The following is a 72,089-nucleotide window of genomic DNA, read 5'->3' as shown; positions in this document are numbered from 1 at the left end:
CCCTGAGTCCTCAGTCCTTGTTAGCAAACATGCTATCTCTAACCTCTCTTTCCTCTACAAATTCCTTGCACCAGCTGCTACCCCCCACGTTTCTGCCCCACTTCCCAGGGACACCATGCTTAAATCTTTCTCACCATTTTTCTCTCTTATTAAAACTCTTACACCATCCTTAGCAAAGGCACAAATTATATCTTATGTGACTCTGCTAATGTTAAACTGCCTCTCTTTCCTTTTCTCGACATGTCTGCAGCCTTTGGCATGGGTGATCACAGTGAAATATTAAGACTTTCATGTTCTGAATCTCCTCCAAAATCTGTTGTCCTCGCTACAAACTTATCATCCTTTAAGTTAATTCTTAAAATGTTTATTTTTGTTATTCCCCTTAAGCCTGCCTTCTTTGACCTGATCTGCATTTCCCTCTTGTGCAATTTCCCTCTATCTGAAGCTGCTGTCTGGAGTCCGTTGCTGTGAATTTGATACTGATTGCATCATTAACCAGAGCTCCCTTTGCCAACAGTAATAAGTATTGAAATGTCCACCGCTCTAAACATCAGGACCCATCCGAAATGTTGATCCAGGAGCATGCATCGTAATTACCCGCGAAATTTAATCTTCTGATGGGCAGATTTCTACTGCCCAGGACCGTCTAACAATGACCCCGACACTGACTTCAGTTTTGGACTCTTGTGCCTGTTGTGTGATACTTACCCAGATGGTTGCCCGAGTAATTTCCCGCTGTTAATTTCTAGCATGTGTCAGTAAATAACTGTCGAGCGCAGCCCATGCACGCCCAACCCTTGCCCATACAGACCTCCCACATTCAGCCCACACACAACAACCCACAACACCCACAACTACTGACCCCAGAATATCTAATCTGACTCATTTGCCTTCCCCTCGATCTACTTGCACAGCTCTCACTCGCCATCGCCCGTCCATTCAACCCCCAACCGACTGCAAAGCACGTTAACTACTCATTCATCCCCATCCCAATTACTAATCACCCGCCATCTACGCACCTCATACCCAACTCATCTCCCCCACCCCGCTACGTGGGTAAGATAAACAAGCTGGAAGGGTGGAAAAAGATAGGGCTTTAACTATATTTACAATCAGCGCTGATCATCCGAGTATCACCACCAAATGGGAGGCCAGGACCATTAATTTTATGAATTATCTCACATGTTAATTTACATACACATCACTGCCCTGTGTTAATATTGCACAAGAATCTTCAGTTTTCCTGAGATAATAACAAAGATGAGTTTCATTCTATCCTCATCCAGCGTTTCAACAGGCGAGAAACTGGTAAATATTCTAAATGTTCATAACTTGGGTGCTCGGGTACACAAACTAGAGAAAGCTAACATGCAATATGTTTTATTATTATCCATTCATTAGAAATGGGCTTCGATGGTTGGGCCAGTATTTATTATTCATCACTAGTTGCCCTTGTGTAGGTGGTGCTGAGCTGCCTTTCTGAACTGCTACAGTCTTCGGGGTGTAGGTGCACCCAGAGTGCTGTTCTGAAGGGAATTCCAGGATTTTGGCCCAGCGACAGTGAAGGAACGGCGATATATTTCCAAGTCAGAATGGTGAGTGACTTGGAGGGGAACTTCCTTTTGGTGGTGTTCACATCTGTCTGCTCCCCTTCTCCTTCTAGATGGTAGTGGTCGGGGTTTGAACGTGCAGCCGAAGGAGCCTTGATGAGTTCCTGCAGTGCATCTTGTAGAAGGCACCCACTGGTGCTACTTTGCAACAGTGGTGGAGTGTGTGAATATTTTTTGATGTGCTGCCAATCCAGTGAGGTGCATTGCCCTGAATGGTGTCAAGCTTCTTGAGCGTTCTGGGAGCTGCACCCATCCAAGCAAGCGAGGAGCATTCCACTACACGCCTGACTTGTGCCTTGCAGATGGTGGACAGGCTTTGGAGAGTCAGGAGGTGAGCTACACGTCGCACTATTCCTAGACTCTAACCTGCTCTTGTAGCCATAGTATTTATATGGCTTTTTCTGTTCCGTTTCTGGTCAATGGTAAACCCCAGGACTTGATAGTGGTGGATTCATTGATGTTAATGCTATTGAATTTCAAAGGGCGATGGTTGGGTTCTCCCTTGTTGGAGATGGTCATTGCCTGACACTTGAGCGGTGCGCAAGTTACTTGCCACATGTCAGCGCAAGCCTGGTAATTGTCCAGCTCTTGCTATCTCACTGATACGTTCACACTTTTCCTAAAGTGTGGTGACCGGAACTGGACGCAAATGCTCATGTTGAGACATTAACTGTGTTCGAAAAACTCTTTGATTTTTAACTTTGTGCCCCAAATTATAAAACCTCAGATACCATATGCTTTATTAACCAGCCTGTCAGCACTAACAACAGAGACAGGGCATCGTGTTATATAAACAGAACATGGACTTGTGTAGCATTCACTGTGACCTCCTCTAGCTTAATTTAAACATGGCAGTGTCAACTCAAGTAATAACTGAGGGAAAGCCTCGTGTAATGCAAACAGGCACATGTTCCAGTTTAGTACAAAGGGAGACATTGTACAAGGCAATAACAATTGGTACATGACGTTTTGTCATATTAGCTGAGAACAGAAAATGCAGGTCTCCGGGGAAAAGGCGGGGGACTATACCATTCTAACTTGAACTGGCACAACTAATGTGAATGAAGTTTGTGATGGTAAAAAAAGTGTTCACCCCCTCAGGGAACTGAACCACATTGACAGGCACAGAGGAACAGACACAGACACATGCATCGAGAGTGACAGAGGACTAAGGAGCCACAGACACCCAGAAATAAGGATGTCACCAACTTGTCCAATTATTGTCCCATTTCAGACTGCAGATTTGGTGAACGCTTGCAGATGAACTGAAATGAAGAAACATGGAATACAAGTAAGAGAAACACACGGGAGTGTTTGGAAGGTTTTTATTCCGTTTCACCAATAATTAATTTTAATTGTGGATTCACCTAAAGACAGGCACAGCAGACAGCGAGGTCAGCAGGATTCAAACCTGCATGGGAGGGTGTTTAATAGATTTCAAATCCATTGTCTGAACCACTCATCCACAATTACGGACCTCGCATCTAATTTAATCTTGTTCATATAGAATCATAGAAAGATTGTAACAGAGAAAGAGGGCAATCGGCCCCACATATTCTCTGCAATTCACACTGTGTCTCCTTGTTCTTCCTGCATTAAGATGAAAACCTTAATTCATCGACAACCGTGAGCCGATGCTCAGGTGAAGTGGCTGAAAGAACAAATCAGCTGAAACTTTGATTCGAACCCACGAAGAGAACAGAGGCCAAACAAAACACCTTAACCCAGCAGGACACGCTCCCACTATCAAAGGTAAACCACCCATTGCCTTGGGTGGTAACGGCTCCAAAATAGACCATAACAAATAGGAGCTGGGATTGACCATTTTGCCTCTCGAGCGCCTCATAGTGTCAGAGAATCAGAGCTAAGGCTACACACAGATGGAGGCCATTCAACCCGAGACATAGGAACAAAGAACCGAGGGGCAGGAGAAAGCCATTCAGCCCTTTGACCCTGTTTCTCCACTTGATTAGATCGTGGCTGACTTGGTTGTGATCTCAACTCCGCCTTCCTGTCTGCCCCCCAGATCCTTTGACTACCTTGTCTTTCAAAAATCTGTCTAATTCTGCCTTGTGTAAATTCAATGAGCAAACCTCTGATGAAAATAATTCCACAGGCCAATGGCCCTCTGAGAGGGAAAAGTCTCCTTAACTCCGTCTGAAAAGGGAGATCTGTTACTCTTCTGGAGACTAATTCACCTGGTCCTACTCCCCCGCGTTTGTCCTTGGAGACCTGAACTTCCTGTCCAATTCTCTTTTGAAATCGGCTTCTGGACAATCAGAATACTTGGTAACAGACAAGACACTGAGAGGCTTGGTTGTGGGAGAGCTGGTTCCCGGTGACATGGATGTGTCTGCAGTGGGTGGGGTCAGTCCTTTTCCATGTATCCACAATGAATGCCTCACCCTTTACTTGGGAAGAGTAAAACTGATATGGAATAATTGTCATTTCAGTTGCAGCAATCTGAAGCTTTCTCTCACTGAGCCATTTGTTTAGGATATCTTAAAGAGTGCAGGTGCTCTCCTCAAGTCTCTGTGACGTAATTGGTCAGCGCATTCGGCTGCTAACCGAAAGGATGGTGATTCGAGACCAACCAGAGACGAAAGTGTTGTTTTTTACTCCCCATTAACGCTCTAGGGCCCTGAAACCACGAGAAAATTCTACCCCACCCCAACGTTGCCAACTTGGCTGTCACCCACTGAGCTCCCACACCAAGCTTTGTTTATGGATATTCATTTCAGATATAACAAAGAGAATGAACGATCATGTACCCCCATCTAAATCAATAGAGATCTATGAGGCTATTGGATGAAACAAACCCATCAATTAATCGCTCTTCCTCAGCTCCACGCTAAGTGAGACAGGAAAAAGTAGCCACAGACTCTCCAATCACCCACAGCCAGCGGAAGCAGCTTCTTATTTTGCTGAATGTTATCTTCAAAAATGGTGAAGAGCGAATCTAATGTGGCTGCAAGATCCTGCATTCAGTTCTTTTCAATAACAAACAGGAATGGCAGCGATGCAACTTTTCCACACAGCTAGGTGACAATGTTTTTCCCCTAGCATCGAATGGAGTAACTTGCACATGCGAAATGAGCAGGGTAAATACAACGCTAAAGGAACATTTCCCTGCCTGGATCCCAATGGAGCAGTCTGGAATATTAAACGGTGATGTCATGCAACAGCACTTTGGGTCTTTGTTTTGAAGAAATGGAATTCGGCTGTTCTCATTAGGAATGCTGGAAACAGAATGATCAATAATGTCATCATCAAATGGTACAGCTCAGTAAGAGGATCTTCTACCCACCGTGTCTATGTCAGTTTTGTACAAAGAGCTTTATAATTAACAGCAAGAAGCCACCCTCCCACCCATTCTATTTATAACAGCATTTTTTTTACAAAGATCTTGCCAATTAATCCCAAATTCCTTCTGTTTCCATGATTCAGAATCTTCTCCCTTTCAATCATTGCCAAATTCCTCTTTGTAGAACGAGTTTCTGCAGAATCCATGCAGTTTGCCTTATTGGACATTTTCCTTACCCAATGAAATGAAGAGTTTGACTAGGGTTGCTTCTGCAGTTTTCGATATAAACATTAGTTATTTATTCAATTCACTTCATACTGAACTTACAAAAGACGGTTATTCTGATCAGACATGTCCTCAGTATTTTCTCAATCATGATGACCATGAAACTATCATTGATTGCTGTACAAACCCATGTCGTTCACTAGACCTTTAGGGAATTCAATCGGTCGCTGTTACCTGGTCTGACCTGCATGTAACTCCAGACCCACAGTGATGGGCTGACTCACAACTACCCTCCGAAAATGTTTAACAAGTTACACAACTCAAGGGCAATTCGGGATGGGCAACAAATGCTGGTCAACGATGCTCATGAAAGAATGAAGATCCATGATGAAGAGTGATACAAAATGATTTAACACCATCTCTCCCATTCCCTCGTGCTCAATGACAGTATCAGTTGCGTCTGTATTTAGGGTGGTGCTAGACTTTGGATCACACTAGTAGTCATCTTTCAGTCAGTAAGTAACTGTGAATTTGCATTTGGAAACTCATTAATTTCTGACAAAAGAAAGTAGTATTTTTTGTGCAGTGTCAGTTTCAGCTCTCCTGATTTTGAGAATGCTTCTTTAAGGCTTGGCGAAGTGTAAACGTAAAGTGGCTGCAAGATACTCTATTCAGCTAATCTTCAACAACAAACATGAATTATGGAAATAAAAACAAAAAAACTGCGGATGCTGGAAATCCAAAACAAAAACAGAATTACCTAGAAAAACTCAGCAGGTCTGGCAGCATCGGCGGAGAAGAAAAGAGTTGACATTTCGAGTCCTCATGACCCTTCGACAGAACTTGAGTTCGAGTCCAGGAAAGAGCTGAAATATAAGCTGGTTTAAGGTGTGTGTGTGGGGGGCGGAGAGATAGAGAGACAGAGAGGTGGAGGGGGTTGGTGTGGTTGTAGGGACAAACAAGCAGTGATAGAAGCAGATCATCAAAAGATGTCAACGACAATAGTACAATAGAACACATAGGTGTTAAAGTTAAAGTTGGTGATATTATCTAAACGAATGTGCTAATTAAGAATGAATGGTAGGGCACTCAAGGTATAGCTCTAGTGGGTTTTTTTTTTAATTTTTTTTTTAATAATGGAAATAGGTGGGAAAAGGAAAATCTTTATAATTTATTGGAAAAAAAAAGAAGGGGGAAACAGAAAGGGGGTGGGGATGGGGGAGGGAGCTCACGACCTAAAGTTGTTGAATTCAATATTCAGTCCGGAAGGCTGTAAAGTCCCTAGTCGGAAGATGAGGTGTTGTTCCTCCAGTTTGCGTTGGGCTTCACTGGAACAATGCAGCAAGCCAAGGACAGACATGTGGGCAAGAGAGCAGGGTGGAGTGTTAAAATGGCAAGCGACAGGGAGGTTTGGGTCATTCTTGCGGACAGACCGCAGGTGTTCTGCAAAGCGGTCGCCCAGCTTACGTTTGGTCTCTCCAATGTAGAGGAGACCACATTGGGAGCAACGAATGCAGTAGACTAAGTTGGGGGAAATGCAAGTGAAATGCTGCTTCACTTGAAAGGAGTGTTTGGGTCCTTGGACGGTGAGGAGAGAGGAAGTGAAGGGGCAGGTGTTGCATCTTTTGCGTGGGCATGGTGTTGTGCCATAGGAGGGGGTTGAGGAGTAGGGGGTGATGGAGGAGTGGACCAGGGTGTCCCGGAGGGAGCGATCCCTACGGAATGCCGATAAGGGGGGTGAAGGGAAGATGTGTTTGGTGGTGGCATCATGCTGGAGTTGGCGGAAATGGCGGAGGATGATCCTTTGAATGCGGAGGCTGGTGGGGTGACAAGTGAGGACAAGGGGGACCCTATCATGTTTCTGGGAGGGAGGAGAAGGAGTGAGGGCGGATGCGCGGGAGATGGGCCGGACACGGTTGAGGGCCCTGTCAACGACCGTGGGTGGAAAACCTCGGTTAAGGAAGAAGGAGGACATGTCAGAGGAACTGTTTTTGAATGTAGCATCATCGGAACAGATGCGACGGAGGCGAAGGAACTGAGAGAATGGGATGGAGTCCTTACAGGAAGTGGGGTGTGAGGAGCTGTAGTCGAGATAGCTGTGGGAGTCGGTGGGTTTGTAATGGATATTGGTGGACAGTCTATCACCAGAGATTGAGACAGAGAGGTCAGGGAAGGGAAGGGAAGTGTCAGATATGGACCACGTGAAAATGATGGAGGGGTGGAGATTGGAAGCAAAATTAATAAATTTTTCCAAGTCCTGACGAGAGCATGAAGCGGCACCGAAGTAATCATCGATGTACCGGAGAAAGAGTTGTGGAAGGGGGCCGGAGTAGGACTGCAACAAGGAATGTTCCACATACCCCATAAAGAGACAGGCATAGCTGGGGCCCATGCGGGTACCCATAGCCACACCTTTTATTTGGAGGAAGTGAGAGGAGTTGAAGGAGAAATTGTTCAGCGTGAGAACAAGTTCAGCCAGACGGAGGAGAGTAGTGGTGGATGGGGATTGTTCGGGCCTCTGTTCGAGGAAGAAGCTAAGGGCCCTCAGACCATCCTGGTGGGGGATGGAGGTGTAGAGGGATTGGACGTCCATGGTGAAGAGGAAGCGGTAGAACACCTATGTGTTCTATCGTACTATTGTCGTTGACATCTTTTGATGATCTGCTTCTATCACTGCTTGTTTGTCCCTACAACCACACCAACCCCCTCCACCTCTCTGTCTCTCTATCTCTCCGCCCCCCACACACACACCTTAAACCAGCTTATATTTCAGCTCTTTCCTGGACTCGAACTCAAGTTCTGTTGAAGGGTCATGAGCACTCGAAACGTCAACTCTTTTCTTCTCCACCGATGCTGCCAGACCTGCTGAGTTTTTCCAGGTAATTCTGTTTTTGTTTTGGATTTCCAGCATCCGCAGTTTTTTTGTTTTTATCTCTGTGTTTAATTGACTGCCACTGCTCTTCAAGAAATGCCTACCTCCTTGAAGAAGTTCTGTTCCTCTCTGCGACAAGATTTCTGGATCTCTCTGTTGCCTTGTTCACCTTCATTGCTTTCCATTTCTCTCCTAGTGTTTGACAAGGTGTTTACTAAAACCCGCTTTCACAGCCATATCTCCTTTCTCAGTGACTGTCTCCGTCTCCGACTTACCCCACGTGGATTTCAACTGAAATTCCACCCCTCATGTTTCGAACCCACCCAGGATTACAGGTATCTCCGGGACATAAAACGTTTCTCGGACTGCTGTTCCCGTCACATTCTGAAATCCACTCTCAGTGCCATGCGCCACCATATGAACACACTCGACCTCTCCCTCCAGCAGCACCGCCGTACCCTTTTTCAAAGCTGCGCGTGCCCCCAGTTTCATTTTATCCTTCGGCTCATCCGACGCCTCAACAAGAAACTTTTTCTCTTTCTCTCAAGTGCTAAGGAACGCAAGCTCCAACAACTCATTGACACCAACACCCATCCAGGACCCTCCACCCCTGCCTGTCCCTCCGTCCCCACCCATTCTTCCAGTCCCAACCCCAGCCGTGTATTCACTATACCCCCTGACCTTCCCCTCTCCGATGCTGAACGTTCAGTGCTCAGCAAAGGACTTAGTTTCATACCCTTACGCCCTCACCTCAATGAATTTCGGGCTCGGCATGATACTGAACTCTTCTTCCGCCGTCTTCGTCTCCGAGCTCACTTCTTTGGGCAGGAGTCCTCTCCCAGTTCAATGGATCCTTTTACCCATCTCCAATATTCTCCCTCCACCTGGACCCCTCCCTCTGGATTCTTACCTTCTCTCGATCTTTTCATTGAGAACTGTCGGCGCAACATTAGTCGTCTCAATTTCTCTGCTCCTCTCACCCATTCTAACCTGTCTCTCTCTGAACTTACTGCACTCCATTCTCTCAGGTCCAACCCTAACATTGTCATCAAACCCGCTGACAAGGGTGGTGCTGTTGTTGTCTGGCGCACTGACCTCTACCTCGTGGAGGCTGAGCGTCAACTCGCAGACACTTCCTCCTACCTCTCCCTGGACCATGACCCCACCACTGAACATCAAGCCACTGTTTCCAGGACTGTCACTGACCTCATCTCCTCTGGGGATCTCCCTCCCACAGCTTCCAACCTGATAGTCGCCCAACCTCGGACGGCCCGCTTCTATCTCCTACCCAAAATCCACAAACAGAACTGCCCCGGTAGACCGATCGTCTCAGCTTGCTCCTGCCCCACAGAACTCATTTCTCGTTATCTTGACTCCCTTCTCTCTCCCCTTGTGCAGTCCCTTCCCACCTACATCCGTGATTCCTCTGACACCTTACGTCACATCAACAATTTCCAGTTCCCTGGCCCCTACTGCTTCCTCTTCACCATGGACATCCAATCCCTCTACACCTCCATCCCCCACCAGGATGGTCTGAGGGCCCTTAGCTTCTTCCTCGAACAGAGGCCCGAACAATCCCCATCCACCACTACTCTCCTCCGTCTGGCTGAACTTGTTCTCACGCTGAACAATTTCTCCTTCAACTCCTCTCACTTCCTCCAAATAAAAGGTGTGGCTATGGGTACCCGCATGGGCCCCAGCTATGCCTGTCTCTTTATGGGGTATGTGGAACATTCCTTGTTGCAGTCCTACTCCGGCCCCCTTCCACAACTCTTTCTCCGGTACATCGATGATTATTTCGGTGCCACTTCATGCTCTCGTCAGGACTTGGAAAAATTTATTAATTTTGCTTCCAATCTCCACCCCTCCATCATTTTCACGTGGTCCATCTCTGACACTTCCCTTCCCTTCCTTGACCTCTCTGTCTCAATCTCTGGTGATAGACTGTCCACCAATATCCATTACAAACCCACCGACTCCCACAGCTATCTCGACTACGGCTCCTCACGCCCCACTTCCTGTAAGGACTCCATCCCATTCTCTCAGTTCCTTCGCCTCCGTCGCATCTGTTCCGATGATGCTACATTCAAAAACAGTTCCTCTGACATGTCCTCCTTCTTCCTTAACCGAGGTTTTCCACCCACGGTCATTGACAGGGCCCTCAACCGTGTCCGGCCCATCTCCCGCGCATCCGCCCTCACTCCTTCTCCTCCCTCCCAGAAACATGATAGGGTCCCCCTTGTCCTCACTTATCACCCCACCAGCCTCCGCATTCAAAGGATCATCCTCCGCCATTTCCGCCAACTCCAGCATGATGCCACCACCAAACACATCTTCCCTTCACCCCCCTTATCGGCATTCCGTAGGGATCGCTCCCTCCGGGACACCCTGGTCCACTCCTCCATCACCCCCTACTCCTCAACCCCCTCCTATGGCACAACCCCATGCCCACGCAAAAGATGCAACACCTGCCCCTTCACTTCCTCTCTCCTCACTGTCCAAGGACCCAAACACTCCTTTCAAGTGAAGCAGCATTTCACTTGCATTTCCCCCAACTTATTCTACTGCATTCGTTGCTCCCAATGTGGTCTCCTCTACATTGGAGAGACCAAACGTAAGCTGGGCGACCGCTTTGCAGAACACCTGCGGTCTGTCCGCTAGAATGACCCAAACCTCCCTGTCGCTTGCCATTTTAACACTCCACCCTGCTCTCTTGCCCACATGTCTGTCCTTGGCTTGCTGCATTGTTCCAGTGAAGCCCAACGCAAACTGGAGGAACAACACCTCATCTTCCGACTAGGGACTTTACAGCCTTCCGGACTGAATATTGAATTCAACAACTTTAGGTCGTGAGCTCCCTCCCCCATCCCCACCCCCTTTCTGTTTCCCCCTTCTTTTTTTTCCAATAAATTATAAAGATTTTCCTTTTCCCACCTATTTCCATTATTAAAAAAAAAACCCACTAGAGCTATACCTTGAGTGCCCTACCATCCATTCTTAATTAGCACATTCGTTTAGATAATATCACCAACTTTAACTTTAACACCTATGTGTTCTATTGTACTATTGTCGTTGACATCTTTTGATGATCTGCTCTATCACTGCTTGTTTGTCCCTACAACCACACCAACCCCCTCCACCTCTCTGTCTCTCTATCTCTCCGCCCCCCCACACACACACCTTAAACCAGCTTATATTTCAGCTCTTTCCTGGACTCGAACTCAAGTTCTGTCGAAGGGTCATGAGGACTCGAAACGTCAACTCTTTTCTTCTCCGCCGATGCTGCCAGACCTGCTGAGTTTTTCCAGGTAATTCTGTTTTTGTTATGAATTATGGAACTTTCCCTCACACTTAGATGTGTAAATCTCCATAATGTTTCCACCCATTTCCAGACAAGGGACCTTTTGCGTGTACGTAGTAACCACTGCACGATAGAAACAATGGGCAGAACCACAGGGACTGACTTAGAATATCAAACCGTGCAGTCTTACTGCACTTCTGAGCTCTGCTTTGTGGAAGTACAATTCGGCTGAAAAACATAGCCATGCAGCAGAGAAATTGACCTGAAATTAGAATCATAAAATGTCAGAGCACATCAGCAGCTCATTCAACACTTCACACATGTGCAAGCTAATTTACTGCAATTCGTCTAATTTATTGTTTCTTTCTCATGACCGAGCCTTTTGGGAAAAATCATTCAAAGCCTGGGGAAGTGCCAGTGTTACATGGCTGTGAGATAATGTACTCAGCTATTATTAAGCAACAAGCAGGAATTATGCAACTTCCCACAATTAAATAATTCAGTTGTCATAATGTTTCTGCCAGCTTTCAAATCGGCAACCTTGAGCATGTGAAGCTAATGTGATAACCGCTATTTGTTTCTTTATTAATTTATGGGATGTGGACATCGTTGGCGAGGCCATGACACCACAAAAACAATTTGCAAGAAAAAACAAAAATGATTTCTATTTAATTTCAAACTGTGTAGACATGCTGCATTTCAAGATCCTGTTTCGTAGGAATAGAATTGGGGTGGGACATTATGGAATGCTGCAGAGAAATTGATCTAATTGTAAATTGACACAGCTCATTAGGAGGCCATTCGACCCATCGGGTGTGCGCTTTCTCCAAGGAGCAATCCACTGAGCTCCAATATCATTATCTTCCTGCATAACCCTGCAGCTTCTTTTTCCATTTCAAATAATTGCCCAATCCCCTTTTGAAAACTCTGAGTTAAGAAAAACAACATTGAAAGAGGTGCAGGAGCTTCTCCAGTGTCCACGTACAGTGTGTGAAAATTAGTAAAGTTTCCCTGACCCAATGACAGTGAGAGTTGGATTAGGGATATGTTGTCTTCGATTTCCTATTGAATATTTGAAAGAAGTTCATGATGATCAAGCAACTCTCAATTGGTCATTTTTCTCAGTCAATATAGACAATCTAATTCCCCTTGCTGTACAGCTTGTTACAAAGGCTGTTATAGAAAAAAGGGAAAGGTTTGCTACAGCTATACAAAGCCCTGGTTAGATGACACTGGAGGACTGTTTATAAGGTGCCGTTTCCAGAACTGTAAAGGATCAATATTGGTCTTGGAAACAGGGCAGTGCTGATCCAGCAGAATGTCAGTTCTGGAGTGTAAGTGGACACTGGCCCCTCCGTAAATTGAGGTCATCCAAAACAGCTGCCCGTGTCTTCACTCACAGCAAGTCCCATTCCTCTCTCAGCCCCCTGCTCACTCACCTACATTGGCTCCCGGTCAAAGAATTATCTACTTCAAAAGTTCTTATCCTTGTGTTCAAATCTCTCCTTGTTCTCGCCCCTCTCTATCTCTGTAATCTCCTCTATCCCTACAAGCCTCTGAAATATCTGTGCTCCTCTAATTTTGGCCTCTTGTACATTCCGAATCAGAACCCCTCCACCATTGGTGACCGTAGTTTCAGTTGCCGAAGCCCCAAGCTCTGGAATTCCTTCCCTAAACCTCTCTGTCTCTCCAACTCACTTTCCTCCTTTAAGATTCTTCTTAAAACCAACCTCTCTGACCAAGCTTTTGGTCACCTGGCCTAACATCTCCTTCTGTGTGTCAGTCTCAGACTCTGTTATATAATGATCCTGTGAATCATCTTTGGAGGTTTAATTACGTTAAAGGCGCCATCTAAATATAAGCTGTTGTTGTAATGGGGCACACAGGGAAGGAGACAGATTCTTCTTGTACCGTTCACCCTGATAATTTTTGATCTGAAGATGCACAACTAATGTGAATAAAGTTTGTTCTGTGAAAAATGTGTCCATTTCGTTGGGGTACTGAACCACATTGACACTTACACAGACAAACGGAAAGAAGAAACCATGGGAGTGTTTGCATGGTTTTGATTCCATTTATCTAATAATTAATTCCATAGGCACCTTATCAAAATCAGGAATGATGAGAATTGGAGCTGGTAGGATTTGTACCTCTGTGAGGAGACCTCACAGGATTCCAACTCCATCCCCTTATCCACGCCGCCATGAACACAGGACTGACACTGACGTCACTGCTGCTTGTAGAAATCATCGACAGCCACGTCGGATGGTCATTCAGCACGTCGTTCACACCCCGCCTCTTCCCCGCAGCAACTCATATTTATATTGTCTCTCCTCGTTCTTTCTGTCAAAATGCAACACTGCGCACTCAATTTGAGGTGGTGCTTGTTTGTCCAAATGGGGCTGCTAAATGTTTGGCAGCTGTGGGATTTGAACCCTCATCTCCATAGAAACTGGTGCTTTAATCCAGCAACTTAGACCACTTGACCACCCTGTCACAGTGGTTAAAAGCTATTAATCATCCTCTTCATTGGCATTGCCACTGAAATAGAACAAAAGCAATTGAGGAGGAAAAGGCCATTTAGAACCCGGAGCCAGCTCCGGCAGTTAATCAGATCATCCTGCACTTTGTAACAAACAGAAATTATCTCCGCTCAAAAAACACAATGAGCTGCAGTGAAGGGTCGGCACTATTTCAACTGTCATTCAACTGATTAGGTTAAAATCTCCTGCTAGAAATGGCAAGAAAACTTTTCACTGAATTCACTCCGGGTCTGGTCTTCAGAAGGACTGGACACAAGGTAACAAAATACATTTCGATAGAATGGGTTATAAAATGGCAGAATGACAGAGAAATAGGGTAAGAGAGGACTTGATCGAAGCTGTTAATATCAGAAATTGGTTTGGAAAATGCTTCCACTGGCGGATAGACAGGATTCAATATAAGTTAATCACCAATAAATCCAATGTCCAAATTCATAAGCAACATCGTTAACCAGAGATAAAAGCATAAAGTGATGGAAATACTCAGAATATTTGGGAATGTCGGTGGATTGAGAGCCAGAGTTATATTCTTAGGTCTGTGCACTGATTCAGTACAGTTCTACTGAAAAGTCATAGATCTGTAATGAAAAATGTGTCTGCCTCATCACAGACGCTACCAGACCTGTGTCAAGTTCCAAAATGTTCTGTTTCTATTATAGTTTTAGAGCATCGCTTTTTTCTTTTCCTTGGATGAGAATGTGGAACTCATTTCCAAAACCAAATGTGAAAATGGATTCACTCTATCATCTGCTTAGTTGACACAGCAGCAGTCATATCTGATGGAGAAAATTTAGGCACTTCAAGCGTGCAAAGTTTGGCCACTAGTTAACAAACCAGCTTTAAAAGTTCAAAAGATTTAATCCACAATAGGCACATTCTTACTGACAATACGGAGTTTCAATGTTCAGTGCATGGAAGGAAAAATCACTTCTTCACCTCACCTGCTAAGAATCTAGTGAGTTAACATCTAACCGTAGGCAATTTTTGTTTTTGTTTCAGATTTCCAGCAACCACAGTATTTTGCTTTTATCTAACTGTAGGAGCTTGTTCTGTTGTTAATTACACACAGGACAGAAGTATGGTGCACTTTGTTATATCAATTGATTTAATAATCTTACATCTTGACCCTAAATCTCCAGTCATCATCGGATCATAGAAAATAATTTTACATACAAAAATATAGACACCCAATGGCGGACCTGTCACCCAGCAATCAGAGCGGGAGAGAAGGTACCCCATCCAGAGCGCCCGGGCCCTGCGCATGCGCATTACGGAATGTAATTGGCATCTGCGCTTTACGGTCTTCTGTCTGAGCATGCGCAGTGCTGTCCTGTGACCGGAGCCGCAGAGAACGGGTTAAAACATGGCGTCTCCAGCAGAATAACAGAGTTAGTGGGTCGGCGGGAGGAATGGAGCCAGCGGAGTGGGCAAGGGGGCTTCATAAACGCTCGGTGCAGGCCGCAGAACCAGAATTAGAAACTACCGGTCCCGCGTTTATAGCGAAGAAACCGGAAATGGCTGGGACACTCCCTCTGCTCGGCTCGGGGGAAGGCTGTGTAGCAGGGCGCATGCGCGGTCATCCTGGTCCAGGTAGCAGGAGGAGAGAATGATGTGAATTTTTATCCTGGACTGACAGAGATGGATTTTGGAAACTCCTTTTACAGGGGGTTATAAGGGGAGAATTTACACGCAGCAAACTCAAACCAAGAGAAATGTTTCTCTTCTCATTTTATAACCTGAACTGACACTGACGTCTTTATGATCTCTTTTTACAGCTGCTTCCAGTGCTTCTGATACCTTTCCAGCTGCAGGCTCCCCACAGGGGATTTTAAATTAGAAAACAGTGAGTATTATTGAGTATTCATCTACAAATTGAAGGTTTCAGTGCGGTGAAAGGTTGCTGGACTGACAGTGAGGATTTTTTTATAATCGTTTTACCAGATCTTAAATGGGAAGGACTTGCAGACAAAGAAACTGAAACAAAACATCACATCAAGATCTGACACAGTCACTCTATTCATTGGAGCTGGGATGTTATTGGCCTCTGAACTTAAGTATTGAGTTCCAGGTCATTATCACTCGCTGTGTAAAATTTCTTCCTCACATCAGTCCTGTAGATTTTACCCCAAATCTTAAATCTGTGTCCTGTAATCATTTTACAATCAGGTAATGTGAACAACTTTTCTTTAATGACCTTATTTAAGCCAATCATAATCTTGTACCCCTCTATCAAATCTCCCCTCAATCTACTTTGCTCCAAGGGGAACAACCCCAGTTTCACCAACCTAACCATACAACTAACGTCCCTCATCCCTCGAACCATTCTGGTAAATCTCCTCTGCACCCTCTCACATCCTTCATAATGTGTGGTGATCACTGGTTTGCACAGACCCAGATGTTCTGTGTTTGTGTCTTTGACCTCATCACACATCGACAATTTCATGGTGACGTCACCCTGCTCCCCGGGTATTTCCTCAACTGGGAGATTCACTGACTCCAGTTCTTCTGATAGGTTTCCAGCTGCAGGCTCCAGCAGGGGAGTTTAAAATTGAATACTGAAACTGTTTCAGAGTTGAGTATTTTTGACCATTCACCTACAATTTAGAGCTTTTAGTGCTGTGCTCTGTTATCTGTGAAAGGTTTCTTAGCTCTGGGGCTTGTGTGACTCCTGTACTGTGAATCTAATTCCATGTCCATCCATTGCTCTGTTTCACCTCTGCCCTCCCTGATCACCTCTCTGCCATTGTCAACTTTCTCTGTCACTAAATACAAGTGTATTTTAACAATGTTTAGGATTTTACTGTTCCTTCTGCCTACTGTGTCTAAATGAAGTTTCCACTGCTGCCCATCACCTGACCATGGCTCACCAGCTTTATCTTTCCACAGTATCTTTCATGGTCAGGAATTATATTTCCTGCGCTATAGTCCATTTCTCTTCCACTTTGTGTAATAGGATATTCCAAGGCATTTCACAGGATCGTAGGAAAGCAACATTTCACACCGAGCTACATGGAGAGATATCAGGGCAGATGAACAAAGGTTTACGAAAAGAGTTAGGTTTTAAGGAGTATCTTAAAGAAGGAAAGTGAGGTGGCGAGGGTTAGGGAGGAAATTCCAGAGTTTGTGGCCTTGGCAGTTGCTGGGGGATACACCAAAGGTGGAGCAGTTAAAATCAGGAATGCTGAGGAGGTTGGAATTAGAGAAGTGTAGATATCTCGGAGGGTTGTGAGGCTGGAGGAGATTACAGAGGTAGGGAGGGAGGGATTTGAAAACATGGACGAGACTTAGACAGTCAGGGAGAGGGATGGAGCCGGTGGTCAGGGAGTGGAGTTTGTAGCAGGGACTGAAGACAATGGCTTCAGTCTTCCCAATATTTAAATGGAGGAAATTTCTGTTCATCCAGACAAGTCAGGACGGTGTGTGACTTGGAGGGGATGTTGGAGGTGATGGTGTTCACATACACTTGCCACCCTGATCCTTCTGGGTAGTGGAGGTTGAGGTTTCTGGAGATTGTCAAAGTTCTTGTTGTGTTGTAGATATCCCTTCACCTTCTGCCTCTCCCACCTCTCTCTCCCTCTGCTCCCTTGTAGGCCAGAGTCTTGTGTAGGCTTAGATCAGCTGGCAGGTTTCCTTCCCTGAAGAACCTGAGTGAAGCAGTTGAATTTTTATTCCAATCTGGCAGCTTTCATGGTTACTTTTAGCTAGTGCCAGCCCCACAAATTACCAGATTCATTCAGCTCAATTTTACAAACTGTTTTTCTGGGTTCTCTCTCACTCACTTTTTTCTGTTTTAAATCAATTTCACAAGGAGAGGATTTGCAGTCGGGAAACTCAAAGCAATCATCACATCTCGACATGACAGAGTCGCCTAATTTATTGTGACCTGAATATCATCAGATTTTGAACATGGAAGGAAAAAGCACCGTTCACAGTAGGGAGACACCGTGGAAATGTGGGGATTGTGGGAAGGGATTCAGATTCCCATCTGAGCTGGAAACTCATCGGCGCACTCACACTGGGGAGAGGCTGTTCACCTGCTCCCAATGTGGGAAGGGATTCAGTCAGTCATCCAGCCTGAGGACACACCAGCGAGTTCACACTGATAAGAGGCCTTTTAAATGCCCAGACTGCGGGAAGAGGTATAAAAGTTCTGGGGAACTGATATCCCATCAATGTGTTCACACTGACGAGAGACCGTTCAAGTGCTCTCACTGTGGGACTGGTTCAGGCGATCATCTCATCTCACTGGACACCAGCCAGTTCACACTGGGGAGAGGCCATTTACCTGTGCTGAGTGTGGGAAGTGGTTCACTACCTCATCCAACCTACTGATACACCAGCAAGTTCACACTAACAAGAGACCTTTTATATGCCCAGATTCACCTGCTCTGAGTGTGGGAAGATATTCACTCAGTTATCCAACCTACTAAAACAACAGCGAGTTCACAAGTAACTACACTGATTGGATTTTGTTGTGAAACCACATCCAGGACTCAACCATGTTCACTGAGGTCTCTTTCTGCTGATGTTAATACAATAATCTGTTACTAATCTGGAATATCATCAGGTTTTGAAAATGGAAGAAAAAAGCACCGTTCACAGTGGGGACAAACCATACATTTGTTGTGTGTGTGGATGAGGTTTCTGCCAACAATCTGACCTGTCGAAACACAAGCGCAGTCACAACAGGGAGAAGCTGTGTAAATGTGGAGACTGTGCCAAGGGATTTGATTACCCATCCCAGCTGGAAATTCATTGGTACAGTCACATTGGGGTGAGGCCATTCACTGCTCCAAATGTGGGAAGGGATTCTCTCTCTCATCCAACCTGCGGACACACCTGTGAGTTCACACTGCTGAGAGACCGTTCAGGTGCTCCCAGTGTGGGACTGGGTTTAGGTGGTCATCTTAGTTCACTGAACATCAGCACAGTCACACTGCGGAGAGACCATTCACCTGCTCCGAGAGTGGGAAGTGATTCACTCAGTTATCCCATCTGCTGAGACACCAGCAAGTTCACAAGGAACTACAGTGATTGGATATTGTGAAATAACTTCCAGGACTGAACCATGTTCATTGAAGTCTCTTTTATGCTTTTCTGTTAATAAACTCAAGGTCAATTATAGGGGTTTAGATTCTGGATAAAAGTCAAATAAATTAGCTTTGTGTTTAACACAATGTGTCAAGTCTTTTCAATATCTCTACACAGTATCTCTCAACAGCAAGTGTGAGGAGCTCATGGAGCTTCTTTGTCACCAAGATTGAGACAATCTGATCAGCTACCTCAGCTGCTTCCCTCCCTTCCACTAGACTACCGGGACAAACTGTCTCTAAAGTTCCCCCTTGTCTGAGCCGTGAACTCTTTCTCCAGTTTCTCTCCCACCTCCCCTCATGTCCTCTCACTGCTCATCTTGTCCATGAGACCCACTTTCTACTATACTGACCCCACTCTCGCTGAACTACTGATTACCCAACTTCTCCATGTTAGCTGATATTGTTCACACACCTTTCTCTCTCTTCCGGTCCTGACGCATCCTAAAAAACGGGATCTATCCTTGGCCCCTCTTATTTCCTGTCTACATGCTGCCACTAGGCGACATCATTCAAAAGCACCGTGTTAGTTCTCACATATACACTGACAATGCCCAGCTCTACCTCACCACCATCCCTCTCCATTCCTCCACTGTTACTAAATTAGCAAACTGCTTATCCCACATCCAGTAGTGGATGAGCAGAAATTTCCTTCATTAAAAATTGGGAACACCAAAGCCATTGTCTTCAGTCACCACTACAAATTCTGTTCCCTAACTACCGAGTACGTCCCTATGAGGTAACATTGGGATATGTTGTCCTACATTTGTCAAGCCAGGAGCTATTCCTATAATATTTAGTACATTTCTGAAGATTTTATAAGGTTATTAGGCAGTGATTTCTCACAGATCTCCCCAGCTTGAGAAGGGAATATCCTTATTGACTTTTCACAACTGATTTCTGACTAACCTCACTATTTCTGAGCTACGAGCTTGTTTTCCTCATTTCTTGATGACAAACTGTAGATAACACACTAAAGCTACTAGAATGATCAGAATGCGCAACACAAACCCTTCAGCTGCCACCAAGAATAAATGTCAAAACTTTTCCACTAAAATGTGATAATTATCATCTCAGATTCATCCTCCCCACCTGCCGATCATCTCACACAATCTAAATTATTGAAATGTCGTAAATACATCTGGTTCGAACAAAAGTTCAGGCATGGACTTTAAAGATTCTCCAGTTCTCTGTTCACCTGCATCCACCTTGTGGATATTTTCTAACTGATTCTGGACCTTCTTCAACTTAATTTGTCCTTTCTGACCCTCTTTAGAAATCCTGCTGAGGATATACTAGTAATCCCGGTCACACTCTTCACCAATCCCCAGGATATCTCTCACCCCCGGCCCGCCTGTTTTCTCTGTTGGACTATCAGTCGCTCCGTATAATATGTCAACGCCATTGTATACTCCTGGCTTCACTTGGGAAATTCTCCATTCATGTTTAACTAAGTCTGTTGCTTCTTAAGCCTATGATCTTGACGACTGTGATCCCACTCCTAACACCACTTGTAAGATTTAGGTTCGGGAGTTGCAGATTACTCGAAAAGGAGATCGAGCTCAGAAATGATTTTAAAGTAGTTTATTGAGAAGTAACAGTTTAAACATGATGCGTAAAATAGACAGGTAAACACATGACCCATGACAGGTGAGAACGGTTTACTGGTCCCGGAGGACAAACAGACAGATTACGCAGAGTGATGCTGGTGGTGACAGTCTCCTCTGAACGGTTAACTGGTGTGAGCCAGAGTATGGGTATTGGGCTGAAGCCAGTGTGGATCACGTCGATATCTCCGTGCTCTCGAGAGCCTGTTTTAACCTTTACACAGGCAGTTGGTTTATGTATGGGTCATGCCAGGGTTAGAAATGTCTTGTTTCAGGGCCTGTGCTAGAGATATGTCCTTGGCAGAGATAACAGGCCTGTCCTGTGTTTGTCAGCCAGCAAGCTGCTATGGAAGCTTTCTTCATAAGAGAGAGTGAGCTATTCTTATAATATTCCCTAAATTTCCAAAGCTTTCATAGGAATATTAGACAGCGATTTCTTACAGTCCGTTACTTGGATTGAACTTGTCTCCATTCTCGTGCTGAGAGGATTTCAGTACCAGACGGGAGGGGTAACATTTGGAAACTCTCGATTCTCCACCAATTCCCATTCCCCTTCTTTCTGGTGGATAATGGAGGTGTCACTGTGAGTAATGTACAAGTCAGTAAGAATTGGCAGCAAGGACTAATCAGCACTTGCTAATTGGAGATGTTAATATGGAACCTCTCAGATACTGAATTGTTGAGTTCATACCAAAGATCAATTTAAGATTGAAGTAAAAGTTCAGAATCTTTTTGTAAACTAATTTCTGATGAGAGTTCCTGAATTATGGAGAAAGATCAGAGACAGCGGTTCTTAAAGGGTCACTGCAGCCCCAAGAACACAGATCCAGAATATTAAACTAAAGCCCAGTTACAGGGATTACTAACATCAGCAGAAACAAACCCCAACTGTCAAACTGAACATGGTTCAGACCTGGATGTGGTTAAAAGCAGCAATCAAAGGAGAATCCAATCCCTGCAGTCACTTGTGAACTCGCTGGTGCATCAGCAGGTGAGATGAGTGAATGAATCCCTTCTCACACTTGCAGCAGGTGAACCGCCTCTCCCTAGAGTGAACCCTCTGGTGCGTCATTAGGTTGGATGACTGAGTGAATTTCTTCCCACAGCTAAGCATCTGCATGGTCTCCAGTGTGAACCCGCTGGTGTCTCAGCAGGTTGGAAGAAGACGTGAATCTCTTTCCACAGGAAGTACAACTGAATGGCCTCTCCCCAGTGTGAATTCGTTGATGCTTCAGCAGGTCAGAGGACCCAGTGAATCCTTTCCCACATACAGGGCAAGTGAAAGGTCTCTCCCCAGTGTGAACTCGCTGGTGCCTCAGCAGGTCAGATGGCTGAATAAATCCCTTCCCACACTCGGAACAGGTGAATGGCCTCTCCCCTGTGTGAACTAGCCAGTGTGTTAGCAGTTGGGATGACCGAAAGAATCCCTTCCCACAATCAGAGCAGGTGAACAGCCTCTCCCCAGTGTGAACTCGCTGGTGTCTCAGCATGTCAGATGATTGAATGAATCTCTTCCCGCACTCGGAGCAGGAGAACGGCCTCTCCCCAGTGTGAACTCGCTGGTGTGTTAGCAGTTCAGATGATCGTGTGAATCCCTTCCCACACTCGGAGCAGGTGAACGGCCTCTCCCCAGTGTGACTGCGTCGATGGTTTTCCAGCCGGGATGGGTAATTGAATCCCTTTCCACAGTCCCCACATTTCCACAGTTTCTCCATTGTGTGGGTGCCCTTGAGTCTCTGCAGGATAGATGATCAGTGGAAGCCATATCCACACACAATACACATGTACAGTTTCTTCCCACTTGAATAGTGCAATGCTTTTTTCAGGCTGTGTAACTGGTTAAAGCTTTTTCCACAGTCAGTTCACTGGAACACTCTCACTCGGGTGTGCGTGTGTGTGTCACAGTGCTTTTCCAGTCACACTGATGTTTGAAATCCTTTCCCACAGGCAGAACAGACAAACATTTCTCCTTCCACTTTCCAAAATGATGGCATTCACGTCCTGGTGAATTGAGTGACTCTGTCAGATCTTGATGTGATGTTTTGGTTTGAGTTTTCTCTCTGCAAATCCAGCCCTTCTAATACCCTGTAAAAGGGGATTACAAAAGTCAACACCGTAAGAACAGGATAGAAATTCAGAGCAGACAATCCCAGTTTCTACGGAACATTTTTTCCTCTCTTGTTCGCCCAGAGCTGCAAATCCCCATCTCATGCACTCACCCTCCCCTCTGTGCTAAAATTCAAATAAAATGTTGGACAATTCTTTCTGTTCCTTTTTAACAAATTTGTACAACTAGAGATAACAATATGTTATCATCCACGTTCTACCTGCTGTAAAGTTGAAGCCACCCCAAAGTCTGCTGGCCCTGTCTTCATTCACAGCAAGTCCCCTTCACCTATCACCCCTGTGCTCCCTCATGTGCATTTGACTCCAAGTCAAATAACATCTTGATTTTAAAATCACCATCCTTGTTTTCAAATCCCTCCAAGGCCTCATCCCTCACTATCTCTGCAGTCCCCTCCAGACCCTTCGGGATATCTGTGCTGCTCAAATTCCAGCTTCTTGCGGATTCATAATTGTAATTGCTCCACGAATGGTGACTATGCTTTCAATTACTTCAGCCCCAAGCTCTCGAATTCCCTCCTTACACTTCTCTGTCTCTCTATCTCCTTAACCTCCTTTAAGATATTCTTTAAAACCTACCTCTTTACCCAAGCTTTTGATCACCTGTCATAATATCTCAGTGTCTGGTATCACATTTTGTTTTATAGGTCGACTGTGAAGATCACTTGGATGATTCATGATGCTAAGTGCACTATACAAGTAGAAGTTGTTGTTTCTGACTGCATCCCTGACCTCCTGTTTTAGAGCGACACCAAGATCTATCTCTGATTTACTGTCCCATCGGTCACGTTTCTCTCCTGTTCACTGGGACCCTGAAGCCCCACCCCCCATCTGTTGCGTCATCAAGATGGCCACAGAAAAAGCAAAAAGCCCCGGAGTTGCAAACGTTGGAGCTGCAGCTTCTTTTTGGGATTTGCCGCCTTCCCAGAGATCAGGATCCTCATTGATTTGAACCCAAATTATTGTACTGTGTTCCCACATCGTGACCAATAGAGCGAGGGGGCGTGACTGGAGAATTGAGACGGGCGGCAGTCCTTCAACCAATCAGTGAGTGAGGGGGCGGAGCGTATCCAGGCTCTCCCTGATTGGCTCCTTGGCAAAGGAAATCCGCGCATGCGTCCTGCCGCACACTGCCTCTTGTAAAGATGGCGGCCGTTAACCGGGGTCTCCGATCGGGAGAAAATCCACAGCTGGGGCACCGGGCGGGAAAAATCAGGGCAGCTGGCTCCTAATTTGTGGCTTACGGCCCACACTGTGTGCTTATGAGGCCTTCCTACCCGCTCATTTCATCCATCGCTCCCTTTCCGACACCCAATAAACTTACCGGCTGCAGAGAGAAACAAACAGCTGCACATCGCCATCACCCGCACTGCGCATGCGCTGAATATTGCGCATGCTCCAAACATTGGGTTGAACTGCACATGCGCACTGCTCCCCTGTGCTGTGGACCGGGGACAGTCTCCACCGATTGGAATAAAAACAAAAAACTGCGGATGCTGGAAATCCAAAACAAAAACAGAATTACCTGGAAAAACTCAGCAGGTCTGGCAGCATCGGCGGAGAAGAAAAGAGTTGACGTTTCGAGTCCTCATGACCCTTCGACAGAACTAGGTGAATCCAAGGAAGGAGTGAAATATAAGCTGGTTTAAGGTGGTGGTGGGGGGGTTGGGTGGGGTGAGAGAAGTGGAGGGGGGAGGTGTGGTTGTAGGCAAAAGCAGTGATAGAAGCAGATCATCAAAAGATGTCACAGACGGCAGAACAAAATAACGCATAGGTGTCGAAGTTGGTGATATCTAAACGAATGTGCTAATTAAGAATGGATGGTAGGGCACTCAAGGTTTGGCTCTAGTGGGGGTGGGGAGAGCATAAAAGATTTAAAAATATTTAAACATTCCTTATTCCAATCCTACTCCGGCCCCCTTCCACAACTCTTTCTCATTTCGAGTGCTCATGAGTTCTGTTGAAGGGTCATGAGGACTCGAAACTTCAACTTTGTTCTTCTCCGCCGATGCTGCCAAACCTGCTGAGTTTTTCCAGGATGCAAACTTTCGGGTTGAAAGTCCAGCCGGTGAGAAAGTGCCGAGTACAGGAGAGGAATGGAGCCGGAGGGTGGACTGGGAGAGTTCACAAACACCCGGTGTAGGACTCCACACCCAGATTAGAAACTCTGCAGAAGAGTCATATGGACTCGAAACATTAACTCTGTCTTTCTCTGCACAGATGCTGAGGGACCTGCTGAGTTTTACCAGCATTTTTTTGTTTTTGTTTCAGATTTCCAGCATCCGCAGTATTTTGCCTTTATCTTAGAAACTCCCAGAGCCGAGTTTACACCGAGTGTTTGGAAACTCCTTCTACAGGGGGTCAGAAGGGGAGGATTTACACACAGCAAACTCAAACCAAGAGATATGTTTGTCTCTTCTCAATTTCTATCCTGGACTGACCTGGACTATCCTGAAACAGTGAATTCACACTGGGGAGAGGCTGTTCAATTGCTCAGTGTGGTAAGAGGTTCAGGACATCATTCCACCTGTTGAGATACCAGCACATTCACACTGACGAGAGATTTTGTAATGCTCAGAGTGTTATAAGTGCTTTCAAAGGTGTGGGGAATTGATGTCTCATCGTTGTGCCCACACTGACCAGAGACCATTCAGATGTTCTCACTGTGGGACTGGGTTCAGGCAGTCAAGGGACCTTATTCAACAAGTGCAGTTACACTCGGGAGATACCATTCACCTGCTCTAAGTGTGGAAAGATATTCACTCAGTTGTCCCATCTGCAGATATACCAGTGAGTTCACACTGATGAGGCCTTTTAAATGCCCAAATTGCAGGAAGTGCTAGAAATGTTCCAGGGAACTGATTTCCCATCAATGTGTTTGTACTGATGAAAGGCCATTAAGGTGCTTTCACTGTGGGTCTGGGTTCAGGCAATCATCTGACCTCACTGTACACCAGTGAATTCACAATGGGGAGAGGCTGTTCTCATGCTCTAAGTGTGGGAACGGATTTTGTTGTTCACTACATTGCAGAGACACCAACCAGTTCACAAATATAAAGGCAAAATACTGCAGAAGCTGGAAATCTGAAACAAAAACAAAATGTGGAAAGATTCAGCAGGTCTGGCAGCATCTGTGAACAGAGAAACAAAGTTAAACATTTCGAGTCTGTATGGACTCGTCTTCAGAAAAGTCACATGGACTCAAAACATTAACTCAAGTTGACAAGTAACTACAGTGAATGGATTTTGCTGTTAATCACATTTGGGACTGAACCATGTTCAATGGTCTGTTTCTGCTGATGTTAATAAGCTCCATCCCAGTTATAGGGGTTAAAATACTGGATAAAAGTCAAATAAATCAGCTTTGTGCAAAGCACAATGTGTATCGAGTCTTGTTCATTTCTCTACAGAAATTCCTTTTGAAATGCTTTCCCTCTCCCTTGTCTGTTCTGTTCTCATGTCCAACAGCAAGCGTAAGGAGCTCATGGAGCTTCTTTGTCACTAAGATTGAGTCAATCCGATCAGCTGCTTTGCTCCCTTCCACTAGCCCACCAGGTCAGCTGTCTCTAAAGATCTCCCATGTCCGTGCTCTGAACTCAGATCTTTCTCCAGTTTCCTATTTCCCTTCACAGCCTCTCAGTGCTCATCTTGTCCATGAGACTTGCCTTCTGCTCCAGTGACCCTATTCCCACTGAACTGCTGACCATTCAACTTCTGCATGTTGGCTGATATTGTTCATGTTTTTTTCTCTCTCTTCTAGTACTGTTCCTCACACCTTTAAATCCACCGTCATCATCCATCCTAAAAGCAGAATCTATCCTTGATCCCTCCTATTTCTTATCTACATGCTACCACTAGGTGACATCATCCAAAAGCACTGTGTTAGTTTTCAGAGGGACACTGACAACGCCCAGCTCTACCTCACCACCATCCCTCTCCATTCCTCCACCGTCTCTAAATTATCAAACTGCTTATCCCACATCCAGTGCTGGATAAGTAGAAATTTGCTCCTTTTAAGAATTGAGAAAATCAAAACCATTGTCTTCATTCACCAGTGCAAGTTCCATTCCTTAACTCCTGAGAACTCCCCTATGAGGTAACATTGGGATGTATTGCCCTGTGTTTGTCAAGCCAGGAATCTTTGTTCCTAAGTGAGAGAGAGAGGGGGAGGGAGAGCCATTCCTATAATATTCAATACATTTCTTAAGATTTTATAAGGTTATTAGACAGTGATTTCTTACAGATCTCCCCACCTTGAGAAGGGAATATTCTTATTGACTTCTCACAACTGATTTTTGGCTAACCTCCCTATTTCTAAGCTACCAGCTTGTTTTCCTAATTTTTTGATGGCAAACCATGGATTACATACTAAAGCTACTAGAATTATCACAATCAGCATCACAAGCTGCCACCTTCCGATCATCTCTCACAATTCTAAATTATTGGCATGTTGTAAATACATCTGGGTCAAACAAAAGTTCATGCACAAACTTTAAAGATTCTCCAGCTTTCTGTTCACCTTCATCCACTTCGTGGATATTTTCTAAATCCAGATTCTATTTCCCTCTTCACTTTAATTTTACTCCTTCTGAAAGGAATCAGTGTGTTTAATTCTATCCTGATAGTTTGAAAGTCAGTTTCTCTATGGAGTGTGTGTGTCAATGTCTTGACGATTTAAAATGTCTCATTCAATTTTCCACAATAATCACTTCATGTTGTTCTGTTGTCAAGTAGCTGAGTATGTCTGGGACCTGTTCTTCAGTGCAGGGTCACCATGCATTTCCACATGGCGAGCTGGAAGGGATGGATCTGGCGGCTGGGTTAGATAGAGAGTGTGGGGATGGCAGATTCAGTCGTGGAATTTAAAGGGGAATTGGACCAAAAGCTGCAGCATGTCCAGGGAAAAGGTGGGGGAGAGGGACCCAGTGAGTTAGTTCCAGAAGAGTAAGAGGTCTCCCTTTTCAGATGGAGATGAGGAGATTTTTTTTTTTCAGAGGGTCGTTAGCCAGAGGAAAGTAGTGGAGGCTGGCTCATTGAATTTATTCAAGGCTGATTTAGACAGATTTTTGATGGTCAAGGGAGTCAAGAGTTATGGGGGGTTGTGAGGGCGTTGGGGGGGTGGGGGGGCGTGGGGGGACGGACAGACAGACAGGAAAGTGGAGTTGAGACCACAACCAGATCAGCCTTGATCTTATTGAGTGGTGGAGCAGGGTCAAAGGGCTGAATGGCCTATGTTCCTCTGACCCGGCTGAATGGTCTCTATATGTTGTTTTTGGGTCAGATTTGATGGTACTGTGAGGGGCTCGAAAGACAAAATGGTCTATTCCTGTTGCTATTTGTTATGTTCTAATTCAGTACTGTTACCAATCAAGGCGATGGTTACTATCATATTGCTAGCAGTAGCGTATGCGAGTGGTCTCAGGCGCTGGATTTAAGCACCAATTCCTATTAAGTCATGGATTTTAATCCCACCATTGCCAACGTTTCAGTTGGTTTGTCTTTCAGACGTTTCATCAAATCCCTTAGAATAGGCTCGGGATATTTGATATGTGATGTAGTTCATCTTGGTAGGTAGAACAAGGGAGGCTGTAGGAATTGCAGGGTGACTGGGAATAGGTGGGGATGAACGCCCTCATTCTCTGCTGTAACCATTCCAGGATTTTACAGGAACAACAATGAAGCTAGAATCAGGCTTGCAGCCGTGACTGAGTGGTTAAAGAGATGGGTTTAAAATCCACTGGGGCCTCCCCACGTGGGTTAGAGTCCTGCTGACTGTACTTCTCGCTGTTCCTTCGTTTTGCTGCCTCCAGAATTAACTATTGGTTAAATGGAATCAGCAGCTTCCAAACACTCACATGTGGTTTTCCTGCTTCACTTCCGTGTTGCTTCATTTCTGTTGATCCATAAGCATTCACGGAATTTGCAGTCAGAAATGATACAAAACTGAGCTAATTTGTGCCATTCTTGAGTTCTGAGAGTTTTTCTGTCCTTAGAGATAAACCCTTGCTCGCTACCACTCACGTTGTATATTTCTGTGTTGTCAGTGTGGTTCAGTTCCCCGAGGGGGTGAACACATTTTTTCCAATCGCAAACCTTATTCACTTCCATTATATATTTTCATGGTAAATGGCACAAAGAATAACAACAGGTTGAAAAGTTGCAAGAGGAGATTGACCCTTTGTGTTTATTTCAGCGGAGACTGCTTATTGACTCAGTGCCTGTATGTTATACAGCAGAGGATGATTGAAATTTTCACTGAGCAACATTTTAACAGACAATGGATTCATTCGTTGTGATGGTGTGTTCCAGTTCTATTCTTGCAATTTGACAGTCAATTTCTATTCGTTGCTTTGAACCCAATCTTTCTGATTGGTTGGATGTTATGCACATGTTTCTTTCAGTTTCTTGCATTATTTGAAATGAATATTCATAAATCTATTTAGTCATAGAGTCATAGAGGTCGACAGCACAGAAAGAGGCCCTTCAGCCCATCGAATCTGCGCCGTCAAACAAGTACTTAACTGTTCTAATCCCATTTTCCAGCACTAGGCCCATAGCCTTGTATGCCATGGCATTGCAAGTGCACATCCAAATACTTCTTGAATGTTATGAGGGTTTCTGCCTCTACCACCCTTTCAGGCAGTGAGTTCCAGATTCCCAACAACCTCTGGGTGAAATAATTCTTCCTCACATCCCCTCTAAGCCTCCTTCCCCTTATCTTAAATCTATGCTCCCTGGTTATTGATCCTTCCACCAAGGGGAAATGTTCCTTCCTCTCTACTCTATCTATGATGCTCATAATTTTATACACCTCAGTCATGTCCCCGCTCAATCTGCTCTGCTCCAAGGAAAATAACCCCAGCCTATCTAATCTCTCCTCATAACTAAAACTCTCCAGCCCAGGCAACATCTTGGTAAATCTCCTCTGCACTCTCTCCAGTGCAATCACACCCTTCCTATGATGCGGATTCCAGAACTGCATGCAATATTTGGAAACACGCAATACTTATGTGAGAACTTACCGAATAACAGCAGGGGTGGCAAAGTTTGGAAAATATTTTCTTTTAGCCAAAGGACACAAAGCAGAATTATGTTGGTAATATAAGTAGAAGCAGGAAGAGAGGGAGTCTATTTTTCCCTAGGTTGTCTTAAACCATTAAACCTTCAGTCGGAAGAGAACACTCTAGTGGTTCAGCCTCGGTGCTTTCACCGCCTGGGTTCAATTCTGTGTCTTGATGTTGTGCAAAATGTCATAACTAGCAGCCAATTTATGGTTTGAAAAAGTATCAAATTAGACTCGAAACCTTCACTCTGTTTCTCCCTTCATATTTGCTGTCAGACCTGCTGAGAACTTACAATACTTTCTGTTTTTATTATAACATGAATTACTGTCTTTATTATACATATGTTCACAAGAAATAGAAGCAGGAGTAGATCACACAGCTCATCGAGCTTGTCCCATCATTCAATTCGATCATGGCTTATCTTCAACTCCATTATTCTGCCCGTTCCCCATATCCCTTAGTCCCCCGAGAGGCCAAACATCTGTCCATCCCGGCCTTAAATGTATTCAATGATGGAACATCCACAACCCTCTGGGTAGAGAATTCAAAGATTCACAACCCTTTGGTGAAGCAATTCTCCTCATCTCAGCCCGAAATTATCGGCCCTTTACCCTGAGACTGTGTCCCAGTGTTTTAGATTCCCTGACCAGCGGAAACAATCTCTGTGTCTACCCTATCAAGCCCCCTCAGAATTTTACAGGTTTCAATCAGATTGGCTTTCATTCTTCTAAACTCCAGAGAATAAAAGCCTTTCATCTTAGGACAACCAGCTCATTCCAGAGACCAATTTAGTGAGCCTTCCCTGCACCGTCCCCAATGCAAATCTATTCTTTTATAAATGTGGAGATGAAAACAGCACACGGGATTCCAGATGCCGTCTCACCAAAACCCTGTAGCAAGATTTCTTTATTCTTGCTCTCCAATCCCCTTGCAATAAAGGCCAACATGCCGACTCTGCATGCTAACTTTCCACATTGCTTGTACAAGCACACCCAAGTTTCTTTGAACATCAGCACTTACAAATTTCTCACATTTTAAAAGCATTCTGTTGTTCTCATTTTTATAACCAAGTGAACATAATCGCACCTGTCCACATTATAATCCATCTGCCATTTTGTTGCCCATTGACATAACCTTCCAATATCTTTTTACAGTGTTGTAAACACTGTAAAACAACAGGTTCTGTTGAAGAGCCATACGGACTCGAAACGTTAACTTTATTCCTCTCTGCAGATGCTGTCGGACCTGCTGAGTTTTTCCAGGTTTTTTTTTGGTTTGGATTTCCAGCTTTTATCTTTTTACAGCCCTCTGCTCAAAGGTTACCTTGCTACCAAATTTCATAATAAAGTTAATCACAGACTTCCATGAGAATTGAACTTACGACCCCTGGTTTACAAGACCAGTGCTCTAAACCACTGAGCTACAGAGCCACTTCCTATAGAATCCTCACAGTAAGTCTCCTAGTGGAACGAGGAACAGGACAATGTTCTGCATGGATAATATTTGATAGACCTGGAAATGCCTGAAAGGGAGAACAGGAAGTTAAAGATGCAACATGAAAGCGGCAGAATTTGACGTGTTCACTTGCTTTCAGTGATGAATGTCTGCCGTGTGTTCCCTTGTCAGTTTCACAGGCGCCGTAGTGATGAGGTTGGTGGGTTTTGGAAACTGACATTTACACATGAGCAGCTTGTGGGGCTATTTCACCTCACTGTCAATTTCATGTTCCAGTTCACAGAAACCATTGTTGTCATTGATGAAGAATTCATTCCATTTAAAATGGAAACATCGATAAAAGCAGCGTCAATAAACCAAACTGAAAGCCGCTGGCTAGCTTCCCTGGTGGTCTAATGGTCAGGAGTCAGCACTTTTATCGCTATGGCGTGGGTTTGATTCCTGGTCAGGGAAAGCAAATTTATTGATCTTGTGGAGTTGTCAAAATGAATATTAATTACTTATTGATAGAAAACATTTAGCAGCTCCGCCAGAATTAGTGGGGTGACAGTTGAAGTTTCGCCTCAGAGCTGGAAATATCAGACTTGGAACAGGTCGGGAACAAAGACAGCAGCAGAGTGAAAGAAGGGCTGGTTGCAAAACACTGACCATAGGGATGGTGGTGCCCGGCAAAATATGGGTGGGGGAAGGACAAATTTTGGTGCCTACTGTTTGCATTGACAAAAATTTCACTCCTGGTGGATCAACCAATCACAAGACTGATCGAATGACACATTAATGGTGCCAATCCTGCACTGGAGCTCACCGCGACCAAAGAGCACTGTTATCATCAGCCTGTTATGTAACTTCTTGCAGTATATCTGCTGAACAATATAAGCTTATCACAGCTCTGCTTTCTTCACATTGAAATCCAATGCGAAAATACGTGAAATTTCAAAGCTGAACAACGCAGACAAGACTGGAAGGAAAGTGTGACTGTGGATAATCGGCACTGTGCACATTCCTGTAATCAGTACCTGGGGGAATCAGGAAGATCCTGGTGTCTCTTTAGCCTGTTATCTGTAAACCGATCACGTTGTGTACTACTTTCACACTAACTGATCGTGTGTGGTCAAACAGCTCCTGGAAGTGGGGAGAGAGCTGGAGGTGAGACAGAAAGAGATGTGACATGGAAGTGCTTTGAATCAGTGGTGAATATCCGTCGTGTGCCAGTTTCAAAGGAACAGAGGTTGGTGGTTATTTGTTTGAAAGAAGCTGCACTCAACGTACGGCGAGCCCACGACCCTGAGATTTAGAGCCTTTGATCTACCAGTTGAACTAGCCAGGCACACATAACATATGTATCCCATATCCCAACATACATGGAGACAACTGTTGCTTTCCACCTGCAGCCTCAGCTCGTTCTGAATTTCATAGTGTAGAAGGTAATTGAACTACACAAGCCCCAAGGTTGTAATGCATTCCTCTCAATCATCAATAACATCATTCACATCTTCCACTTCTGAGCTGCACCTCCTTCCAAACATTGCAAACTCCTCTTGCATCTCTCATCCTGATATTTTTCTCTGTAACACTTTCATCTGAAGCTGCACAACTAATGTGAATAAAGTTTGTGATGGTAAAAATGTGTTCACCTCCTCGGGAAACTGAATCACATTGACACACACAGAGGAACACACACAGGGACATACACCGAGAGTGACAGAAGGCAAGGATTTGTCTCTAAGGAGAGACAAACGCCCAGAAAACAAGCATGAAACCAAGTTTTGCTCTATTTCCACTGCAGGTTTCGTGAATGAACAGAAATAGGAAAACGCCCGCTTGTTTTGATGGATTTCATTCAATGTAACAGATGATTAACTCTGTAGACAGAGTTAAAACCAGGAATAATGAGAAGCAGGAGACACCAATGGATTTGGACTCCATCGCCTAAACCACTCAGCTATGATGACTGCCCGTATGCACAGGGTAATTTTGTTGGTATAAGATTATAGGCGGCCACAGCAGAGAAGGAGGACATTCGGCTCATTGTGTCCATGCCAGCTCATGGAAGAGGAATTCAGCTCATTCAACAACCCCGCCTTTTCTCTGCAGCCATTTATATTTTTATTGTCTCTCCTCAGTGTTACTGTTAAAGTGAAACACTGCACACACCTGCTTTAACTGTTAGTTGGCACCTTTTCGACCAAGAGGGCAATTTTAGCAGCAGTGGGATTTGAAACCACACCTCAATAAAGGATGAGACCTTAAACCATTAACAACCATAACAGCTGCGCTGCCAAGCTCACGATGCTACTGCACATCGCCTTGACTGGATCTGGACTCCATCGCCTGAACCACTGGGCCATGATGACTGGTCCTCTGGATAGGTTAGTGTTGTTGGTATAAAAGTATAGATGGCTACAGCAGAGGAGGAGGAAATTCGGCCCATTCTGTCCATGCCAGCTTACGGAAGAGGAATTTAGCTAATTCGACAAACCCAAATTTTCTCCACAGCCATTTATATTTTTATTGTGTCTCCTCGTTCTTCCTGTTAAAGTGAAACACCGCATATGCCTGATTTAACTGTGACCTGGCACCTTTTCGACCAATAGGACAATTTAGCAGCAGTGGGATTAGAAACCACGCCTCAATAAAGAGTGAGACTTAAACCAGCACCTACAACAACTCAGCTGAATTACCGAGCTCAGGATGTTACTGCCCATTGCTTTGTCTATTGTTGCTACTGAAACAGAACAGAATCAAAGCTGCAGAAATACTTCATAAGGCACCACAAGCCTCCTCCGTCACTTAATAAGATCATGACGAATCCCTAACATCAACACCAATTTCTCAAATGAACCCGATCGCCCTTCATTCCCTTAGAGTCCCAAAATCAGGAGAAATTTTGAATGTTTATTCTTCCATTGATCCGGGAGTTCTGTGGACACCTGGTTGAAATCAGCAATAATAAGAAGAACATTCGGTAAGGTTTGAATTTACCTGCGGAGACTCCAATGGATTTTAGAACCATCCATTTAACCACTCGGCTACGGTGATTGACAAAGGATCCAATGCTTTTCACTCATTCATCAATTACACCATTCATAGCTTCCGCTTCTCAGCTGCACCTCCTTCCAAACATTGTGATCCATTTTCATCAGGATTTGTTTCTGGATTTAATGTTTAGCTGCTTAGTGACCTCATTTTGAAATCAGAATCGCTTCAATATCCAACACAATTTGAATGACAAACCTGACGGACAAACAATGGAAAAATGTCACTCAGCAACACAAATCCCATGATGCTCATTTTCAGATTCACAGCAGTTAACTTTTCAATAAAAGGAAGGAATTTTACACTGAAAACATTCAGAAAGTTGGTGTGACTTTTATTTGTGACTCACTCACTCGGGTATTCTGTAAATGTTTGTCGGAGGTTTAGTGACCAGGATATAATCTACCTGTGTTTTCCTGAGCCTGTGCTCGGTGTATTGGGAGGTTTGGCCCGGGTTGGAGTATCTCGCGTTCCAGGGATGGGCAGTAACCCGCTGATTGAAGCTGCAGTCGCTGCTTTCTGCGGGCAGCGGGTGATTGGAGAGTGCGGGGCCGGAATATTGCTGCTTTTCTGCTTTTCCCTGTCTCACTCACTGTGGAAATGAGGAAGAGGGAAGAATTGATGGATTTGTTTGAATCCAATAACTTCATAGATTTCCAGTGTGTTGGATATCGGTACATGGTATGCCTAATTGTTTTCCCATTACATTTGAAATGAATATTCGAAAAAAAGCCACTTGCCTGGGAGCTCACTGGATAACAGTGGAGCCAGGCAACATTTCTGGAGTCTTGACATTCAGTTCAAGGACCCAATGACAACCAGAACTGTGTGACAATGAAGGATGGTGGGGAGTAAACAGTGATAGCTTCGCCCCAGGTGGCCTCAAAACACCAGCCTTTCAGTTAACAGCCGAACGCGCTAACCGATTGCGCCACAGAGACCAATAAAAATGCAACCAGCGTGTCAGCAAGTTAAAGCTTCAGATTGCGGTGAACGGAATGACAATTGTTCTCTCTCAGTTTTACTCTTCCAAAATAAAGGTTGGGACATTCATTGTGGATACATGGAAATCGTCTGATCCCACCCACTGCAGACACATCCCTGTCACCGGGAACCGGCTCTCCGACAACGGAGCCGTCTCCCTTCGAGCCTTTCGGTGCCTTGACTGTTACCAAGTATTCTGATTGTCCTGAAGCCGATATTAGGTTTGAATCCCTGATGTGCAGTAACGAGAATCCTTTCAATGTCACAGGTCAGTTAATTTCACTGATAACATCAGAGTCAATGTTCCAGCATCTTAAAGAAGGGAAAGGTGCCTTGACTGTCTCTGGTCAGTCGGACAGTTCACCCTTCATTCTCCTCTGATTCCGGTTCCCAAAGTCTTTCTGAAGATTCACAAAGCTGGAGACTGGGTTTTCTGTTTTGGTTCTTTCTCCAGTTTCCCACCTGCCAACTGACAATATTGTCCAAAATCTTGTCTCAATCCTCCGCCTTGCATCATGTCCAGAGATGAGGAAATTCAGTTTTATGGAGAGTTTGTGGACACCGGGATTGTCCTCTTTGGAGCAAAGAAGGTTCAACGGAGATTTCACGGAGCTGTTCAAAATGACAGGGGTGGGGACAACGGGGACGAGGCGGTTTGATAGAGCAGATAGGGAGGAACTGTTTCCACTGACGGGGGTCAGTAACCAGAGGACTGAGAGTTAAGATAATTAAAGAAGGACAGACTTGCATTTTAATAGCGCTATTCCCGACCAGTGGATGTCTCAAACCACTTTCCAGCCAATTAAGTACATTTTTGAAATAAAAACAGAAAATGTTGGAAAACCTGTCAGACCTGTTGAGTTTATCCTGCATTTTCTGTTTCCCTTTCCAGATTTCTGCAGTATTTTGCGTTTATTGAAGTGGAGCCATTGATGTAATGCAGGGAACACGGCAGCCAATCACCGCTCAGGAAACAGCCAAAACCAGGGACGTCACAATGAGCAGACCATGTGGGGTTGGTTGAGGGATAAACACTGACCAGGCCACGTGGCTGCAACGTGAACCCACAGATTTTGTTAATGGCTCTGCCCAGTTTTGAACCAGAGAACGTTTCATATGTTAGACAAGAATGATAATCGCTGCGCCACAGCAACAGGAAACAGTGCAAAGGCTCAATGGGCTTCACTAAAATGTACAGCTGTGAAATCATGCAGCAGCACTTTGGGTCTTTGTTTTGAAGAAATTGAATTCGGCTGTTCTCATTAGGAATGCTGGAAACAGACTGATCAACAATGTCATCATGTCATCATACAGCTCTACAAGAGGCCTTTCGGACAATCATACTTATGTCAGTTTTGTACAAATAGATTTCTAGTTAATCTCAACTTCTTTGCTTCTTTCCATAACCCTGATTATTTTTCTCCCTTTCATGTCATTGTCCAACTCCCTTCTGAGAACTCTTGAGTTAAGAAAAACAATATTGAAAGAGGCGCAGGAACTTCTGCTGTCTACATGCATAATGTGTGAAAATTAACAAAGCTTCCCTGACCCAATGACACGAAGAGTTGGATTCTAAAACTTTTTACAGTTTTCAAAATTTTTGTAATAGTTGATGTCAAATCGAATTATCAAAAAATGTTTATCCTGACCAATCATATTCTCATTTTTCTCAGTCAATAGATACAAATTCATTACTTTTTACCAACACTTCATTTAGCAAACACGTACAAACATGTGCAAACACAGGAAAAAAAAGAAACATAATTGGAAACATCGAAACAATGAGACATTGAAAAAAGAATTTAACAGTGGAGATGATTTCTGTATGTTGCAAAATGCAGGATGATCTTATTAACTGGCGGAGTTGTTTCAAGTTTCGAAATGACCTACACCTGCTCCTTTGCTGCTGTTCTATTTCGTTGGCAATACTATTGAAGGAAATTATGAACGCTGCAGCTTAATGCGGTAGTGTGGCCGAGCGGTCTAAGGCGCTGGATTTAGGCTCCAGTCTCTATGGAGGCGTGGGTTCGAATCCCACCGCTGCCAAACATTTGAGTTATCCGCCTTTTAGGATCTGCAGCAGTCCCATTTGAACCAACACATAACAACTTACATTAAATCCAGCGGAGTGTACCGTTTTTAACTTTGATAGGAAGAACGAGGAGCGACGACATAAATTTGATTTGCTGTAGGAAAATGGCGGGTTGTTGAATTACAGACGCTGAGCTGCTCTTCCAGGGACTCGGCATGTGAATGGCCGTCTGTTGAAGCCGTCTATGGTTTTATACAGACAACTTTCATGCAAATCTGGGACTTGGACTGAGTTGTTAAGGTGACGGGTTTGAATGAATTGGGATCTCCACAGGTAGGCTGGAATGCTGACAGCTACGCTTCTTATCATCCCTGAACTTTACTGTGTGCCTGCACAATTAATTGACGATTAAGTTGAATAAAAAACATCTATAACTTCCAGCGTTCTCTATTTTCCATTCGTCTGCAAGCATTCACAAAAGTTACAGCTACAAAGTGGAGGATGATAGAAATTGTCATTGAGCAACATTTAAAAAGACAGACACCGAGTCCTTGTGGTCAAGTAGCTAAGGCAATGGACACATCGAGAGAATTAATTTTTAAATACAAATAGTCCAAACTGAAATCACTCGGACATTAGGAACTGTTTCTACTGCTGCCAGGTGTCGCAAGGAACAGGAAAGTAAAAGCTCAATAACAAATGTTGCAGCAATGGATAGGTTATAATCACCAGGAAAGGCTGAACAGCCTGAAACTCTTTTCTCTGGGAAAGAGAAGGCTGAGAGATGATCTGACGGAAATGGGATGTTTTGCCCCTGTTTCGTCAGGGATTCGAGGTGAAATTTATTCACACAGCTGCAGGTTTACATCCTGTGAATCTGCATCAAGCAAACAATGAAATGTTTCGAGAGATAGAAAGAAAGATTCTACATTGAGATGGAATTCTTAAGATCGTATTTTGTCATCTATTGAATCAGCATTTTTATCAAATTCTCTCTGTCATTAGATTACAAAAATGACTAAGTTTCAGAAAGATTTCATTGTTTCTAAAGCGCCTCCCGTTTTCCTGAATTGGTGAAAGGTTCTGTTTTAATGTAAATCTTTATTTCTCTCTTTCTGTCTGTCAACCGTAAGATAACAATCATATGAAATGGTGATTTGTATCTGTTCCTTTCTGTGTCTACCCCTCTCTCTCTCTCTCTCTCTCTCTGTCTGCGTCTCTTTGCCTCTGTATATCTGTCTACGGTCTCTTTCTCTCTCTCAGTCTTTCTGTCTGTGTCTCTATCTCTGTTCAATCTTGTGCCTTTTGTTCCTTCTATTCTCTCAGCCTGTGTGCAACCAAGATTCACTGGATTGATTCCTGAGATGAGGATGAGAGATTAAGTGGGATGAGTCTGTTCTCTCTGGAGTTTAAAATAATGAGAGGTGATCTCATTGAACAGTCTGACATTCTGAGCCAGCTTGACAGTGAACATGCTGAGAGGCTGCTTCCCCCCGGCTGGAGCGTCTAGAACTGGGCTCACATTCTCCGGATTATGTGTCAGCCATTTAAGACTGAGGTGAGGAGACATTTCTTTACTCAAAGGCTTGTGAATCTTTCGAATTGTGTAGCCCACATGTCTCTGGATCCTCAGTCGACGAGTATATTGAAGGCTGAGGTGAATATAGTTTTGGACTTTAAGGGAATGAAGGTCTATCGGGATCAGATGGGAAATTGGTGTTGAGTTTCGGGATCTGACATGATCTAATAAAGTGGTAGCGGAGGCTCGAGGGGTCTTATAGCCAATTCCTGTTCCTTTTTTTGATGTTTTTAATGTTCTGTTTCATTGGGAAAACTATCAAAGCGACAGGAAACAGCAGGTTGAGAGAGGTAGCCTGGCCGAACGGCCTCAGGCGCTGGATTTATGTTCCATTCTCTGTGGAACCGCTGCCAAAGTTATAGGTGGTTCACCTGTGGGTCACTTTAAATGCTCTCTTCTGAGGAAAAAGTGTCAGCTCATAGTGAACGCGGGCATGTATTGGGTTTCATTTTAACCGGAAGAAGAAGAAGAGTCAATGCAAATATTAATTGCCTTGGTGAGAATGCACGGCAGTGGAAGTAGCTGACTTGTTCTTCCAGACAGTCAGCACGGAGAAGAGAAAGCCCGCCTTTCTGTGCTGCAGCCATCTTATATACCAGCAACATTAATCTGTCCATAAGGCCAGTCGCCGTGGCCGAGTGGTTAAGGTGATGGAATTCAAATCCATTGGAGTTTCCCCGCTGCTCATTATTCCTGGTTTTACCTCTGTACCGACAGAGTTAATTCTCGGTTAGATTCAATCAAATCCATTCAAGGGGGTTTTCCTATTTCTGTTCATTCACGAAAACATTCACGAAACTTGTAGTCCTAGCGGAACAAAAATGGAGCCAGGTGGTGTCATGCTTGCTTTCTGGGTGTTTGTCTCTCCTTGGATACAAACCCTTGTCCTCTGTCACTCTCGGTGTATAAATCTGTTGTATCCCTCTACGTGTGTCAATGTGGTTCAGTTCCCTGAGGGGTTGAACACATTTTTACCATCACGAACTTTATTCACATTAGTTGTGCAGTTTCTTATCAAAATGTTACAGAGAAAAATATCAGGATGGAAGACGCAGTCGGAGTTTGCAATAAAAAAAATAGCTGGAAAATCTCAGCAGGTCTGACAGCATCTGTGGAGAGGAAGACGGGGTTAAGATTTCGAGTCCTTATGATTCTTCATGAGTTCTGTTGAAGAGTCAGTCAAATGGACTCGAAACGTCAACTGTATTCCTCTCCACAGATGCTGTCAGACCTGCTGAGTTTTTCCAGCTATTTTTGTTTTTGTATCAGACTTCCAGCATCCGCAGTATTTTGCTTTTATCTTAGGAGTTTTCAATGTTTAAAAGGAGGTGCAGCTAAAAAGTGAAAGATTCAGCATCAAGTTTTCTTCTCATTTAACACGAGATTTGGAAGCAGTTCTGGGAGATATTTGTTAGGTGTCAGCAATAAAATCTCCCCTATTACCGGTATATTTTGTCGTACGCCACCGTCAGTGCTTTGTAGCCGATCACAACCCTTCTCTCAATCCTTATCGTCACCTCTGTGTTTGTTCTCGACCGGTTGCGACCGAATGACATTTCCAACTCTGATGCAAAACTCGAGCTCTCACGCCACTGAGAAGCAGATGACTTGCACTTCTCGCTTTTAATCAGAAAATTATTCAAGCTCATTTTAACAGTTTGCACGAGGTCAATAAATTACTAGCCCTTGACCGGGAATCGAACCCGGGAAGCAGCTGTAAAAAAGCCGAATCCTGATCAATAGACCACCAAGAAAGCTGCATACAAATGTTACAACCTGGATTACCTATGTTATATGTGACGTTTATCTCCGGCCCCTTTCACCAGAGACACGTTTCAAACGAACATAGAAACATAAGGGAAAGGAGCAGGAATCGACCATTTGGCCCCTCAAGCCTGTCCCGCTATTCAATAAGATCATGGCTGATCTGCCCCAGGCCTGAACTCCTCTTTCGTGCTCGCTCCTCATAGCTCTCAACTTCCCGATATTTTAAAAATCCAACTACCTCCTCTTTAAATATTTTTAGTGATCTAGCTGCTCAACTCTCTAGGGTGGAGAATTCCAGACATTTACTATCCTCTGAGAGAGAGAATTCCTTCGCATCTCAGTTTTAAATGAGTGCTCCCTTTTTCTGTAACTATGTCCCCTAGTTCGAGATTCCCCACTAGTGGAAACATCTTCCCTACATCTGCCCTGTCAAGCCTCCTCAGAATTTTGTCTGTTTCAATAAGATCACCCATCATTCTTATAAACTCTAATGAATAAAGGCTTAACCTGTTTCGCCGTTTTTGATAAGTCAGTCCCTTCATCCCAAAAATGAGCCTACTGAGTCAAGATTCCCCACTACTGGAAACATCTTCTTTACATTAACCTGTCAAGCCTCCTCAGAATCTTGTAGGTTTATAGAGGAGATTTTACTGTTTGCACCGATACAAATATCTCCCTGATCTACTTCCAAATCTCGTGTTAAATGAGAAGAAAGCTTCTCGCTGAATCCTCTGCTTCATGGCTGCACCTCATGCCAAACATTGCAAACTCCTCTTGCATCTTCCATCCTGATATTTTTTCTCTACAACACTTTGATATGAAGCTGTACAACTAACGTGAATAAAGTTTTTGATGGTAAAACTGTTTTCAATCTCTCCGGGAACTGAGCCACATTGACACACACAGAGGAAAACACACAGACATATACACCGAGAGTTACAGAGGGCAAGGGCTTGTCTCTAAGGAGAGGCAAACACCCAGAAAGCAAGAATGGCATCAGCCTGGCTCCGTTTTTGTTCCATTTCCGAATGGAAATTTCTTGAATGCTTTCAGCAATTAACGGAAATAGTTCCCGAGTCTCTGGATGGATTTCATTCAACATAACCGATAATTAACTCTGTAGACACAGAGTTAAAACCAGGAATAATGAGATGCGGAAACTCCAATGGATTTGAACCCCATCACCTTACCTACTCAGTTACGACGACTGACCCTATGGATAGTTTAATGTTGATGGTATGTGAGCATAGATGGCTGCAGCAAAGAAGGAGGACATTCGACCCACTGTGTCCGTGCTGGCTGTCTGGAAGAGCAACTCAACTACTTCCAATACCGTGCATTCTCAGAAAATCAATTAATATTTCTTTTACTTCTCCTCCTTCTTCCAGTTAAAATGAAACCCAATACACTCCCGCATGCACTTTGTGCTGGCACTTTTTCGTCAGAAGAGAGCACCCAAACTGACTCACAGGTGAACCACCTATAACTTTGGCAGCGGTTCCACAGAGACTGAAATCTGAATCCAGTACCTGAGGCAGTTTGGCCAGACTACCACGCTCACCCTGCTGTTTTGCATCGCTTTAATGGTATTTCCACTGATATAGAACATTGACAGGAACAAACAAGGAACAGGAATTGGCCATATGCCCCCTCGAGCCTCCTCCTCCAGTTCATAAAATCATGGCGGATACCCAATCTCAACACCAATTGCCCACCCAATCCCGATGCTCTTTCATTCCCTTAAAGACCAAAAATCTAAACATCTCAGCCTTCAATATACTCACTGGCTGAGGATCCACAGACCTCTCGGCTCATAAGTTTCATAAACATTTGAGTGAAGAAATGTCTCCTCACCTCAGTCCTAAACGGCTGACACATTATATGGAGAATGTGAGCCCAGTTCTAGACTCTCCAGCCGGGAGGAAACAGCCTCTCAGCATGTTCACTGTCAAGCTGGCTCAGAATGTCAGACTGTTTAATGAGATCACCTTTCATTATTCTAAACTCCAGAGAGTACAGACTCATCCCACTTAATCTCTCCTCCTAGGACAACCGTCTCATCTCAGGAATCAATCCAGTGAACCTTGTTTGCGCACAGACAGCGAGTGAATAGAGGGAACAAAGAGCACAAGAGTGAACAAAGATAGAGACACAGACAGAGGGATTGAGAGAGTGAAAGAGAGTGAGACAGGTATACAGAGACAAAGGGAGACAGATAGAGACAGAGAGTGGGGTAGACACTGAAAGGAACAGATACACTTCACCATTCCATCTGATTGTTATCTTAGATTGACAGTCAGAAAGAAAGAAGAGAAAGAAAGACTTATATTTAAACAGAGCCTTTCACCAACTCATGAAAACGGGAGGTGTTTTACAGCCAATGAAATCTTGCTGAAGTGCAGTCAATGTTGTAATCTAATGACAGAGAGAGTTTGATAAAATATATTCATTTAGCAGATGACAAAATCCGACTTTAAGAATTCCATCTCAATGTAGAATCTTTCTTTCTATATCCCTAAACATTTCATTGTTTGTTTGATGCAGATTCAGAAGATGTTAACTTGCGGCTGAAGAAATAAATTTCACCTCGAATCCCTGAAGAAACAGGGACAAAGCATTCCATTTCTGTCAGGTCATCTCTCAGCCTTCTCTTTTCCAGAGAAAAGAGTTTCAGGCTGTTCAGCCTTTCCTGGTGATTATAATCTATCCGTTCCTGCAACATTTGTTATTGAGCTTTTACTTTCCTGTTCCTTGCGGCACCTGACAGCAATGTAAACAGTTCCTAATGTCCGAGTGATTTCACGTTGGACTATTTGTTTTTAGAATCTCATTTTCTCGATGTGTCCATTGCCTTAGCCACTTGACCACAAGGACTCGGTGTCTGCTTGTTTAAATGTTGCTCAGTGACAATTTCCATCATTCTCCACTTTGTACCACGCCGACCCTTCGAAGCTGAAAAGTCACCAGTCAAAAAAAAGAAAGAAAACCTCTCTTGTATATTTTATATCCGCTCTTTTTGTTCTCTGTACCATCTTAATATGAAGCTACACAATTAACGTGAATAATGTTTGGATGGTAAAAATGGGGAACTGAACCATATTGACACACACACAGGAACACACACAGACCGAGAGTGACAGAGAGCAAGTCTCTAAGGAGAAATAAACACCCAGAAAGCAAGAATGACACAAACCTCGCACTGTTTTTCTTCCATTTCGAGCTATAACTTTAGTGAATCCTTGCAGATGAATGGAAATTAGAGAACGCTGGGGAAATTGGGTCAGGGAAACTTTGTTAATTTTCACACACTGTGCAGAGGCACTGCAGAAGCTCCTGCACCTCTTTCAATATTGTTTGTCTTAACTCAGAGTTTTCAAAAGGGAATTGGATAATGACTTGCAAGGGAGTAGAAAAAGTTTTATGGAAAGAGGCAACGAAATTGAGATTAACGGGAAATCTCTTTGTACAAAACAGACATCGATATAATTGTCCAAATGGCCTCTTACTGCGCTGTGCCATTTGATGATGACATTGTTGATCAGTCTGTCTCCAGCATTCCTAATGAGAACAGCCGAATTCCATTTCTTCAAAACAAAGACCCAAAGTGCTGCTGCATGACGTCACCGTTTAACATTTGAGTGAAGCCCATTGGGCCTTTGCACTGTTTCCTGTTTCTGTGGTGCAGCGATTTTCATTCTTGTCTAACACGTGAAACGGTCTCTGGTTCATAACTGGACAGAACCGTTATCAAAACCTGTGGGTTGACGTGACCTGGTCAGTGTTTATCCCTCAACAACAAACACATGGTCTGCTCATTGTGACGTCCCTCCTTTTGGCTGTTTCCTGAGCGGTGATTGGCTGTCGTGTTCCCTACATTACAACAATGGCTCCACTTCAATAAAAGCAAAACTGCGGAAATCTGGAAAGGAAAACAGAAAATGCAGGAAAAACTCAGCAGGTCTGACAGCATCTGTGGAGAGAGAAACCTGCTGAATTTTCCAATATGTTCTGTTCTTATTTCAAAAATGTACTTAATTAGCTGGAAAGTGTTTTGAGGCATCCACCGGTCGGGAAAATCACGATACAAATACAAGTCTGTCCTTCTTTAATTATCTTAAATCCCAATCTGCTGGTTACTGACCCCTGTTAGTGGAAAGCGCCCGTCCCCACTGCCCCCGCCCCCATCATTTTGACCAGTTCCATGAAATCTCCGTTTAACCTTCTTTATTTTAAATAGAACAATCCCGGTCTCTGTAACCCCACCACCAAACTGAATATCCTCATCGCGGGACATGATGAAAGGCAGAGGATTGAGATGAGATTTTGGCAAATATTGTCAGTTAGAAGATGGGAAAAGGGAGAAAAAATCAAACCAGAAAACCCAGTCTCCAGCTTTGTGAATCTTCAGAAAGACTTTGGGAACCAGAATGAGGGGAGAAAGAAGAGTGAACAGTCCGACTGACCAGAGACAGTCAAGGCACCTTTCCGTTCTTTAAGATGCTGGAACATTGACTCTGATGTTTTCAGTGAAATGAACTGATCTGTGACAGTGAAAGGATTCTCTTTACTGTACATCAGGAATTCAAACCAAATATTCGCTTCAGGACAATCAGAATACTTAGTAACAGATAAAAAACCGAAAGGCTCGAAGGGAGACGGCACCGGTTGTAGGAGAGCTTGTTCCCGGTGACTTGGATGTGTCTGCAGTGGGTGGGATCAGACTGTTTCCATGTATCCACAATGAATGTCCCAACCTTTATTTTCGAAGAATAAAACTGATAGAGAACAATGGCCATTCCGATCGCAGCAATCTAAAGCTTTAACTCACTGACATGCTAATGCTGTGGTTGTCGTGTCTGTGGCGCAATCGGTTAGTGCTTTCGGCTGTTAACTGAAAGGTTGGTGGTTCGAAGCCACCTAGGGACGACGATGTCACTTTTTTCCCCATTATCCTTCACTGTCGCACAGTTCCTGGTTGTCATTGGGTCCTTGAACTGAATGTCAAGACTCCAGAAATGTTGGCGGCTCTATTGTTATCCACTGAGCTCCCAGGCAAGCGGCTTTTTTTTTTCGGAATATTCATTTCAAATGTAATGGGAAAACAATTAGGCATAGCATGTACCGATATCCAACACACTGGATATCTATTAAGTTATTGGATTCAAACAAATCCATCAGTTCTTCCCTCTTCCTCATTTCCAAAGTGCGTGAGACAGCGAAAAGCAGCAAGGCAGCAATATTCCGGTCCCACACTCTCCAATCACCCGCTGCCAACAGAAAGCGGCGGCTGCAGCTTCAGTCAGCGGGTTACTGCCCATCCCTGGAATGCAAGATAATCCAACCCGGGCCAAATCTCCCAACACACCGAGCACAGGCTCAGGAAAACACATTATATCCTGGTTACTAAACCTCCAAGCAGCATTTACAGAATTCCCGTGTGAGTGATATACAAATAAAAGTCACACCAACTTTCTAATCTTTTCACTGTAAAAATCCTTCATTTATTGAAAAGCTGACTGTTGTGAATCTGAAAATGAGCACCATGGGATTTGAGTTACCGAGTGACTTGTTTTCCATTGTTTGTTCATCAGTTTGCAATTCAATTTGTGTTAGATGTTGATGCCAATAATTTCAAAATGAGGACACAAAGCAGGTAAGTATTAAATGCAGGAGAAAATCCTGAGGAAAATCGAACACGGTATTTGGAAGGAGGTGCAGCTAAGAAGGGGAAGATGTGAATTATGAGATTGATGATTGAGGGGAATGCATTGCAACTTTGGGGCATTGGTCGGCCGATTACGTTCCACACTTTAAAATTGCGACCAAGCTGAGGCATCAGGTGGAAAGCAACAAAACCATCCATGCATGTTGGGATACGAAGCAGCTTCGCACATTCCCGGCTATCAGTATCGTGGATCCGAGCGAGCCCCAAGCTGGGTGCTGTTTAAAAATCTGAAAAAGCGTTGTATGGACTGGGAACTTTGAACTTGTTTCTCTTTCCAGTTGCTCAGGTTTCCATCCTTTGCAGAAATTTGCTTTTATCTTTTTACTTTTACATCTTACTGCTTAAAAAAAACACCAACTAATCACTGCGGCTCCTGTGAAACTTACAAGACAGACATTCACCACTGAAAACAACTGACACACAAAAAATTGAAAGTAATTTCATTTCGCATCTCTTTCTGCTTCTGTCCCTGCCTCGCCTCCAGCTCCCTCTGCCCGTCCAGCTCCCATGTCAATGAGCTGCTTGATGCAGACACAGTCAGTTCGTGGGAATGGGTAAAACCCGTGGGTAAAGAGATACCTGGATCTCATTTTCCTGGTTCTTCCAGATAATGATTACAGGAATGTGCAGCGTGCCGATTATCCACAGTCACTCACCTCCCAGCTGTTCAGTTTTTGAATTCATTTTCACACTGGGTTTCAATGTGCAGAAAGCAGAGCTTTGATAAGCTTATACTTGTTCAGCAAATGTACTGCAAGAAAGTGTATAACAGGCTGATGATAACAGTGCTTTTTGGATACGGTGAGCTCCAGTGAAGGATCGGCACCATTAATGTGTCGCTCATTTAGTCTCGTGACTAATGTCGTGCTGGGATTGATAAGAAAACTCGCTGAATTTGCTCCGTTTTTTGGTTTCAAAAGAGCTGAATACAAGGTAAGAAAGTGCATCTCGCTCGAGTGTGTTACAAAATGGCAGAATAACCCGTGCTGTTGGGAAACATAAAATTATAGAAAGTCACAGCACAGAAAGTGGCCATTCGGCCGGGCATGCTGCTTTCAAAGAGCAGTTGTGATTGGTTGATCCATCAGGAGTGATATTTGTGCCAATGCAAACAGTAGGCAGCAAAATTCGTAATGCTCCCAACCATATTTTGCCTCACACCAACATGTCTATGGTTAGTGAATTGCAAACAGCCCTTCTCCTCTTTCCTTCACTGCCACTCACGAGTGTGATGTTTTCCAAATCTAAGACGAAACTTAAACTCTCACTTCTCTGATCATGGTGAAGTTTTTAATCAAGGAGTGACCAACACTCGTTTCAACAAATCGACATTCCCTGACCGGGAATCGAACCCGGGCCGCGGCGGTGAAAGCACCGAATCCTAACCACTAGACCACCAGGGAGGCTGCAATAGCACTTTTCGATTCGGCTTATCTACGCTGCCTTTGCCTATTGTTTTTCAGTTCAGATCTCTTTTACCACAAAATTGCTTGTTTAGGTTCAAGATAAATGACTTCGTCAGCCTATGAAAACAACAGTTGCTGTGAGCTGGAACATGAAACCGACAGTGAGATGAAATAGTCCCACAAGCTGCACATGCGTAACTTTCAATTTCCAAAACCCTCCACCCTGTTCGCTGAGCAGTGATTGGCTGCCGTGTTCCCTGCATGAGAACAATGACTCTCCTTCAGAAAGTACTTCAATAAAAGCAAAATACTGAAAATCTGAAATAAAAACATTAAACGCAGGTATAACTCAGCAGGTCTGACAGCGTCTGTGGAAAGTGAAACCTGCTGAGTTTCTCAAGCATTTTCTGTTTTTTTTTCAAAAGATGCTTAATTGGTTTGAAAGTGGTTTCAGACATCCGCTGGTCAGGAATGCGATGTATAAAGGCAAATCTGTCTTTCCTTCACTATCTTTAAATCCCAATCCTGTGGTTACTGACCTCCGACAGTGGAAACAGTTTCTCCCTATCTGCACCATCAAGCTGCCCGTCCCCACTGCCCCCACCCACCTCATTGTGAACAGCTCAATGAAATCTCCACTTAAACTTCTTTGCTCTAAAGAGAACAATCCTGGTCTCTATAATCTCTCCACAACACTGAATTTCCTCATCCCTGGACATGATGCAAAGCGGATGATTGAGACGAGATTTTGGAAAGTATTGTCAGTTGGCAGGTGGGAAAATGGAGAAGGAACCAAAACAGAAAACCCAGTCTCCATCTTTGTGAATCTTCAGAAAGACTTTGGGAACCGGAATCAGAGGAGAATGAAGGGTGAACTTTTCGAATGGCCAGAGACAGTCAAGGCACCTTTCTCTTCTTTAGGACACTGGAACATTGACTCTGATGTTAACAGTAAAATTAACTGATTTGAGACATTCAAAAGGTTCTCGTTACTGCACATCAGGAATTCAAACCTAATTTCGGCTTCAGGACAATCAGAATACTTGGTAACAGTCAAGGCACCGAAAGGCTCGAAGGGAGATGGCACCAGTTGTAGGAGAGCCGTTTCCCGGTGACATGAATGTGTCTGCAGTGGGTGGGATCAGACTATTTCCATGTATCCACAATGAATGTCCCAACCTTTATTTTCGAAGATTAAAACTGATAGAGAACAGTTGTCATTCCGTTCGCCGCAATCTGAAGCTTTAACTCGCTGACACCCGAATTGCTATTTTGTGGGTCTCTGTGGTGCAATCGGTTAGCGCGTTCGGCTGTTAACTGAAAGGTTGGTGGTTCGAGGCCACCCAGGGACGAAGCTGTCACTGTTTTGTCCCCATCAGCCTTCATTGTCACACAGTTATTGGGTCCTTGAACTGAATGTCAAGACTCCAGAAATGTTGCCAGCTCCAATGTTATCCAGTGAACTCCCAGGCAAGTGGGTTTTTTCGAATATTCATTTCAAATGTAATGGGAAAACAATTAGGCATACCATGTACCGATATCCAACACACTGGATATCTATGAAGTTATTGGATTCAAACAAATCCATCAATTCTTCCCTCTTCCTCATTTCCAAAGTGAGTGTGACTGCGAAAAGCAACAAAGCAGCCATATTCCGCCCCGCGCTCTCCAATCACCCGCTGCCCACAGAAAGCGGCGGCTGCAGCTTCAGTCAGCGGGTTACTGCCCATCCCTGGAATGCAAGATAATCCAACCCAGGCCAAACCTCCCAATACACCGAGCACAGGCTCAGGAAAACACAGGTAGATTATATCCTGGTCACTAAACCTCCGAGCAGCTTTTACAGATAACCCGAGTGAGTGAGTTACAAATAAAAATCACACCAACTTTCTGATCATTTCACTGTAAGCCTCCTTCATTTTATAGAAAAGCTGACTGTTGTGGCTCTGAAAATGAGCAGCATGGGATTTGTGTTACCGAGTGACTTGTTTTCCATTGTTTGTCCATCAGGTTTGCAACTCAATTTTTGTTGGATGTTGATGCCAATAATTTCAAAACGAGGACACAAAGCAGGAGAAAATCCTGAGGAAAATCGAACACATTATTTGGAAGGACGTGCAGCTAAGAAGGGGAAGATGTGAATGATGTTATTGATGATTGAGGGGAATGCATTGCAACTTTGGGGCATTTGTCGGCTGATTACGTTCCACGCTTTAAAATTCCAAACAAGCAGACGTATCAGGTGGAAAGCAACAAAACCATCCATCTTTGTTGGGATACAAAACAGCTGCGCACATTCCCCACTAGGTTAGTTGGTAGAGCATATGACTATTAATCTCAGGGTCGTGGCTTCTAGCCCCCAACAGGGTGCTGTTTAAAAATCTGAATAAGCATCGTCTGGGCCAGGAACATTGACCCTGTTTCTCCTGCCAGCTGCTGAGTTTTTCCAGCATTTTCTGTGTTTGTTTCAGATTTCCATCATTTGTAGTAATTTGCTCCTATCTTTTTACTTTTATATCTTACTGCTTAAAAAAAAGCACCAACTAATCACTGAGGCTCCTGTGAAACTTACAAGACAAACATTCACCACTCAAAACAACTGACACAAAAAAATGAAAGTAATTACATTTCGCATTTCTTTCAACTTCTGTCCCTGCCTCATCTCCAGCTCCCTCTGCCCGTCCAGCTCCCAAGTCAATGAGCTACTTTATGCAGACACAGTCAGTTCGTGGGAATGGGTAAAACTCGTGAGTAAAGAGACACATGGATCTCATTTTCCTGGTTCTCCCAGATACTGATTACAAGAATGTGCACAGTGCCGATTATCCACATTCACACTCTCCTCCCAGTTGTTCAGCTTTGAATTGATTTTCACACTGGGTTTCAATGTGCAGAAAGCAGAGCTGTGATAAGCTTATATTGTTCAGCAGATGTACTGCAAGAAGGTACATAACAGGCTGATGATAACAGTGCTCTTTGGACGCGGTGAGCTCCAATGAACGATTGGAACCATTAATGTGTCGCTCATTTAGTCTCGTAACTAACCTCGTGCTGGGATTGATAAGAAAACTCGCTGAATTTGCTCCGTTTTTTGGTTTCAAAAGAGCTGAATACAAGGTAAGAAAGTGCATCTCGCTAGAGTGTGTTACAAAATGGCAGAATAACCCGTGCTGTTGGGAAACACAAAATTATAGAAAGTCACAGCACAGAAAGTGGCCATTCGGCCGGGCGTGCTGCTTTGAAAGAGCAGTAGTGATTGGTTGATCCATCAGGAGTGATATTTGTGCTGATGCAAACAGTAGGCAGCAAAATTGGTACTGCTCCCACCCATATTTTGCCTCACACCAATATTTCTATGGTCAGTGCATTGCAAACAGCCCTTCTCTCCTCTTCCCTTCACTGCCACTCATGAGTGTGATGTTTTCCAGATCTGAGGCGAAAGTTAAACTCTCACTCCTCTGATCATGGTGGAATTTTTAAAAGCTTTTAATGAATGAGTGATCAACACTCGTTTCAACAAATACAATACAGCGACATTCCCTGACCGGGAATTGAACCTGGGCCGCGGCGGTGAGAGCATCAAATCGTAACCACTAGACCACCAGGGAAGTTGCACTTGTGTTTTTCGATTCGGCTTATCTACGCTGCTTTTGCCTATTGTTTTTTCAGATCTCTTTCAGCACAAAACTGCTTGTTTAGGTTCAAGATAAACGACTTCATCAGCAAATGAAAACAACGGTTGCTCTGAGCTGGAACATGAAACCGACAGTGAGATGAAATAGTCCCACAAGCTGCACATGCGTAACTTTCAATTTCCAAAACCCTCCACCCTGTTCGCTGAGCAGTGATTGGCTGCCGTGTTCCCTGCATGAGAACAATGACTCTCCTTCAGAAAGTACTTCAATAAAAGCAAAATACTGGAAATCTGAAATAAAAACATTAAACGCAGGTATAACTCAGCAAGTCTGACAGCGTCTGTGGAAAGCAAAACCTGCTGAGTTTCTCAAGCATTTTCTGTTTTTATTTCAACAAGTGCTTAATTGGCTTGAAAGTGGTTTCAGACATCTGCTGGTCAGGAATGCGCTGTATAAAGGCAAGTCTGTCTTTCCTTCACTATCTTTAAATCCCAATCCTGTGGTTACTGACCCCCGTCAGTGGAAACAGTTTCTCCCTATCTGCACCATCAAGCCGCCCGTACCCACTGCCCCCACCCACCTCATTTTGGACAGCTCAATGAAATCTCCACTTAAACATCTTTGCTCTAAAGAGAACAATCCCGGTCTCTATAATCTCTCCACAAAATGGAATTTGCTCATCCCTGGACATGTGATAAAATGCTCCTGGGGAACGCCTTGTGACGTCTCATTAGGAAAAAGCAGCTTTATAAATATAAGTTGTTGTTGTAGTCCATACATAGAAAGAGACAAACTACTCTTTCCTCTTTCATCCTGATATTTTTCACTGTAAAATTGAAATGTGAAGTTGCACAACTAACGTGAATACAATCTGTGCTCGTAAAAATGTGTTCACCTCCTCGGCGAACTGAACCACATTGACCCACACAGAGAAACACACACAGAGATAGACACCGAGGGTGACAGGGGCCTAAGGGGAGACAAATGCCAGAGTGAAATCACGTCACCAAATTGGCTCCGTTTTGTTTTCCATTTCCGACTGGAGATTTGTAGAAGGCTGACAATGAATGGAAATAAGAGAACATGGATGTGTTTGGATCGCTTTCCCTCGATTCAGATGATAATTAGCTCTGTCTGTGCGCAGTTAAAATCCAAAATAAGAAGAAAAGTAGTCGACACAATTCAACCTGTGCAGGGTAACCCCAATGGATTTCTAATCCATCGCCTTAACCACTCGGCTACGACTACAGAAGCTGCTCTCCAATCACTATTATTTGTATGAAATCGTGCACTGGTTACAGCGGAGAAAGTGGTCTTTCTGCCCGTCCTGTCACTGCCATTACCTGACCTTTTCCCCGGAACCCTGCAATTTATACTGTCCTTGTTCTTCCGACCAAACTGGGAAAGAAAGAGTGAGAATGATCCAACCCAGCCAATTACCACCCCATCAGTTTACTCTCCATCATCGGTAAGGTCATAGAAGGAGTCATCAACAGTGCTATCAAGTGGCACTGACTTAGCAATAACCTGCTCACTGATGCCCAGCTTGGGTTCCACAAGAACCACTCAGCTCCTGATCTCATTACAGTCTTGGTTCAAATATAAACAAAAGAGCTGAGCTTTGAGATCAGCATTTGACCGAGTGTGGCATCAAGGTGCCCGAACGCAACTGGAGTCAATGGAAATCGGGGGGAAACTCTCTGCTTGTTGGAGTCATAACTAGCACAAAGGAAGATGGTTATGGTTGTTGGAGGTCAGTCATCTTAGCTCCAGGACATCACTGCCAGAGTTCCTTAGGGTAGTGTCCTCGGACCAACCATCTTCAGCAATGAACTTCCATCCATCATTAGGTCAGAAGTGGCGAAGTTAGCTGATGATTGCACAATGTTCAGCACCATACCCGACTCCTCAGATACTGAAGCTGTCCATGTCCAGATGCAGCAAGACCTGGACAATATCCAGGCTTGGGCTGACAAGTGGCAAGTAACATTCACACCACACAAGTGTCAGGCAATGACCATCTCCAATACGAGAGAATCCAACCATCACCTCTTGATGTTCAATGACATTACCATCACTGAACCCCTCACTATCAACATCCTGAGGGTTCCCATTCACCAGGATCTGAACTGGACTAGCCATATAAACACTGTGGCTACAAGAGCAGGTCAGAGGTTAGGAATCGTGCAATGTGTAACTCACTTCCTGACTCCCTAAAGCCTGTCTACCATCTACAAGGCACAAGTTAGGAGTGTGATAGAATATTCCCCACTTGGTTGGATGAGTGCAGCCCCCGCAATACTGAAGAAGCTGGACACCGTCCAGGGCAAAGCAGTCCACTTGACTGGCACCACATCCACATTCAATAATTAACGTTTGTTGTAAATATGAACACAAGGGTTGGAATCCTGCTGACTAAAGTTTTCACCATTTTTGAATTTAATCAGTTTAACTATCAGTTAAATAGATGAAAAGCCATCCAAATACTCCCGTATTTTCTGATTCCCATTCATCTGTCAGCATTCAGGAAAGTTGCTTTTGGAAACGGAACAAACATAGAGCCAGGTTCGTGACATCCTTGCTCTCTGAGTGTGTGTCTCTCCTTAGGTCTCTGTCACTCTCGGTGTATATCTCTCTGTGATTGTCAATGTGGTTCAGTTCCCTCAGGGGGTGAAAAAGTTTTTAACGTCACAAACATGATTCACATTAGTTGTGCGAATTCATGTTAAAAGCTCGCTGAGAAAAGCATCAGCATGAAAGATAAAACAGGGAATTAGCCCTTTCTATATTTATCCTACAACAACAACTTATATTTATAAAGCGCCTTTAACCTAAGGAAACGTCACAAGGCGTTCCACCGTGAGCATAATATAACAAAGTGTGATTGAGCCTCATATTCGGTCAGATGACTAAAAGCTCGGTCAGAGAGGAAGACTTTAAGAACTGTCTTAAAGGAGGAAAATATTGATTTCATGTTCCAGTTAACAGCAATAGTTCTTCTCGTTGGTGAAGAAGTTGCTTGTGTTCATCCGACACAGACCATTTGGTCGGAGAAAGTTGTCTCTGGTGAAAGAGATCGGGAATGAAAAAAAAAGTCAAAAGTTCCCTCCATAATCCAAATGTCAAGCCTTATTGGTAGTTTCCCTGATGTCCAGTGATCGGGATTGGTGCTTCCATTGGACCAACAGCAAATAGGGTGGATGGTTTTGGAAATTGAAGGTTGGGCATGAGCAGCTTGTGGGACGAGTTCACCTCACTGTCAATTTCGTGTTCCAGCTCACAGAAACCGTTGTTTTCATTGGCTGACCAAGTCGTTTATCTTGAACCGAAACAGGCAGTTTCGAGGTGTAAGAGATCTGAAATGAAAAACAATAGGCAAAAGCAGCGTCGATAAGCCGAATCAAAAAATTTTGGCCCAACTTCCCTGGTGGTCTAGTGGTTAGGATTCAGCGCTCTCACTGCTGTGGCCTGGGTTTGATTCCCGGTCAGGGAATGTTGAGTTACTGAGTTTTTTGGAACGAGTCTTGATTATTCATTGATTGGAAACGTTTAAAAGCTCCACCAGAATCAGAGGAATGAGGGTTGAAGGGCACCTCAAGAGCTGGAAAACATCACACTTGGTTCAAGTGGAGTGAGGGAATGAAGGAAGCGGAGAAGAGAAGGGCTGGGTGCAAAGCACTGACTGTAGAAATGCTGGTGTGAGGCAAAATATGGGTGGGAGAAGAACGAATTTTGCTGCCTACAGTTTGCACTGACACAAATATCACTCCTGATGGATCAACCAATCACTACTGCTCTTTGAAAGCAGCACGCCCGGCCGAATGGCCTCTTTCTATGCTGTAACTTTCTATAATTTTATGTTTCCCAACAGCACGGGTCATTCTGCCATTTTGTAACCCCCTCTAGCGAGATGCACTTTCTGAACCTTGTTTTCGGCTCTTTTGAAACCAAAACACGGAGCAAATTCAGCGAATTTTCTTGTCATTTCCAGCACGAGACTAGTCACGAGACTAATTGAGCGACACATGAATGGTGCCGATCCTTCCCTGGAGCTCACCGTGTCCAAAGAGCACTGTTATCATCAGCCTGTCATGTATCTTCTTGCAATCTATCTGCTGATCAGTATAAGCTTATCACAGCTCTGCTTTCTTCACATTGAAACCCAGTCTGAAATTCAATTCTAAAGCTGAACAATCGGCACTGTGCACATTCCTTAAATCAGTATCTGGGAAAACCAGGAAGGTGAGATCCAGGTGTCTCTTTACCCACGAGTTTTACCCATTCCCACGAATTGACTGTGTCTGCATCAAGCAGCTAATTCACCTGGGAGCTGGACGCGTAGAGGGAGCTGGGGAAGAGACAGAAGCAGAAAGAGATCGGACATGAAAGTGCTTTGAATTTGATGTGTCAGCTGTTTTCAGTGGTGAATGTCTGTCCTGTAAGTTTCACAGGAGCCACAGTGATTAGTTGGTGTTTTTTAAGCAGTAGGATTTAAAAGTAAAAAGATAAAAGCAAATTACTGCGAATGATGGAAATCTGAAACAAAAGCAGAAAATGCTGGAAAAACTCAGCAGCTGGAGAGAGACACAGGGTCAATGTTTTCAGTCTGTACGATTCTTAATCAGATTTTTAAACTATTACAGTGCCCAGCGTGTAGCTCAAACACACAACCCTGAGATTAAGCGTCTCATGCTCAACCAACTGAGCTAGCTAGGGATGTAAAAACTGTTTCGTATCCCAACATACATGGAGAACCCTGTTGCTTTCCTCCTGATACCTCAGCTTGGCCGGAAGTTTAAAGCGCAGAATGTAATCGGCCTACAAAAGCCCCAAGGTTGCAATGCATTCCTCTCAATCATCAATAACATCATTCACATCTTCCACTTCTTAGCTGCACCTCCTTCCAAATACTGTGATCGATTTTCCTCAGGATTTTCTCCTGGATGTAATATTTAGCTGCTTTGTGTCCTCATTTTGAAATCAGATTCGCATCAACATCCAGCACAAATTGGATTGAAAACCTGACAGACAAACAATGGAAAACAAGTCACTCGGTAACACAAATCCCATGGTGCTCATTTTCAGATTCACAGTCAGCATTTCAATAAAATGAAGGCATTTTACAGTGAAAAGAATTAGTAAGTTTGTGTGACTTTTATTTGTGACTCACTAGGGAATTCTGTAAATGCTGCTCGGAGGTTTGGTGACCGGGATATAATGTACCTGCGCTTTCCTGAGCCTGTGCTCGGTGTATTGGGAGGTTTGGAGTATCTCGCGTCCCAGGGATGGGCAGTGACCCGCTGACTGAAGCTGCAGTCACTGCTTTCTGCTGGCAGCGGGATATTGGAGAGTGTGGGGCAGGAGTATTGCTGCTTTTTTGCTTTTCGCTGTCTCACTGACTGTGGAGCTGAGGAAGAGAGAATAATTGATGGGTTCGTTTGATTCCAATAATTTCATGAGTTTCTAATGGGTTAGATGAAGGTACAGAGTGGGTCCAAATCTTTTCTCATTATATTTGACAGAAAAACGTAATTTTAAAAAGAAGTTGTTTTTGTGGGACCTCACTGGACAACAAAAGACTTGCCACCGTATTAGGGATGATATCTTGCAGCCCAAGTACCCAATGACAATCCAGAACTGTATGGCAATGATTGGTGATGAGGGGGAAAAACAATAAAAACCTTCACCCCCAGGGTGGTCTTGAATCACCAACCTTTCAGTTAACAAGCAAACACGCTAACCAATTGCACCACAGACACTTACACAAACCGAACTGACAAGGTATTCCAGCCATGGTGTCAGTGAGTTGAATCTTCAGATTGCCACGACCCAGATGGTTATCACACTCTATCAGTTTTACTCTTCCAAAATAAAGGGTGAGACCTTCATTGTGGATACATGGAAACAATCTGATCCCACCTACTGCAGACACATCCATGTCACCGGGAACCAGCTTTCCTACAACGAGTGCCTTCTCCCTTCGAGCCTTTCATTGTCTTGTCTGTTACCAAGTATTCTGATTGTCCTGAAGCCGATATTAGGTTTGAATTCCTGATGTGCAGTAACGAGAATCCTTTCAATTTCTCAGATCAGTTAATTTCACTGATAACATCAGAGTCACTGTTCCAGCATCTTAAAGAAGGGAAAGGTGCCTTGACTGTCTCTGGTCAGTCGGGCAGTCCACCCTTCATTCGCATTGGATTCCATTCCTCAAAGGGGATTTTCATTTCCTTCTTGAGTTCCCTGACCACATCTGACAGCATCTTTGGATTGAGAGGCATAATTAACATTTCAGATGCAGTGCAGTTCTGATGAAAGGTTACAGGCCTGAAATGAAAACCATGTCTCTCTCTCCACAGTCACTACCAGATCTGCTGAGAATTCCAGCATTTTCTGTTTTTATTTCAGATAACCAGCATCTGCAGTATTTTGCTTTACTTTACCTAATCAGTGAAACATATAAGATCCTCAGAGTACTTGACAGGGCGGATTTGAAGAGGATGTTACCTCTTGTGAGAGAATCTAGGACTCGGGATCATTGTTTAAAAACAAGGGGTCACCCATTGAAAACGGAGACGAGGCAATTTTTTTTCTCTCAGAGGGTCGTGAAACTTTGGAACTCTGTTCCTGAAAAGGCTGTGGAAGCAAAGTCTTTGAATATTTTTAAGGCAGAGGTGGATACATTCTTGGTAAGCAAGGGGGTGGTAGGTTACCAGGGATAGGTGGGTTACAGATTTCAGGTGACTATCAGATCAGCCATGATCTTATTAAATGGCGGAGCAGGCCTGAGGGGCCGAATGGCTTACTCCTGCTCCTTGTTCTTATGTAGTGCTAAGAATGTGGAACCCATCACCAGTAGATTTGGCGATCCATGCCTGAGCTGAAAATGTGTAGTTAAACTCGCACTGTAAACAGATTGTTCACCAGTTAAAATTGGAAAGGAATTCACTCTCATCCCATTTACTGACACAGCAACACAGTCTCACTGGTGGGAGGCCATTCAGGTACTTCACGTGTGCAAAGGGCTTTATTCAGTTTGCCCACACATTAACACTCCAACTTTAAAAGTTCAAAAGATTTGATCCACAATCAGAGCATAGATACTGGCAAGACACGGTTTAAATGTTCCATGTATAGGGGAAAAGTCACGAGCTCACCCCATCTGCTGAGACTCGACTGAGTTCAGATCTAACTGTCAGGGTTTGTTCTGCATCCAAGAAAGAATTGCAGTGGAGCTGGGAGCAATTTGGCCACTGCATCAATTGATTCAACAATTTTATGTCTTGCGCCTATGACATGCATCGTATTCTGATTACAGAGCATAGGTTTCTGTTCTACAATATGATCTTTCAATGGCGGGGCGGCCACCCATCATTCGATGGGGGCGGGGGGCAGAATATGCCCTATCCACATAACAGCAGCGCCTCGCGCATGCGCATTGATTTGTGTCCTGGGGCATGCGCACTGTGATCGGATTCATGAGCATGTGCAGTGCTGGTCTGTGACTGAAGCTGCTCAGTGGGTGAGAAAATGTCGAGTGGAGCAAACTAACAGAGTTAGTGGGTGTGTGAGGAGGAATGGAGCCAGCGGAGTGGGCAGGGAGGTTTCATAAAGACATAGTGCAGGCCGCAGATCCCAAATAACAAGGTACCGGTTTTGTGTTTGCGGAGAACGGGCCAAAAAATTCTGGATTTCTCCCTTCGCCAGACCCGGGGTAACGGCCGCTATCTTAATAAGGGGCAATGTGCAGCAGGGCGCATGCGCGCTCATCCTGGTCCAGGTAGCAGGAGGAGAGAATGTTGTGAATTTCTATCCTGGACTGACAGGGATGGATTTTGGAAACTCCTTTTACAGGGAGTTAGAAGGGGAGGATTTACACACAGCAAACTCAAACCCAGAGAAATGTTTGTTCTTTCTGAATTTCTGTCCTGGACTGACAGTGATGGATTTTGTGAACTCTATTTACAGGACAAAAACAAAAACAGAATTACCTGGAAAAACTCAGCAGGTCTGGCAGCATCGGTGGAGAAGAAAAGAGTTGACGTTTCGAGTCCTCATGATCCTTCGACAGAACTTGAGTTCGAGTCCAAGAAAGAGTTGAAATATAAGCTGGTTTAAGGTGTGTGTGTGGGGGGCGGAGAGAGAGAGAGAGAGAGAGGTGGAGTGGGGGTGTGGTTGTAGGGACAAACAAGCAGTGATAGAAGCAGATCATCAAAAGATGTCAACAACAATCTTTTGATGATCTTCTATCACTGCTTGTTTGTCCCTACAACCACACCCCCACTCCACCTCTCTCTCTCTCCCCGCCCCCCACACACACACCTTAAACCAGCTTATATTTCAACTCTTTCTTGGACTCGAACTCAAGTTCTGTCGAAGGGTCATGAGGACTCGAAACGTCAACTCTTTTCTTCTCCGCCGATGCTGCCAGACCTGCTGAGTTTTTCCAGGTAATTCTGTTTTTGTTTTTGTTTTGGATTTCCAGCATCCGCAGTTTTTTTGTTTTTATCTATTTACAGGATGTTAGAAGAGGAGGGAGACGAGAAACTCAAACCAAACAACACATCAAAATCTGAAAATCACTTGTTTCACCAGGATCTGAATATACATTTGAATGTAAGCATTGAGTTCCAGGTCATTACCAGTCACTGGGTAAAAAATCCCTTCTTGGCATCCCTCTTGTGGATCTTGCCTAAAATCTTAAAACTCTGTCCCTTCATCCTTTCATAATCAGCTAATGGGAACAGCTTTTATTTAACTAACTTTCATAATCCTGCACACCTCTATCAAATCTTCCCTCAATCTCCTTTACTCCAAGGAGAACAACCCCAGTTTCCCGAACCTAATCTTACAATTAAAACACCTCATCCCTCGACCCATTCTGGTAAATCTCCTCTGCACCCTCTCAAGGACCCTCACTTCCTTCATAATGTGTGGTGATCACTGGTTTGTACAGACCCAGATGTTCTGTGTTTGTGTCTGTGACATCATCGCCCATCGGCAAATACACTGTGACATCATCACACATCGACAATTACATGGTGACATCATCACACATCGACAATTACACGGTGACATCACCCTGCTCCCTGGGTATTTCCTCAACTGGGAGATTTTTCTCTGACTCCAGTGCTTCTGATATCTTTCCAGCTGCAGGCTCCAGCAGGAGAGTTTAAAGTTGAAAACTGAAATTGTTTTAGAGTTGACTGTTTTTCACCATCCACCTACAATTTAGAGCATTTAGTTCTATGCTCTGTATCTGTGAGAGGTTCCATTTCTCTGGGGCTGGTGTGGCTCCTTTACTGTGGATCTGAATCCGTGTCCAGCCATTGCTCTGTTTCACCTCAGCCCTCCTTGATCACCTCTCTGCCATTTTTTAATTTCCCCTGTCTCTAATAATGGATGTATTTGAGTTATGTTCAGTATTTTACTGTTACTTCTGTCGACTGTGTCTAAATGAGGTTTCCACCGATGCTCATCCCCGACCATGTGCTGCTGGCTTCCCAGCTTTATCTTCCCACAGTATCTTTCACAGTCAGGAATTGTTTTTCCTGCACTATTGTCCATTTCTCTTCCACTCCTGAGCTTATACTGACCATCAAATTCAGCACCATTTTTATTCCCTGAGAGGAGGCGAAGGTATAATGGTATTGTCACTGGACGAGAAATCCAGAGACCCAGGACAATATCCCGGGGACCCGGATTCATATCCCGTCATGGCAGATGGTGGAATTTCAATCCAATTAAAAAAAGACTGGAATTAACAATCAAATGATTGTTGTAAAAACCCATCTGGTTCACTGATGCACTTTAGGGAAGGAAATCTGCTGTCCTTACCTGGTCTTGCCAAAATGTGACTCCAGATCACAGCAGTGGTTGACTCTTAGCTGTCCTCTGAATGCTGGCCTAGCCAGTGACACCCACCTGAATTTAAAAAAAATTCATTCTGCACAACTGTCTCTCTCTCCACAGATACCAGCATCTGTTGCGACCCCCAGTTGTCTGTGGAGAAGAGGATGTTTGAACTTCTTCAATCGCTGCAGTCCATGTGGTGAAGGTGCTCCCACAATGCTGTTAGGTAAGGAGTTACAGGTTATTCACCCAGCGATGATGAAGGAATAGTGATGTATGTCCAAATCAACAACAACAATTTATATAGCACTTTTAATGTAAGACATTGTTCCAACAGAAATGTTACTGAACCACATGAGATATTAAGGCAGATAACCAAACATTTGATCAAAGAGGTGGGTTTTACAGAGTAAATTAAATGAGGTAGAGAGGAAGAGGTTCAGGGAGTGAATCCCAGAGCTTGGGGCCTTGGAAACTGACAGAATGGGCTCAAATATGGAAGAATAAAAATCAGGAATGCTCAGGAGGCCAAATGAGAGGAGCGCAGATTTCTCGGAGGGTTATGAAGTTGGAGGCGATTCCAGCAACAGGGAGCAGCCATATAGGAATTGGAAAATAGGGGTGGGAATTTTAAAATTTTGGTGCTTCTTAACCAGGAAGCCTTTGTAGGTCAGTGAGCACAGGGATGATGGATGAACAAGACTTGGTGTGAGTAAGCACACAGGCAGCAGAGTTTTGGATGACCTGAGGATTACAGGGAGGCTGAATGTGGGAGGCCGGCCAGGAGTGTGTTAGGATAGTTAAGTCTAGAGGGAACAAAGGAATGGATGAGAGTTTCAGCAGCAGATGAGCTGAGACTGGGCTGGAGTCGGGCGATGTTACTGAGGTGGAAATAGGCGGTCTTGGTGATGATGTGGATATGTGGTTGGAAGCTCATCTTGGGATGAAATATTTCACCATGGTTGTGAACAGTCTGGTTCAGCCTCAGACAGTTGTCAGGGAGAGGGATGGATCGGTGTCTGGGGAGTGGAGTTTGTAGTGGGGACTGAAGACAATGGCTTCAGTTTCCCAATATTTAAATGGAGGAAATTTCTGCTCATCCAGTACTGGATGTCAGACAAGTCAGGACAGTGGGTGACTTGGAGGTGATGGTGTTCACATTCACCTGCTATCCTGGTCCTTCTAGGATGAAGGTTAGTGGTTCAGGAAATTCAATCCAAGTTATGGTTTAATTGTAACTTTTAAATGCCCACCCCTCTCCCCCTGTCTCTCTCACCCCCTTCTGTCTCTGCCTCTCCCACTCCCCTTCTGTCTCTGCCTCTCCCACTCCCCTTCTGTCTCTGCCTCTCCCACTCCCCTTCTCTCTCTCTCTCTGCAACTGTCCTTCTCTTCCTCCCACTCCCACTCCCTCCTCTCTCTCCAACTCCCCTTCTCTTTCTCTCTCTCCCACTCCCCTTTGCTCTCTCTCTCTCCCACTCCCCCTTTCTCTTTCTTGCTGTCTCCCATTACCGTCATCTCTCTTTCTCCCACTCCCCTTCTCTCTCTGTCACATAGAATTATCCAGCCCAGCTAGTTGTGGATGCTCCATCATTGAATATATTTCAGGCTGAGATGGGGAGATTTTTGGTCTCTCAGGGAGTTGAGGGATATGGGGAGTGGGTGGGAAAGTGGAGTTGAAGCCCAAGATTAGCCACGATCGTATTGAATGGTGGAGCTGGCTCGATGGGGTGTTAGGTCTTCTCTTGTTCCTGTTTCTTCAGTTCTTATGGAGCCCAGAGTCTTGTGTTGGCCCAGACTGGGTGGCAGGTTCCCTCCCCTGATGGACATTAGTGACCCAGTTGGGTTTTTATGACAATCCAGCAGTTTTCATGGTCACTTTTTCCTTGTGCCGGCCCCACAAATTCCCAGATTCATTCAACTCAATTTCACAACCTGCCTTTGTGTTATTGTGGGTTCTCTCTCAGTCCCTTTTTCTGTTTTAAATCAATTTCACAGGGTATTAGAAGGGGAGGATTTGTAGTTGGGAAACTGAAACCAAACATCACATCAGGATCTGACGGAGTCGCCCTATTGAACATGGACGGACAAAGCACCGTTCATGCTGGGGAGACACTGTGGAAATGTGGGGATTGTGGGATGGGATTCAGATTCACGTCTGAGCTGGAAATTCATCAGCGCAATCACACTGGGGAGAGACTGTTCACCTGCTTCGTATGTGGGAAGGGATTTACTCGATCGTCCAGCTGCTGAGACACCAACGAATTCACTCTGGGGAGAAGCCGTTCACCTGCTTGAAGTGTGGGAAGGGATTCAATCATTCTTCCCAGCTGCTGAGACATCTGTGAGTTCACACGGGGGACAGACTTTTTAAACGCTCAGACTGTGGGACGTGCTACAAAAGTTCTGGGGAACTGATGTCCCATCAGCGTGTTCACACTGACGAGAGACCGTTCAGATGCTCTCACTGTGGGACTGGGTTCAGGCAATCAGCTAATCTCACTGTACACCAGCAAGTTCACACTGGGGAGAGGCTGTTCACCTGCTCCAAATGTGGGAAGAGATTCACTCGGTCATCTGCACTGCTGATACACCAGCGAGTTCACAAGTAACTCGTAACATGGAGTAGATTTTTCTGTTAGTCACATCCAGGAGTAACCATGTTCTTGGGGTCTGTTTCTGCTGATGTTAATAAACTCCAGCCCAGTTATAGGTGTTAATATTCTGGATAAAGTGAAATAAATCAGCTGTGTGTTGAGCACATTGTGTTGAATCTTTTTAATATCTTTAACACAAGTTAGTCCTTTTAAAGTGCTCTCCCTCTCCCCTGTATCGTCCATCCTCACCTCCAACAAGTGTGAGGAGCTCATGGAGCCTCTTTGTCACTAAGATTGAGACAATCTGATCAGCTGCCTCTGCTGCTTCCCTCCCTTCCACTAGCTCATTGGGACAAACTGTCCCTAAGGTTCCCCCTTGACTGAGCCCTGAACACACATCTTTCTCTAGTTTCTCTCCCATCTCCCCTCATGCCCTCATCTTGTCCATGAGACTCATCTCCTGCTCCATTGATCCTATTCTCACTAAACTGCTGACCATCCAACTTCTCCGTGTAGCTGATATTGTTAATAGTTCTCTTTTGTTACTGTCTCTCTCACCTCTAAATCTACCATCATCACCCATCCTAAATAAAACCTCTGATCCCCTATTGTCTTATCAAACTACCCCATCTCCAACCTCCCTTTCCTTTCCAAAGTCCTTGTACTTGGTGTCCCCCAAGGATCTATCCTTGGCCCCTCCTAATTCTCATCTACATTCTGCCGCTAGGTAACATCATCCAAAAGCACCGTGTTAGTTTTCACATGTACACTGACAACACCCAGCTCTACCTCACCACCATCCCTCTCCATTCCTCCACTGTTACTAAATTATCAAACTGCTTATCCCACATCCAGTACTGGATGAGCAGAAATTTCCTCAATTAAGAATTGGGAAGACCAAAGCCATTGTCTTCGGTCACCACTACAAATTCCTTTCCCTAACGACCGAGTCCATCCCTCTCCCTGGGAACTGTCTGAGTCTGAACCACACTGTTCACAATCTTAGTCTCATATTTGCCCTCAAGATGAGTTTCTGACCACATATCCGCACCATCACTAACACCAGATATTTCAATCTCCATAATATTGCCTGTCTCCACCCCACCCCCAGCTCATCTGCTGCTCAAACCCTCATCCATGCCCATGTTACCTTTAGATTGATTCCAACACATTCCTGGCTGGCTCCTCACATTCACTCTGTACCCACAAACGTGAGATCATCCAAAACTCTGCTGACCGTGTACTTTCTCACATCAAGTCCCCTTCATCCATCATCCCTGTGCTCACTGATCTACATTGGCTCCTGGTCCAGCAGTGCCTCCATTTTAAAATTCAGAATTCTGTTTCGAATCCCTCCATGGTCTCGTCACTCCCTATCTCTGTAACCTCCAGTCACACAACCCTCTGGGATATTTGCACTCTCCTCACCCTGGTCTCTGGAACATCCCTGCTTTTAATTACTCCACCATTGGTGGCCGTGCCTACCTATGATGCTCTTAAATCTCCTCCTTAAACCTCTACACTCTCTCTCCTGGTTAAAGATGTTTGTTAAAATCTGCCTCTCCAGTCAAGGTTCTGTCCATTTACCCTAATATCTCCCCATGTGACTCGCTGTCGGAATTTTCTTTCTGAAACTCCTGAAGAACTTTGGAACATTTTATTACATTAAACGTGTTATATAAATACAAATTGTTGCTGTTTCACGACAGCCAGTATGTGCACAGTAAGATTCCACAAACAGCAATCAGACTAACTGATTAATCCAGTTTGTTTAGTCCTGTTAGTTAAAACACGAATGTTGGTCCCACTGCACCAGGAGAACTCCCCTGTGGACAGGATGTGGAGTTGTTGAGCTCTCCTGAGCTGAGAGTGGAGCTGATTGAGCTGTAGGGCCTGCAGTGTACCTTGCAGAACCGCTGTCTGGGATCTTTCCTCTTAATTCACTGACTCCCAGCTGAAATTGTTGCTGGGATTAAATAGTTAACTTTGAATATCCATCCCAATTTAATCTTCGGAGCAAAATCTACAACTTTAAATCAGCTGCAGAAGAGAAAGGAATTTCCTGTGTTCATTTATCATCTTTCACACCTCAGAACATCCCAAAGTGATTCACAGGCAATGATGTATTTTGGGAGGAAGAATGAGGAGAGGCAGAATAAACTAAATGGTACAGTTTTAAACAGAGTGCAGCAATAGAGTGACCTGGGAGTGTCTGAACACAAATCTTTGAATGTGACAGGGCAAGCTGATCTAGCTGTTTAATAAAAAGCTAATGGGGTCCTCGGCTTATTCATGGAGACATGGAGTACAAAAGCAAGGCAGTTATCCTGAATCTTTACAAATCACTGATTAATCCTCAGCTGAAATATTGTGTTCAATTCTGAGCACCACACTTTAGGAAAGATGTCAAGGCCTTGGAGAGGGTGTGGGGGAAATGTCCCAGAATAGTATCAGGGATAAAGGGTTTCAGTTCTGTGGAGAGACTGGAGAAGCTGGGATTGTTCCCTTTAGAGCAGAGAAGGTTAAGGGGTGATTTAATAGAGATGCAGAGATTTTTGAGGAGTTTTCATCTACACAGGGAGAAATTGTTTTCATTGGCAGGATGGTTGGTAACCACAGAACACAGCTTTAAAATAATTGGCAAAGAATCCAGGATGGAGATGAGGGGAAATTATTTTACTCAGTGAGTTCTGATGATCTGGAACACATTGTCTGAATGACTGGTGGAAGCAAATCCAATTGTAACTTTCCAAAGTGACTTGGACTGATTGATCTTGACGTGTGGGGTCCATGTGTTCACAGAGAGAACTCGGCTGCCATGGTAACACACACTCCCTTTGTTGGTTCAGGGGCTTTAGTGTAGTTTTCCACTATTAAACTGACATCATTCATTGTATATTAGGCCAAACCTACAATCTTGTCTCTTCATAATTCCAGTGAAGAGGAGTATCTGTGGATTAATGGATCACTTCAAGAATGTCTTTGCTGTCTGATGTAATTATTTTCCCCTCAAAAACCATTTATATACCTTATTTCTCGGGAACATGACAATCAATCAATCAATTAGCAAGGGACAGATATTCAAGGTAACCCCTCCTATTTCCATCAGAAGCCCATGAGGTCATTTTGTGGCTCATCACTTGCTGGGACATCTTGTTTACCCTTTACTCAGACAGTTGGTTTACATATGGGTCATGAGATCTCCCCACCCGATCAAGCTTGTCTTGTTTCAGGGTCTGTGCCAGAGACATGTCCTTGGCAGAGAAACAGGCCTCATTGTCCTGTGTTTGTCAACCCAGGAAGCTTTCTTCATGAGAGAGACAGATAGAGAGAGAGAGATATTCAATACATTTCTGAAGATTTTATAAGGTTGTTAGTGATCAGCCCCCTTGAAAAGGGAATATCCTTGTTGATTTCTCACAACAGATTTCTGACTAACCTCACTATTTCTAAGCTATGAGTCTGTTTTCCTAATTTCTTGATGACAAACTGTAGATAATATACTAAAGCTACTAGAATGATCAGAATCAGCAACACAAACTCTTCAGCTGCCACCAAGAATAAATGTCAAAACTTTTCCACTAAATGTGATAACTATCGACTTCTATTCATCCTCCCCATCTGCTGATCATCTCACACAATCTAAATTATTGACATGTCATAAATACATCTGGTTCAAACAAAAGTTCATGCACAGACTTTAAAGATTCTCCAGCTCTCTGTTCACCTGCATCCACCTTGTGGATATTTTCTAACTGATTCTGGACCTTCTTCAACTTAATTTGTCTTTTCTGACCCTCTTTAGAAACCCTATTGAGGATATAATTGTAATCCCGGTCACACTCTTCACCAATCCCCAGGATCTCTCTCACCCCCAGCCCACCTGTTTTCTCTGTGAGACTATCAGTCGCTACCTATAATGTGTCAATGCCATTGTCTACTCCTGGTTTCACTTAGGAACTTCTTCCTTCATGTTTAACTAAGACTGTTGCTTCTCAAGCCTATGATCTCAACTCCTGTAATCCCACTCCGAACACCGTTTATAAGATTTAGGTTCGGGAATCACAGATTACCTGAAAAGAGGATCGAGTTCAGAAGTGATTTTTAAAGTAGTTTATTGAGGAGCAACAGTTTAAATATGATGTGTAAGCTAACTAGATATGAAAAACACACGAAATGTGACAGGTGGGAATGGTTTACCGGTCCGGAGGACAAACAGATGGATGATACAGAGTGATTGCTGGTCTCTGTAGCTGGTGGTGACAGTCTCCTCTGAACGGTTAACTGGTGTGAGCCAGAGTGTGGGTGTTGGGCTGAAGTCAGTGTGGATCACGTCAATATCTCCGTGCTCTCGAGAGCCTGTTTTAACCTTGACACAAGCGGTTGGTTTACGGATGGGTCATGAGATCCAATTGTATCAGGGTTAGAAATGTCTTGTTTCAGGGCCTGTGCTAGGGACATGTCCTTGAAAGAGATAACAGGCCTGCCCTGTGTTTGTCAGCCAGCAAGCTGCTATGGACCTGGCTTCACAAGAGAGAGACCGAGCAATTCTTATAATATTCCATAAATTGTCTCAGGTTATTAAGCAGTAATTTCTTACAGTCCGTTACTTGGATTGAACTTGTCGCCATTCCCGTGCTGAGGGGATTTCTGTACCACACCCTGAATTACTGACACTCCAATAGTGCAGCACACCCTCAATTACTGACACTCCAATAGTGCAGCACACCCTCAATTACTGACACTCCAATAATGCAGCACACCCTCAATTACCGACACTCCAATAGTGCAGCACATCCGCAATTACTGACATTCTAATAGTGCAACACACCCTCAACTACTGATACTTCAATAGTGTAGCACACACTCAATTACTGGCACTCCAGTAGTGCAGCACATCCTCAATTACTGACACTGAAATAGAGCAGCAAACCCTCGATTACTGACACACAAATAGAGCAGCACACCCTCAATTACTAACCTTCCAAAAGTACAGCAAACCCTCAATTACTGACACTCAATAGTGCAGCACTCACTCAATTGCTGACACTCCAATAATGCAGCACAACCTCAATTGCTGACACTCCAATAGTGCAGCACACCCTCAATTACTGACCCTCAAATAGTGCTGCACAATTCCAATTACAGACACTCTAATAGTGCAGCGCACACTGATTTACTGATTCTCAATTAGTGCAGCACACCCTCAATTATTGTCACTCCAATAGCGCACCACACCCTCAATTACTGACACTACAATAATGCAGCACACCCTCAATTACTAACACTCCAATAGTGCAGCACACCCTCAAATACTGACCCTCCAATATTGCAGCACACCCTCAATTACTGACGCTTCAATATTGCAGCACAACCTCAAATACCGAAACTCCAAAAGTGCAAAACTCCCTCCATTACTGAAACTCCAAAAGTGCAGCCCACACTCAATTACTGACCATTCAATAGTGCAGCTCACCCTCAATTACTGACTCTACAATAGTGCAGCACACACTCAATCACTGACCTCCCAATAGTGCAGCACACCCTCAATTACTGACCCTCCAATAGTGCAGCACACCCTCAATTACTGACCCTCCATTATTGCAGCAGACCGTCAATAACTGACACTCCAATAGTGCGGCACACCCTCAATTACTGACACTCCAATAGTGCAGCACACCCTCAATTACTGACACTCCAATAGGGCAGCACACCCTCAATTAATGACACTCCAATAGTGCAGCACACCCTCAATTACTGACATTCTAATAGTGCAACACACCCTCAACTACTGATACTTCAATAGTGCAGCACACCCTCAATTACTGACACTCAAATAGTGCAGCACATCCTCAATTATTGACCTTCCATTAGTGTAGCACACACTCAATTACTGGCACTCCAGTAGTGCAGCACACCCTCAATTACTGACACTTAAATAGAGCAGCAAACCCTCGATTACTGACACACAAATAAAGCAGCACACCCTCAATTACTAACCTTCCAAAAGTACAGCAAACCCTCAATTACTGACACTCAATAGTGCAGCACACCCTCAATTGCTGACACTCCAATAATGCAGCACAACCTCAATTGCTGACTCTCCAATAGTGCAGCACATCCTCAATTACTGACCCTCAAATAGTGCAGCACACCCTCAATTACTGACCCTCAAATAGTGCTGCACAATTCCAAGTACAGACACTCTAATAGTGCAGCGCACACTGAATTACTGATTCTCAATTAGTGCAGCACACCTTCAATTATTGTCAACCCAATAGTGCAGCAAACCCTCAATTCCTGACAATCCAATAGAGCAGTACACCCTCAATTACTGACACTCCATTATTGCAGCAGACCCTCAATAACTGACACTCCAATATTGCAGCACACACTCAATTGCTGACATTCCAGTAGTGCAGCAAAACCTCAATTGCTGACACTCAAATAATGCAGCACAACCTCAATTACTGACCCTCAAATAGTGCAACACACCCTCAATTACTGACACTCCAATAGTGCAGCACAATCCCAATTACAGACACTCTAATAGTGCAGCGCACACTAAATTACTGATTCCCAATTAGTGCAGCACACCCTCAATTATTGTCAACCCAATAGTGCAGCAAACCCTCAATTCCTGACAATCCAATAGAGCAGTACACCCTCAATTATTGGCACTCCAATAGTGGAGCGCAACCTCAATTACTAACACTCCAAGAGTGCAGCACACCCTCAATTACTGACACTCCAATAGTGCAGCACACCCTCAATTACTGACACTACAATATGCAGCTCACCCTCAATTACTGAGACTCAAATAGGGCAGCACACACTCAATTACTGACACTCCAATAGTGCAGCACACCCTCAATTACTGACATTCTAATAGTGCAACACACCCTCAATTACTGACATTCTAATAGTGCAACACACCCTCAAGTACTGATACTTCAATAGTGCAGCACACCCTCATTTACTGACACTCAAATAGTGCAGCACACCCTCAATTACTGACCTTTCGTTAGTGTAGCACACACTCAATTACTGGCACTCCAGTAGTGCAGCACACCCTCAATTACTGACATTCTAATAGTGCAACACACCCTCAAGTACTGATACTTCAATAGTGCAGCACACCCTCAATTACTGACACTCAAATAGGGCAGCACACCCTCAATTACTGACTCTACAATAGTGCAGCAGACGCTCAATTGCTGACACTCCAATAGTGCAGCACACCCTCAATTACTGACACTCCAATAGTGCAGCACACCCTCAATTACTGAACACAAATAGTGCAGCACACCCTCAATTATTGGCACTCCAATAGTGCAGCACAGCCACTCTACTGACCCTCCAATAGTGCAGCACACCCTCAATTACTGACACTCCAATAGTGCTGCACACACTCAATTACTGCATATCCAATAGTGCAGCACACCCTCAATCACTGACAGTCCAATAGTGCAGCACAACCCTCATTATACGTCACTCCAATAGCCGCAGCCATCCTTCAATTACTGACCTCTACATAGTGCAGCACAGCACTCATTTCTGACACGCCAGTAGTGCAGCACACCCTCATTACTGACACTCTCCACATAGTGCAGCTCAACCACCATTACTGACTACTGCTTAGTGGGCTGCAAATCCTCAATTACTGAAACTCCAAATAGTGCAGCACACCCTCAATTACTGACACTCCAATAGTGCAGCACAACCTCAATTACTGACCACCCAATAGTGCAGCACACCCTCAATTACTGACACTCCAATAGTGCAGCACACCCTCAATTACTGACCCTCCATTATTGCAGCAGACCCTCAATAACTGACACTCCAAGAGTGCAGTACACCCTCAATTACTGACACTCCAATAGTGCAGCACACCCTCAATTACAGACACTCCAATAATGCAGCACACCCTCAATTACTGATACTTCAATAGTGCAGCACACCCTCAATTACTGACACTCAAATAGTGCAGCACACCCTCAATTACTGACCTTCCATTAGTGTAGCACACACTCAATTACTGGCATGCCAGTAGTGCAGCACACCCTCAATTACTGACACTTAAATAGAGCAGCAAACCCTCGATTACTGACACACAAATAGAGCAGCACACCCTCAATTACTAACCTTCGAAAAGTACAGCAAACCCTCAATTACTGACACTCAATAGTGCAGCACACCCTCAATTGCTGACACTCCAATAATGCAGCACAACCTCAATTGCTGACACTCCAATAGTGCAGCACACCCTCAATTAGTGACCCTC

General features: G+C 44.2%; 1 protein-coding gene and 4 non-coding genes across 5 annotated transcripts; 3 read left to right on the top strand and 2 right to left on the bottom strand.

Annotated features, from left to right (window-relative positions):
• Positions 1-20,518: 20,518 nt before the first annotated feature.
• On the bottom strand, positions 20,519-24,038 carry LOC121273461 (zinc finger protein 239-like). The gene is made up of 2 exons (XM_041180625.1): positions 24,001-24,038; positions 20,519-22,637 (listed from the first exon to the last, which is right to left on the bottom strand). Exon 2 carries the CDS (start codon positions 22,265-22,267, stop codon positions 21,659-21,661), a length of 609 nt encoding a protein of 202 aa, XP_041036559.1. The 5' UTR covers positions 22,268-22,637; positions 24,001-24,038; the 3' UTR covers positions 20,519-21,658.
• Positions 24,039-37,179: 13,141 nt separating this feature from the next.
• Positions 37,180-37,261, top strand: trnal-uag. The gene has a single exon. It is a non-coding gene; the product is annotated as a tRNA-Leu (tRNA).
• A 10,388-nt stretch (positions 37,262-47,649) lies between these two features.
• On the bottom strand, positions 47,650-47,721 carry trnae-uuc. Its single transcript has one exon. It is a non-coding gene; the product is annotated as a tRNA-Glu (tRNA).
• Positions 47,722-49,002: 1,281 nt separating this feature from the next.
• On the top strand, positions 49,003-49,076 carry trnan-guu. Its single transcript has one exon. It is a non-coding gene; the product is annotated as a tRNA-Asn (tRNA).
• Positions 49,077-54,780: 5,704 nt separating this feature from the next.
• trnae-cuc lies at positions 54,781-54,852 on the top strand. Its single transcript has one exon. It is a non-coding gene; the product is annotated as a tRNA-Glu (tRNA).
• The last annotated feature ends 17,237 nt before the right edge of the window (positions 54,853-72,089 follow it).

The sequence above is a fragment of the Carcharodon carcharias genome (genome assembly GCF_017639515.1).
Source record: "Carcharodon carcharias isolate sCarCar2 chromosome 21 unlocalized genomic scaffold, sCarCar2.pri SUPER_21_unloc_5, whole genome shotgun sequence".
Lineage (NCBI taxonomy): Eukaryota > Metazoa > Chordata > Chondrichthyes > Lamniformes > Lamnidae > Carcharodon > Carcharodon carcharias.
The sequence above is the reverse complement of the archived record's forward strand: the minus strand, read 5'-3'. Positions and strand labels throughout refer to the sequence as shown.

Excerpts from the sequence above, each read along its gene's own strand:
- LOC121273461 (XM_041180625.1), bottom strand. The coding sequence starts at position 22,267 with ATGGAGAAACTGTGGAAATGTGGGGACTGTGGAAAGGGATTCAATTAC.